The sequence below is a fragment of the Leptodactylus fuscus genome, chromosome 1, assembly GCF_031893055.1.
Source record: "Leptodactylus fuscus isolate aLepFus1 chromosome 1, aLepFus1.hap2, whole genome shotgun sequence".
NCBI classification, from domain to species: domain Eukaryota; kingdom Metazoa; phylum Chordata; class Amphibia; order Anura; family Leptodactylidae; genus Leptodactylus; species Leptodactylus fuscus.
This window is the reverse complement of record NC_134265.1, coordinates 177,629,325-177,701,413: the sequence shown is the minus strand read 5'-3', so window position 1 is coordinate 177,701,413 and position 72,089 is coordinate 177,629,325. Positions and strand designations below refer to the sequence as shown.

Here is a 72,089-nt window from a genome sequence, read left to right as displayed (position 1 = left end):
TCTCGCTGGCAGAGCCGATTGCGCATGTGTAGAAGATTAAAAGTCAGGCTGGAAGATGACGCGTAGAGGCCGGTTTCTGAAGAAGATGGAGGCGGCGCTGGAAAGTTCTCTCGCAGCACTGGGGATGCCCCCAGTGTTGTTTGAGCACCTGGGCCCGACCCCAGTGCTGCGAGAACTCATTTGCATAAAGACAGAAAACTGAATATCTACAGTCCTATGAAAAAGTTTGGGCACCCCTATTAATCTTAATTATTTTTAGTTCCAAATATTTTGGTGTTTGCAACAGCCATTTCAGTTTGATATATCTAATAACTGATGGACACAGTAATATTTCAGGATTGAAATGAGGTTTATTGTACTAACAGAAAATGTGCAATATGCATTAAACCAAAATTTGACCAGTGCAAAAGTATGGGCACCTCAACAGAAAAGTAACATTAATATTTAGTAGATCCTCCTTTTGCCTCTAGTCGCTTCCTGTAGCTTTTAATCAGTTCCTGGATCCTGGATGAAGGTATTTTGGACCATTCCTCTTTACAAAACAATTCAAGTTCAGTTAAGTTTGATGGTCGCCGAGCATGGACAGCCCGCTCTCAAATGATCTGAAAACAAAGATTGTTCAACACAGTTGTTCAGGGGAAGGATACAAAAAGTTGTCTCAGAGATTTAACCTGTCAGTTTCCACTGTGAGGAACATAGTAAGGAAATGGAAGACCACAGGGACAGTTCTTGTTAAGCCCAGAAGTGGCAGGCCAAGAAAAATATCAGAAAGGCAGAGAAGAAGAATGGTGAGAACTGTCAAGGACAATCCACAGACCACCTCCAAAGAGCTGCAGCATCATCTTGCTGCAGATGGTGTCACTGGGCATCGGTCAACAATACAGCACACTTTTCACAAGGAGAAGCTGTATGGGAGAGTGATGAGAAAGAAGCCGTTTCTGCAAGCATGCCACAAACAGAGTCGCCTGAGGTATGCAAAAGCACATTCGGACAAGCCAGCTTCATTTTGGAAGAAGGTCCTGTGGACTTATGAAACAAAGATTGAGTTGTTTGGTCATACAAAAAGGCGTTATGCATGGTGTCCAAAAAAAACAGCATTCCAAGAAAAACACTTGCTACCCACTGTAAAATTTGGTGGAGGTTCCATCATGCTTTGGGGCTGTGTGGCCAATGCCGGCATCGGGAATCTTGTTAAAGTTGAGGGTCGCATGGATTCCACTCAGTATCAGCAGATTCTTGAGAATAATGTTCAAGAATCAGTGACGAAGTTGAAGTTACGCCAGGGATGGATATTTCAGCAAGACAATGATCCAAAACACCGCTCCAAATCGACTCAGGCATTCATGCAGAGGAACAATTACAATGTTCTGGAGTGGCCATCTCAGTCCCCAGACCTGAATATCATTGAACATCTGTGGGATGATTTGAAGCGGGCTGTCCATGGTCGGCCACCATCAAACTTAACTGAACTTGAATTGTTTTGTAAAGAGGAATGGTCCAAAATACCTTCATCCAGGATCCAGGAACTGATTAAAAGCTACAGGAAGCGACTAGAGGCTGTAAACTTTGCAAAAGGAGGATCTACTAAATATTAATGTCACTTTTCTGTTGAGGTGCCCATACTTTTGCACCGGTCAAATTTTGGTTTAATGCATATTACACATTTTCTGTTAGAACAATAAACCTCATTTCAATCCTGAAATATTACTGTGTCCATCAGTTATTAGATATATCAAACTGAAATGGCTGTTGTATACACCAAAATATTTAGAACTAAAAATGATTAAAATTAATAGGGGTGCCCAAACTTTTTCATAGGACTGTACCAAACGGCAGCGCAGAGAAGACATATAAAGGTAGGAGAAGAATAGCCTTTCTTAAGGCTATTCCAACGTGTTAGTTAGAAAAAAGGGATTCCACAAATTGATCTACTGGTATTACACTGTTCTGCTTTCCCCAGTTCCAATCACACAGGAACTAGTGGGGGATCTCTTTCTCTATATAAAATCCTTAGCTCTCAATGAGTTCAACAATGTTAGTACAAAACTAGTGGCTGACACAGACAGCTGCTGACTTCCGTTCAAGAACAGTTATGGACCCCCTGTTTCCATTATGTATAAACGCTGAACCGTTATAGGGAAGGTGTTCCTGACTGTAGAGATAGAGAAAATAGGAGTAGTAGCATTAATAGGGTTTATCTCCGTTCTGTTACTGTCACTGGGCTCCTGGGAAGCTGCTGGGGGGCGTTCTTTGTGTCATCATCTGGTACTACACTTGCTCTGTTATGTAGGCTCCTCCTTCCCCCCATGTAGCTGTTGTGATTTGGCTTAATCTATAGTTTATATAAAGCTGGTTTTGCGACTGGATGGCGGTGCACTACACACGGTCCAAAAAACCCCGTGTGAACTTACTCTACCAGCGCTTTAGCAGTCATTTTGTGTTAAGCATTATAGGGATAGGATTTAAAATATTTTTAGAGCTACATGAGGCTCCTGAGGATAAGTCATCAAAAAAAAGGAGATGGACAACCCCTTGCACTATACAGTATATTTAATAGGCTGGAACGGCAAATTTTTGATTATTTTGTACCATTTTCATATGATTTATTGGAAATAAATATGATTTAAGCATTTGCTTTCATTCCCACAACTGCGATCAAGGTGAATATGGCACAATATTATGTGATCTGAGACACGTGTCTTTGCCTGTTACTCTTAACTGACACTGCAGTCAGAGAACACGGACACACCTAATTATATCTGCATCTTATGAAACATTTTGATTACTGTTATTATATAGGATAACAAAATATCTGGCATCCTGTTTATTTCCTTCTTTATGACTGTGAAGGGAGAGTATGTGATCCATCAAATTTGGCTAGATTGTACTATCAATCAATACTCTATTGTACTACTGACTATTAAAAAGAAAATATTTGCAGCCTGTGTAACTTGCAGTCAGCAAAAGATCACAGATTGATAGTGTTTGTTTTTCATAGAACGTCTCCCCACTGTAATAATAAAGAACGATTTGTATGAGAGCAAAATAGGAGGAAGTTATTTGAATATTTTCTTGTGGCTTGGATAGCACCAACATAGAAAACAAGATAGTATAAAGTATTGGGATACCTCTTAATCACTGAATTTAGTTCTATGTGTATAAAATCCTCACATAGTCATGCAGCCTACCCTTACAAAGATTTGTTTATCCCCATCCTAGTATGACGGATGTCAGGTGTCTAAATATGGCATCCGCTCGGGAGTCAGGGCGGCCGCCATAGCCACCAGGTGGACGGTATGCTGTTTTATATAGCAGACACCGAGTGCTAATGCCTGCAATTGGTGCCCGCACTGACTGTGGGCATTAACTGCTCTGGTTCCTTGGTTAAAGCTGATGTAGACGCTGCCATTCTGATGGGGATCGCCGACACCCAAAGCAAGCATTCCATTACCATGACAGTCAGGAGCCTCATATAGGCTCCCAGGTCTGTCTTTCATTATTTTCTATTGCAGGCTACATAGGGAACTGCCTCTTTTTTTTTTTTTGCAATGCATTGCATTAGTGATCAGACTTCTGTGGTTCAAGACATCTGGGGAGTCTAATAAATGCAAAAAAAGTTTTGAAAAAATACTAAAAATTAAAATCACCCCCCTTTTCCCTACAACACATATAAAAGTACATAATTGTATGAAAGATCTACACATTAGTTATCCCTGTGCCTGAAAATGCCCCGTCTACAAATAAAAAAAATAAATATTTTTTTCTATATGGTAACTATAGCGGGTAAAAATTCAGAAGTGTCGATCTGCTGTTTTTTCACTGTTTTGCATCTAATTAAAATTTTAATAAAAAGTGATGAAAGAAATAGCAATTCCCCCAAATGGTATAACTAAAAAGTACACCTGATTCCGCAAAAAAAGACACCTTATGCACCCCCATACATGGAAGTATAAAAAAAAGTTATGGATGTCAGAATATGGCAACTTTTAGAAAAAAAAAATTACACAGTTTTAAATTTTGTTAAGAGGATAAAATGTAAATAAAACCATATAAATTTGGTATCCTTGGAATCGAAACATAGAATAGAAATGACATATCATTTTGACTGCAGAGTGAATACTGTAAAAACGAAGCCTGTAAAAAAGGTGCAGAAATGCACTTTTTCTTCAAATCCACACCATTCTGAATCTTTTCCCAGCTTTCCAGTATATTGTACGGAATAATTAATGGCAGCATCATGAAAAAAAAATTGTCCTACAAATATTAAGATCTCATATGGCTCTGAGAGCGAAAAAATAAAAAAGATACGGCATTTGGAAGAGGGGTTAGTCAAACATGAAAAACGAAAATCGAAAAATTCCTGAGGTGGGAAAAGGTTAAAAAAAATGGATTGTTCTAAAGAGCTCATTGAATTCGACCATGGTACTGTAATTGAATGACCCCATTGCAACAAGTCACTTTGTAATATTTTTTCCCTCCTAGATATTCTGCCATCAATTGTGAGAGGTATTATTGAAAAGTGGAAGAGTTTATGGACTACAGTCATTCAGCCATGAAATGGCAGACCATGTAAAGTTACAGAGCACATTACGCGTGTATCATATTGAAAGCAATAGGGAAAAAAGCAGCCCATTCATTTCTATGGAGAGCGCACGTATGCCGGCTCCCATAGAAAGCAATGGGATCTGTTTCAACACCGCTGATACGGAACGTGTTACACGTTCAGAATCAGCCAGCCCTAAGGCTGGGGCCCCACAAGTCGGAAATGCAGCGGGAAAAAAATGCAGCGTTATACAGTAACAGCAAAGTGGATGGGATTCATGCGAATCCCATGCCCACTTTGTGTTAATATCCACAGCGCAAACACGCTGTGATTTCCAAAACCGGCGTGATTTTGGAAATCGCAGCATGTTAATTATATCTATGAAACGCCAGCGGCTTTCCTGTAGATATAATGGTAACAGAAAATCTGCGGAGGAAACCTCAGTGAACTCTCTGTTCAAAGCACTGCGGGAAGAACTGCGATGCGTTCCTGCCGTAGATGTTCCCACAGCGCTTTAGTGTGACATTTCCACCCCGTGGGGCCTTAGCCTAAAAAGTTGCAAAGGCTCTGCTGACTCAATAACTGGAGTTCCAAACTTTCCCTGGCACTAACATCAGCACAAAAACTGCATTGGGAGCTTTATGACATGGGTTTCCATCATTATGCAGCTGCATACAAGCCTTACATTTCCAAGTACAATGGTGGACGGAGTGTTGTAAATCTGCACTCTGCAGCAGTGGAAACATGTTCTGTCAAGTCACAAATCACACTTCTCTATCTGCCATGGATGAGTCTGGGATTAACGAATTACAGAGGAATGTTACCGGTCTGACTGCATTGTGCCACCTGTAAAGTTTGGTGGAACAGGGATATTATTAATGCTTCAGCATAATAAGACATTTGGAGAAGGTGTTTTTCTGTTTCAGCATTACTGTGCCCCAGTGCACAAAGCAATAAAACATGGTTGGGTGAACTTAGTGCGGGGGAACTTGACTGATCCACACAGAGCTTGAGGTCAACCCCATCAAACGTCTTTGGGTTGAACTCAAAAGTAGATTGTGAGTCAGGCCTTCTCATCTAACATCAATGTCCGACCTCACAAATGCTCTTCCAGAGCATTATACTGCAGCTGTCAATTGCAACCAATGCACCTAAACAGCAGCAGATAATGGTTACTTGCGTTTCTCTAAATTACACTTAAAAATAAAAAAAATCCATGTGTCCTAAAATGCCTGAACTATAAAAATACAATGATATTTATCCTATACTGTGAACAGGGTAGTGGGGGAAAAGAATCTAATCATTTTACGTACCACAAAAAATAATAGGGATCCAAGCGTCATACAAATTCCCAAAATGTTATAAATATATATAACAAATCTAAATAAAAATACAATTTCCCCGCTAAAAAAGTGCTCTTACACAGCAACGTATTCCGAAATATAAAAATTTACTGGTGTCACAGTAGGGCTATGAAAAGAAAGTTTGCAAGAACATGGTGCAATTGCATTTTTTTTTCAATTCCACTCCATTCTGAATTATTTTCCAGCTTCCCATTACAGCATATGGAAAATGTAAATGAAACCGCTATGAAGTAATGGGCTAATGAACTTTAAAGAGACGCAAGCTTATCCATTTGATCAACCTGATTTTTGGCGCTCGGTTACTGAGTGTTATCATCTAATTATGAAAACTCAGGTTCTTGGAGATTTCAACATCGACTAGCTTGTAGTGGCCAAAGCAAAGATAGACAAGGAGGTGGTTTTAAATGAGTAACCAGATGGGGAAGGATAATCCTTCTCCAGCAAGGGCCAAGGTGGTCAAACCATGATAATGAAAGAGTCTTCAAATGCAACCGTGACAATCCTGTGAGGAAATAGCCACATGCCTCCTTTTAACTACACCAGCATCCTTCGGAATAGATTGAAGCAGAAGGAAGGCTAGGGATGCCTACTGAAGACCTGCTGCATCTATCAGCTGAGGAGGAGGATCACAGAGCTCCAGAGACTGAGGATGGGAACCGGTGTTTGTTCTTTTATTTATATAGTAAAACTACAGTGTGGGGACACTTGAGGACATTATTAGTTATCAGGGAGACATTATTACTTGTCTGAGGGCCACTGGAGGACATTATAACTTGTCTGGGGGCTACTAGGAGACATAATTACTTGTCAGGGGGCACTAGAGGAAATTATTAGTTGAAAGGGAGTCACTGGAGGACATTATTACTTACCTGGAGCCACAGAGTGATATTATCACTTGTCTGGTGATCCCTGGGGGACATTATTATGAACACAGACGTCATGTAAGATTTTAACAAAAATATCGAAAACATTAAATATCCATGCATCACAAATAAAGGATCCATACATGTGGATTATTTAAGTGTGTTGTCTTTACTATTATTTATATTTTTTCAGAAGAAAAATCTCAGGGGAGTGTATGTGAGATGCCACTATTGCCTGGCCGTACTATACCCTTAATAAAGATGGCATTTTTAGTTAGTAGTGCATGCGCAGTACAATTTTCCCTTACCTATACCTAAAAATGGAGCCCTTAGCTGATATGGCTTGTGCGTGTACTATGCGCATGCGCATAACAGAGTGCTTTTGATAGACGGCAGTACGCAATCAGAAGACTGCATATAGATATATTGTAAAGAATTAAGAACCCGAGATGTGATAGGACAACAAAGGTGAGTATAAATATGTATGTGTATTTAGAGATAAGAAATAAAAAAGGGGTAGAATCAATGGGGAATGCCACTAATGTGCGGCCATACTGTGCCCTTAATAAAGATGGTGTTTTTAGGCAGTGGCGCATGAGTAGTACTATTTTCCCTTACCTGTACTTGAGAATAGTACCCTTAGTTGATGTGGCTCATGTATGTATTATGCGCATGCGTGTCATGGGATACCCCCAATGGACAGCAGTACGCAATAAAAAAACTGTATAAAGATATATTAGAACCTGAGATGTAATAAGACGACAAAGGTAAGTAGTGAGGAACAGGTAGGATCAATAAATATAGAATAAATCCGATTTTAGATTCATACCAGAGGGGAACCTTCTTCCCAACTCAAAGATCCAAAAGGCTTCCCTTTTGTATAATTTCATTTGCCAGTCACCACCCCTATAGGGTTTGTTAACTACTTCTATACCACAGACCCCGAAGGATGTAACATCTCCTCCGTGAATGTTAATAAAGTGTTTCGATACTCCTGTGACATGTGTAGAGTTAATATTAGTACAACTGGACAGATGTTGTGAAATCCTTACTTTTAACTCTCTGCTGGTGCATCCAATATTCTGCTTGACACATTCTATGCATATGATCATGTAAATTACATGATCAGATCTGCAAGTTATAAAAGAGTTGATCTTATAATTGTGTGTAAATGTGCTGTCGCAGAAGATTTTGGTTTTAAATGTATATTTGCACATTTGGCATCGGGAGTGTCCACATTCATAGAAACCTTTTAGGCTAAGCCAGGTTTCAGACTTTGGGACATTTTTGGAGGAAAAAAGGCTGGGTGACAGCCAATTCCCCAATGTTTTGCCTCGCTTGGCGATAAATTTACAGCCATTGGATAGTATATTAGACAGTATTCTGTCTTGGTTTAAAATTGGCAGGTTGTTGCAAATTATGTTGGTAATATCTGAATTTAGAGCTGTAACGAGTAGAAAAATAAACTGTCTGAGTATTCTCTGTGGTATGTGGTTTGATTGTAAGTAGGTCAATTCAATTCTTTTTATCTACCAACTTCCTTGCCCTATCCAGGCTCCACTAAGGGTAACCCCGTAATTTAATCTTTCACAAGTTTGATTGCCATATTTTGTGTAATCAGTGTTATCTGAGCAGATGCGTTTAACCCTTGTAAGCTCTCTTACCGGTATAGATTTAATTGTATATTGTATATTGAGGATGTGAGCTGTCCGAACGCAGTATAGTGTTGCCTGCTTGTCTTTTTCGAAAAATCCTGCTGATAACCTTGTTGTTGACAATATCCCCAGTTAAAGTTTCATCAAGGAAGTTTGTAGCTGTTGTATTGAACTCTGAGGTAAAATGTAGGTTGTAGGAGTTATCCTATTAATATTATATTAATATTATAAAGTTTGTGAGTTTGGATGTTTGCAGGTTTGTGTGTTTGGATGTGTGGATGTTTGTTCCTCAATCATGAGGCTGAATGGATTTTGGGGAAATTTCACATGCACACACATATTGCCTAGGAAAAGGTAGTAGGATACTTTAAATGTGGGTCACTCACCCCACCGTGACCCTCCAAAAAACCCTTCGACATGGCTGCAGTAGCTGGCATTCCACCAGCGCTGGTCTGTGCACGCACCTCCTATTGGTGCATGGCAGGCTGTGGGCGGGCTCTGGAGCCAGGGCTGCGGCACCATAGGTTGGGGTCCCCAGGGATCAACCACATTCCCCAACTTCATGTCCCCCCCCCCCTACATCGGCCACAGTGTAGTTGGACTCACCTTGCCATTCTCCCCTGCCGCTCTCTCTGCTCGCTCACTGCACATAGGTGTCAGGCGGCTGGTTGCGTATGGCAGTTAGACTGCAATAGAGGCGCCGGTATTCTGCAATGCACTGCAGAATACTAGCGCCTCTATTGCAGTCTACCTGCCTAGGCTGCAATAGACGTGAAGGACTGACAGGCCAGGGAGGCAGCGCAAGGCTTCTGGCTGTCATAGCAACCTGACGCCGGCCCCTGCTCTGCCTCATATATGCCACACGCAGCAAGCCGCCCGACAACTATGTGCAGTGAGCGAGCGGAGAGAGCGGCGGGGGAGCGAGGCAAGGTGAGTCCAACTACACTGGGGCTGATGTAGGGGGGGACATGAAGCTGGGAGCAGAGATGGGGGGACAAGAAACTGGGGGCAGAGATGGGGGGGACAAGAAACTGGGGGCAGATGAAGGGAGGACAAGAAACTGGGGGAAGATGAAGGGGGACAAGAAACTGGGGGCAGAGATGGGAGGACAAGAAACTGGGGGCAGAGATGGGGGACAAGAAATTGGGGGCAGAGATGAGTCAAGAAACTGGGGGCAGATGAAGGGGGGGACAAGAAACCGGGGGCAGATGAAGGGGGGGACAAGAAAAAGGGGGCAGAGATGGGGGGACAAGAAACTGGGGGAAGAGATGGGGGGACAAGAAACTGGAGGAAGAGATGGGGGGACAAGAAATATAAGCGGTTCAGCGCCACTGCCAACTCACAGACGAAGTCGCGGGTAACTGCTAGTTATTAATATAATCGGTGAAGGATTGTGATGTCGTCTCTTCCCCCGACCATACTAATATGACATCGTCAATATATCTCCCATAATAGATTATATTGGCAATAAAAGGGTTGTTGGACAAAAAAATGTACTGTTCCTCCCACCACGACATTACTAAATTTGCTAGGGATGGAGAGAACCTAGCCCCCATGGGCACTCCACAGGTTTGTAGGTAAAACTCCCCATTGAACATAAAATAATTATGTCCGATGAGGTATTGTACAACAGTAATGTTGTACTCATTAAATTCTTCAGAGTACTTAGAATGGACATAGAGGTGATATGATAATGCCTCAATCACTACGTGGTGGGGGATGGCTGAATACAAGGAACTAACATCACATGTCACCCACTTGTAATCTGATTTCCATGTAAAATCATTAAAAATGCGCAAAAGGTCCTTAGTGTACTTGATAAAGCCAGGAGTCCTGGCTATCAAGGGTTGTAGTATGGTGTCCACCCATGAACTAATGCATTCATTGATTGACCCTATCCTGGAAATAATGGGTCGGGGGGGGGGGGGGGGTAATTTATCTTTGTGGATTTTAGGTAATCCATGAAAGATGAGGATGATAGGTTCCTCCACATGTAAAAATTCCCTCTCCCTCTCAGTGATTATTCCGAGATTGATTCATTGAAACATTTTTGTGCACATAAACTAAAATGACACAGATTCTATCAATTTCACAGTTGTATGCAATGACAGGCCCTGGAAACAGTTGATTTTTCAACCAACCAACTACTGATGGATCTTTAGCATCTTGCGTCCAGGGACCCAGAATGACATGGTCCTTTCACCAATTTAAGACCCAAAAGTATTAGAAGGCCTTTATTGTCTGACATTACTACGATTGATATTTTTCTGCTGATGGTAGTTAGGGACATTGAGAGATTATCTGCTGCTAGACAGAATGTGTGGGGCAATTTAGCTTCCAGCAACAGAGCAGCAGAGCAGAGCTTGTTGGTGAAAGGACTTCGATGTTGGTGAAAGGACTTTGATGTTGGTGAAAGGACGTTGCTGGTGCTTGAGGGGCTCTTGGTGATGGGAGGGATTACTAGTGCTGTAGGGGGCTGCTGGTGCAGTGGAGTGTTGTTGGGCAGTCGGGGCTCTGCTGGTGCAGTGGCTCCCAACAGATTGCTGATGCACTGGGAGGGATTGCTACAATAAAATGTTATACAATTTTCCAATATACTTTCTGTATAAATTCCACACAGTTTTCTAGATCTCTGCTTGCTGTCATTCATTCTGTTACTTCTAAGAGATAAAAGTCTGACCATGGTCATGTGATTTACAGTCCATGGTCCATGGACCTTGTCATGGGAAAACATTTTTCCCTCTGGAAGATTACTTTTAGTTGACAGGTAGAAAATGTACTTCATAGGAAATTATTTTATCCCCTCTTGTATAGTTCTCAGATGACCCTCACATTTACCCCTTTTTTCCTTATCATATTATACGGTTTGTTCAGCTGAGGTGGCCCCAGTCCATATTATAAGATGCCCCGCTCGAGAAATGAACTCACTGTACCTTGATGCCCGAAGAGCAATGATTCCTCCCTCCCTAACATAGGCAGTACCAAATACTATGCCCAGATATACCCTATTTCTCTCTACTCATACCATCACGTTTTGCCCTATAACCAAAACAACTCTTCGGTCCATTTGACAGAATGGAGGTATCAATCCGATGGACCACAGCATGCTACAAAGTGGTGAGCAATCAGTGTATCCAATTGGCGAACCACACAACTTAAAGTGTACCTTTCGTGTCCTCATGCACACGCGGTTTTATATACCACTAGAAAGCCAACAGTGCGCTTAATTCAGCGCACTGTTGGCTTTCCCGTTATGAGCATTTACCGGTGTGCAACCAGAAACGCTCTTCTGACAGTGAAGAGGTATTGGTAACTGCACTGGTATCTCTTGCCCCAGGGCACATAACGGGAAAGCCAACAGTGCCTGAGGACATGAATGTGTGGGGCAACTTTTAAGTGGCATGGGTTACATGCTGAAGCCCAGAAGGAGGGAACCGAAGGATGGTAGTAGTAGTGGCAGATGACGTTCCATCAACTAGGCTGAGTACACTCAACCACTCTCCCCAGATCCTAGACTGTACACCACTCAGCGGGGTCCTGCAGCACTACCCAATGCTGATGGTAGTAGTATTTTCGCCAGGACACTTACAGTTAGAGAGGGGACCTCTCTACTCTAAGCCAATGTGATGGAAATAAGAAGGGCCCTGATGGTAAGGCATGGTGTCACTTTACTCAGTAACAGAACAGACAAACAACAAGCAGCTTCCAAATGGGAGTTGTAGTTCTCAGTGTCCAACTACCCAGATTTGGTCTTAGGAGGGTGCCCAGGGATGTCAAGGCTCTACATCTAGGGATGTCTAAACTCACCTCCAACTCCTTAAACAATCTAAGGGCAAGGGTTGTTCCAATTCAAAAGGGTATGAACACAAATCCTCTTTCTCTGCTGGCAATTATTGGTCCCTATTACTTGGACCTTCACATATATTTTTTGTTATTAGGAGCCAACCCAGCCTATGTTCTCCCAGATAGGGGTATTTGTGTCACGACCTGAATTTTGGTATAAAATTGTGTGTTTTTCTGCTGGGGATTTGATCCAGTGGTCTGGGGTCTTGTGGTGTTGTCCTTACCATTGGGCCATCTGCTTGGGCATTTGGTGTTGGACTTTTGAGTATACCTGTGGTTCTATGAATCGAGCCTCAGGTGTGGGCCATTATCATTATCCAATGAGACTATCCTGGAGCCTTTATTAGGAGGAGGGCTGGCTTCCCCAGTTGCTGGTTTTCGTGGTTACAACCTAGGATTTGTGGCCCTGGGAGGAGGAGTGTGTTTGATAGAACTTCAACTGACTAGGAAGTGGTGTGTGTGTTGCTTTGTGTGTGAGTCTGTTTTTCCCTCCATACTTCTACTCTGCCCTGTCCTTCAGTTTTGTTTGCCTGGCACTATCTGGTTGTTTGAGGTTTGGGTTCCAGTTTGTTTTGCCCCAGTCCTGTGTTAACCCTTTCCTCACCTCTCCACTTTCCCTCTCCTCACTTTCTTGTTGTGTATTGTGTTGTGCTGCGTGTCTATTGTCCAGCACACCCCATCCTGTTTGTTTCGTCTGCAGCTGCACCTTGGTTTCTGCAGGGGTGACCACCTTAGAATCCCCAGTCCCTAACTCTCTTGTAGCTCTTGTCCTATCTGTCGGCTAGGCCTTCGTGTTAGAGAGCCAAGAGTTGTCGGGGCCAAGGCTAGCTTGGGAACAGCTGACGACCACCCGCAGGCAGGGCCTAGCTAGCCGACTTAGCGTTAGGGAAAGTCTCCTTCCCCTGTTTCCTTAGCAGTGCAGTTTGCAGTCCAGATTTTCGGTCTGGACATAGACACGAACGTGACAATTTGTTTATGTTGCCGATTTTAATAGTTACTAATAAAAGTGAATTTTTAGTTAGTTGCTATTTGTGTTCACATCCACTCCAACTCCAAACTATAAATCCTCACCTCTCCCAGTAAGAGATACTGTAGTGCAGGATAGTCCTGACAGGGCTCTGGTTACCTTGTATGAATTGCAGGGCCTACTCCTCCTGTTACAGAACTCCACTGCTCCTCCTGGCACAAAGTCCAATCTGTAGACAGCTAAACTCCCTAGCTCAGGGCTGTCTCTGATTTACCCTTGGACTGAATACTTTTCCTAGGGGCTGTATGGAAAGCCATTGAAGCTCAGTACTCAATACTGGCTTGTACTGATTCCTCTACAACCTACTAAAACACTGTCTAGATGGCTACTACTGAGCTCCAGCGGTTTCCCCGGAGACGAAAGTCTCCTCAGACCCTGCCCAGTGACCTATTAGGCCAGGGCTGTACCAAAGGATGAGGGTTGAAACACAGGGGGTAACCTCAGGGAACAGCAAGGGGATAGATGCAAACAATAGCATAGAAGACAGGACATACGAACAACACACAGAGGCACAAGAGACAAACAATAAAACAGATGCTGGGATTCTGAGATGCTGCATGCGTGTACGACTACTTCTTTCTTCCTGAACTTAGTTTCCAAAAAATTGGCAAGCATGGACATAGGAGAACTAACAGAGCCAATTTAAGCTAGGGCCAAAAATTGCAGAAATGCTGTGTCTTGGCCACTGGGGAAATGCAAGTGTCAAATACAGTCTCAATAAAGTGTATAAGATTTGCTGGGAACTATGGTACATTTTTAATAAACACAGCATGTTCATTATGTTTGCAGAGAAGCTGCTTTTCTGTTACAATTTTCTTGCCATCATGTTCAGACATCATAGACTAAAACCAACAAACAAGAATTTTTAGTCCTATGTGTCCATACACGTGTGATTTTAGCCTGTGTTTTCTACTGCTTTTCTGCATCAGTATTTCCTTAGCTTTTTTTTCTGCAACGTTTCTACATATAAGACCTTAGCCACAGTACTCTCCAGACAATCATACAGAGCATGTGCAAGAAAAAGGGCATAACATTGCTGCCAGGCGAGCACTACTGCCAGTCACATACATTGGTATCTCTCATTGCTTAAACATGTGCCAGCTAAGATAAGGCTCTCATCACATGGCACGTTCAACCTTGTAATTGAGCTCTCTGTTATGTTTCATGCTCTATATATCTGCTTTTATTCTGTTCAGGCAGTGCCCATTCCAGCAGATTAATATAGATTTAGCAAATTACAACTGTAATAATGTTTGGCAATTATATTTAAGGAAATGAGTCACACAAATGTGTACTAGGGCTACCAGGAAACAACAAGCACAAATAGTGTCTTACCTGTATGTGCTTTAGAGCTCCATCTTGTGAACAATGTGAAAATTCAAGGTAAAAATTATCTACTCTAAGTTTCTTTCTTTTTTTTTTAACCCATTCTCACTCTGTGTCATACTATTACATACCTCCCAACCGTCCCGATTTCCGCGGGACAGTCACGATTTGGGTGACATGTCCCGCGGTCCCGGTTGGAGGGAGGTATGTCCCGATTTCAACTCAGATCTGTGTCCAGAGGACGCAGATCTGAGTTGAACACATATGCGGCTGAAGCAAGGAGCTGACACAGGTCAGCTCCTCGCTTCGCCGCTGCCCGCCTCTTTCCCTGACACACGCGGCTGAAGCTGCTCGCGTGCTCGCTTCGCCGCTGCTCTCGCTGACACATGCGGCTGAAGCGAGGAGCTGACCTGTGTCAGCTCCTCGCTTCGCCGCTGCCGCCGGCTCCTGGCTTGTAGACGCGATGTACAAGCCAGGGGCCGGCGGCAGCAGCGAAGCGAGGAGCTGACACAGGTCAGCTCCTCGCTTCAGCCGCATGTGTCAGCGAGAGAGACGCAGCGGCGAAGCGAGCACGCGAGCAGCTTCAGCCGCATGTGTCAGGGAGAGAGGCGGGCAGAGAGCGGCGAGGGAGCGGAGGAGAAGGTAAGTTTAATGTGGAGGTGGAACGTGAATCTGGGGGCAGATGAAGGAGAGGACGGCATGACACTGGGGGCAGAGATGGAGAGGACATAAATCTGGGGGCAGAGATGGGGGACATGAATCTGGGGCAGAGATGGAGGGACAGGAATCTGGGGGCAGAGACGTTTTGTCCTTCTTTCGATTCTTCAAAACTTGGGAAATATGAAGTAGTAGGCTCACCGAATAGGTCAAGTGCCCTCTACCAATCTCTTTAGCACACCCCCTAGGCCAGACACTGATGATGGGGGCCTACTGCACTACTGGATGGTGGTAGTAGTAGTTCCCCCAAGGTGCTTGCAGTTGGAGGAGGGTCCTCTCTAGAGATGAGCGAATACTATTTGAAACTCTAGTTTCAAATACCTCGCTCCCACAGGAATGAATGGGAGCGGGCAAACTGCAAGGGGTTAAGCACTGGCGTCAGCCGCTCCCGTTCATTCCTATGGAGCAAGGTATTCAAAACTGCAGTTTCGAATACTATTCGCACATCTCTAGTCCTCTCTTACCGTGACCCAGTTTGATCGTGTTCAGGCTATGATGTTAAAACAGGAATGACTCAGGAGGTAGTAATGCAGTGAGACAGGTTGAACTTTACTTGGCAACAACAGAAGAGGAGTATGCTGCACTGCACTGCACTTACATTATACATTTATGGAAACCACCAGCATTTTGATAAAACTTCACCAGATTTAATAAAGTATCTAATGATGCTTGATAAATCTGGTCTATGTTTACACTTTATAATCTAACTTTTCACCACCAAAAATATGGATACATTTTGGAGCATTTTTGGTACACAGTGTCCCAGCATAGAGCAAACCCACTTTCTGATATGCCATGCCCCTTCCTGTGAAACCATGCCCCCTTTTTTTTTTGCACAAATCTTAAATGTGTCCTGAAAAGTGTCTAAAATAATTGATGAATGTAGTACAATGAATGTTAAGCTCAGGCCCTACATTGTGGACCGCAGCAAAAATACACTGTGGGAAAAAAACGCTGTGACAGTTTTTTTTCAGTGCAAATTATACCAGAATCTGGCACATTTTTCTCAGTAAATCTCTATATGTTTGTTATGTATACTATGTATGTTATTTTGCCAAGACTCTTTTAAAATACTTGGGTTTTATTCCAATGCTGGGATTCACAGCATGTATTGTACTATGTTATGGAAGTTATGGAAATACCAAATATGTATAGGTTTTTATTATTGTTTTACACCTTACAATCATTTCTGTTACTGACTTCTAAGAGACAAAACTTTTTATTTTTCAGTTATTATATTCATTAAAGAGCTTGTTTCTTGCAGGAGAGGTGTAGTTTTCATTGTTCCCATTTTGGATCTGCAGTTCATAGGACTTGTTAATATACTTTTATTAATTATTTAATGAAGATTGGTGTGACACAATGTACCTGCTGTGCCATTAAAGAGGACCTTATGCTACTTTCAGTAACTCAAGTTGTTTTCATCCTTTAACAGATGCCCCTGCACTAATTCCAGTGCAGTTGGAAGTCTTCTTTAACATCTACTGTTCCAGAGCAAGAAATGCACTTAATTTCAATGCCTTTTATACTAACTACACTTTCTAATGATGTCAAGTGGGTGATGTCAGACAGGAGCATGCAAGGGGGCATGGCTCAGTGGTCAAATTAAGGCTGGTCAGTGTCAGGGCTCAGAATCACACCCCTCATCTGCTCCAGCCTGAAACACCCTCTTGACAATAGTCTTGCTTGTATATTGAGTACCAAAAGTAACTGCCTGATTTCTTGTGAATGATGGGGTCTACAAAAAATGCCAACTGTACCAGAATCAGTGGAGGTTTAAAGGGGTTGTCCAGGCAAAAATGGACAACCCTTTTAAAGTTTAACTTAGCTGGGGGCAGTGAAAAAAAATATAAAAATTATATACTCACCTGTCCCCGTTGCTCCAGTGTTCTCCCGCACCCCCATGGCATCTGCTCCCACATCGTCTACCAGTGTTGTGCTGAAGTTTCTGATTGCCCTCAGTAGTCGCGTGAAAGGGCCTGAATGTCACTGCCTGTGACATCAAGGGTTCTATTGCTGAGGCCACTGATTGGCCTCAGTGGTTACGTGACTGCATTGTGTATCAGGAGAATAGTGTGTAGCCTTCTGAAGCTTTTTGAGGACACCAGCAAATTTGGAAGCAGGGACACCTGCATCATCAGTGGTGTCATAAGATATATATATATATATATATATATATATATATATATATATATATATATATATATCTTACAGGAAACACAAACACTAAAGCAATGAGCAATGAGAGAAAAAAAAAACAGCACTTCAATTAGGTGCATAAAGTATTGACATAACTTATTAGGCTTCCACAAGGTGCATAAAATTCATCCATCTTGTTCGCAGTAATAGTATTGTACTCAATATCACATCCAGGTTTAAATATACAACTCTACATTTCTGCTCAGGCAAGCCTTTATCAAGAAATATCTGGGAATGAAAGTATAGTATAAATCAATATGGAAAACAATGGATGGTAAATATAAGGATCAATGAAAGACCACCAGAGAAAACAAAAGATAAAAAATTAGGTGAAAAATAAAATAATTACAAAATGAAAAAAAATGAAGAAAATGAAAAAATTGTTCAAACTAATAAATAGACATGGTGTAAAGTTACAAAGTTATGAATGCATACAGAAAAAGAAACGTGATAATAACACTAGACAATTCATAATAATATAATAAATTATAAAACATAAATCAAGCAGAGATTAATCAAATCCAAATTAGTATTGTAAGCCAGGGCACATTATGGGAAAGGTTCCAGTTACAAAAAAATAACATAAATCCTCGTACATAAGATGATAGTAGTTGTAAAATAAAGTAATAAACTAACCAAAGTTATACCAAAGGGCTAGGTCTAATGTGGAAAAGAGATGGAACAAAAAAGGGAAAGATCCAAGGTGGTTGTTAGAAAAAGTAGCTAAAAGCAAGCAGCTGGGAAGGATAGGTAACCGGAGTTGAGTGTATGATGTGGAGAATGCTGGCACCGCCAGTGTTTAGATCAGCACCTAAATAGCCGGCCAGCGAGAAACCAGAAGTGATGTGTCGGACCCAAGATGAATACTGCAAATGCAATGAGGGAAGGAAGAAGAGGGACAACTTCCACAAATTGGTCACCATCACTACCCTGGTGTGTCACCATTTTTTATCCAAAATAATAAATTTGTTGCACTCATTTCTGTATAAAGCCATTGCTTTTTCCAATATAACTGTCATGCCTGTATAAAGAAAACACATATAGGAATCTTCTCCCACAACAGGAAACTTTTTGAAGCATTTTAAATGTTAAAATAGTGGCACGCTAGAAGGCGGGACTTAAAATAGTAGGTGTGGTGTTATAGAGAGGTGTCCTATTGGCTGCCTCCTTCGCTCCTTTGAATTTTGAAAATAATTTGGTACCATTAGGGTTAATGTTATCTATATACAGTATATAAAACTCAAATCCTGTAGTAGTCTGCTCTATACAAATCCACAGTTCTCGTCCGATTTGGGTGAAATTTGGCATGCCCCTTCTCCACCCACAGGAGCAGAATGCTGCACACATTACATCTCGCTAGGGTCCCCCGCCATGAGATTGGGGCCCCTAAATTTAGGCCCTATACATATAATGGGGAAATGTGAAGCGCTAAGGGGAAAACAACAGTTGTGACTGACAGGGATGGATTATAGCAACAACGCCAAAGAGTCGCTGCTAAAGGGGCCGCACCAGCACACACAACACACAAACATTTCGCAAACACCATATGAACATCACACATACACCAACCCACTAGCACAACACCACACAAATGTCACAACACACCACACAAACACCAAACACACTAGACACACACAACATAAACACCACCCCACAAATACCACATGCACACACACACACACTCGGATGGATGCACACTATACACATGGACGAATAGAGCACACACAACTGCTGCATGCATAGACATTTGCACTGCACACGCACAAACACATGAATCACACACATACATACATGCATAAATATATATGGACCACACACGTGCATGTACACACGCATACATACCCATGGATCACATGCATGCACAAATACACACACACGGACCACACACGTGCGCACACACACAAACATACACACTTTCACACGCACTGACAAAACATGTCTGGTATCCTTAGTGGCTGCTTGCACACTATAGTATTCATCACTGGTCTCCAGGCCATGGATTTTGCAATTCCATAGACTTCTTTGTGCACAAAGCTGTGAATTTTGCAGCTCCATAGAAGTCTATGGAGCTGCAGAATCCATGGCCCAGAGACCCGTGAAAAATCCTGTAGCATGCAAGCAGCCTTACTGAGCAGCAATATTGGTCAGGCGAAAACTGCCTGATAGTAAGACTGTCATTGTTGCTGACTACAGGGAGCTTTCATCACTGAAGCTGCTGAGGTAAAGTGAAAGTTGAGCTCTGATTGGTTGCTATGGGCCTGTGAGGTGGTTTTCATTACTGAGATATCAGCTCCTTCAGGTCATAGTAAGGGTCCACTCACATGGAGGAAAATGGTGAGGAATTTGGTGTGGAATTTCAGCGCTGAAAAAAAAAGCCTCCCATTGACTTCAATGGGTTTTTTTTCTGCTATAACAGAGTTTTTTGGTGAGGAAAAAATCCGCTGGAAATGCAGCACTATAGCTCTGTGGGAACAACTGTGGCGTGAATGCATCACGGTTTTTCCCGCAGCACTTACCACAGAAAGTTCACAGAGTTTTCATCTGCGGACTTTCTGTTACAATTATATCTACAGGGAAGCCACCGACGTTTCCGTAGATATAATTGACATGCTGCGGTTAGATATAATTGACACGCAACGGTTTTGGAAATCGCAGCGTGTCCACGCTGCGATTTTTTCCTGCAAAGTGGGCATGGGATTCGCATGAATCCCATCCACTTTGCAAGTACTGTAAAACGCCACGCAGGCAATTTGCGACATTTCCAGTCCGTGGGGCCCCAGCTTAAGGGTAAGTTCACACAGGGTTTTTTGGTCCGGATTTTGAGGCCGTATCCACATCAAAATCCTGACCAAAAAGACGGCTCCCGTTTTGTTCCGGCTCCTGGAAAAAGAAGGGAGATGTTCATTGTTCAGGCCGTTTCACCTTGTGGCATCCACCTGAAGACACTCCCTCCCAACTGGGCTCATTCATTTGGGCCTAATCCAGAGCGGAGTGCGTGACTGGATACCGATGCACCGCACCGGCATCCAGTCGTAGCTACCATATTTTGGACCACCTCAGGTTCCGGTCCAAAAAAAATACAGTGTGAACTTATCCTAAACAAAGCACAAGGTCAATCACTTAAAGTAGCCGGCATTAATTTGGAGACCCGCGTTTTTAACATGGACAGTTGTACGTTGCTGTTAGGATGGGTTCCCGCAGGTTTGCCTTCAGGCGCACAGCGCCACCTGCGGGCCAACCCAACTCTCGCCCTCGACGTCGAACGGTGAGACGACTGGAGTATAAGTCCAGATCTTGCCCTACTGAGCATGCTCAGGCATTTCAAAGTCGCTCAGAAACTAAGTCCCATCGTGGCCCTACTGAGCATGACCGAAGAGGTCATGGCCACCGCCCCTGATGGGCGGGGACTTTCCTTTATAAGGTGTGAGGCGACGCCCGCCCGGTGCTCACACTTTACCTAAGAAACATTATAGACAGGAAGGTATGACAGTAGCTCCTGGCTGCTTCAGTAGTTGGGCAGGTAGCTAGGTTAGGCCGCTGTGTGGGGTTAACATAGCTTCCAACCAGTGCTGTTAGCAAGACCTATAAGTCCTGAATGTACTGGCAGCTCCACACTACGGCTCGGTGCAGTGGACTCTGTACCAGCCGGTGGACTGGCAGCAGGCTTGGTCTCTTTAGCTAGGCTATCTGTCATTGTCTGTGTGTTATAGCTCCAAGCCGTGCGGAGCCATTTGTGTCGCTGTTAGGGGTGACGTTAACCCCTGGCAGTCTCGTTGCAGCTGGTCCACCTGAAGCTGCACCAAAACTATTTACACAGTGCAGTGAACTGGTGTAAAACTTGATTGCGGTCTGGTAAACACTGAGGCTGAAAAAAGCTATTTACCCAGTGAGGTTAACTGGAGTAAATCTCCATAGTGTAACACAGTTGCCCAGTGAAGTTAACTGGTGCAACTGGTACAACCTTGTCGCAGCCCGTTCACACTGCTGCAGCCCTGACGCATTCACCCAGTGAAGTGAACTGGTACATTTACGTTACTCCCTGTTCAGACACACTGCTGCCTGGTACTGGCACACGGCCGCCCATCTGGGTCTGTGGACCTCCCTGCAGTGTCCTGCAGTCCGGCGGTTCTGTAGTCGTAAAGAAAAACATAATTTTTTATATAAACACACAGAACCGTAACAGTTGCTCGCTCTTCAGTGGGTAACCCCAAAAATCTTTTCATATACAGGTATGCACCTGAAGGTAAAACCAGAAGCATTGTTTACCAAAAAGCACCACAATAGATAGTTGAATAACTGTAAATTAATTTTACTCTTTGGTCCGTGAACTACTTATAGATTACACTGGAGGGAGGGGGGAAGGGTTGCACTATGTTGTTAATTGGGTGTAAAAGTTTTATATGTTTGTGTAAAGGGCAGAAATTTTAATTTTTGATAAACAAAATAGTTTAAAAAAATTGTAATAGTTTATACTACATAATATACAGTATATTGAATATGTAAAATCAATAAAAACATTGAAATGAAAGAAAAAGTTCTTCACATCAATGTTACGACAAATTAGGAAAATGCCAAAATAATAAAAATTTAAAGTGGGAAAAAAAAGATTTACTATAGCTCTGAAAATGTCAATTTCACTGTGACACTGAAAATTTTACTTTAGCATAGCCAACAATTTAACATATTTTACACAAGCGAAGCCACGGGTATTCTACTAGTATATATATAAAAACTAAGCGTGTTCATCAGTCTCTAAGCATGTATAAAGTTTGAAAAAGCACCAGTAGTGTACGAAACGTACATTGCCTGCTTTATAACTGCATCACTCTCTCCCTGTACTTTGTTTTTACTTATGTTGGAATAAAAGGATGCCCTGTTATGAAAAAGACGCCCTGGGTGAGTGCCCCCCTTTTTGTTCCTTCCATTTTCTGCTACCTTGAGTGGTCAGATCACTTTCCCTAAAGAACGTCTCTGATGACATTGTTGGCATCAGTATTAGCCAGCACGTGACGCGTTTCAAAAGTAATTTTTTATTCCCTAGAGGGGGCAGGGCTTCTATGTAGGGTAGCCGTTAGTAATGGTTAGTCACTACTGAATAGACACTACTAGTCAGTTTGATATAAAAGGCCCTGCTTATACAGTTAGCCCACAGCCAGGAGCTACTGTTATGCTAGACCAGGTTCATACCACATCAGGGAAGCATTATAGGTTACTCCTACTATTATAGGACTTGTGATAGGTGTTATTGGTCCTAATTGGGTTTTGGGTCAGAACAATTGTATATATAGGGTCTATGTAGGTTGTGCAAGAAGTTATTGCATTACTGACTCTATTACTATATCACCTATTGACCCAAATCTTCTGTCGCTCTTGTATGTTTTGTTATATTTTACTCCTTAGGGAGAGACCACCATATAGGTGTGTGGAGACTTGTTAAGCCTTTAGCACTCCACTTTGCAAGGAACTATGGGAAGAATATGCAAATCTGCCTTCCATGATGTAATTGGGACAACAGTTGCTGCCTCATTGTTGCAAACCAATAGAGGGCGCTTACTGGAATGTGCAAGCCCGTCTTAAGACAGGATTCCAGTGAAACAACCCAATAATGGCTGCTCCCTTTAGCTTCATGCCCGACCTTCCAAGAGGCCTTTGTTTAGCAATGACGCTGGGATTAATACCAGGTATAATCTCTCAATCGAGGACAGCTGTTTCAATCTGGTTGGATCTCATCAGCCCGATGTAGAGAGGACTATAACCTGGTATAGGTGAGAGGCTTAGACAGGGTTCGGGGGATATTGTCACTCCTTAGGGAGAGACCACCATATAGGTGTGTGGAGACTTGTTAAGCCTTTAGCACTCCACTTTGCAAGGAACTATGGGAAGAATATGCAAATCTGCCTTCCATGATGTAATTAGGACGACAGTTGCTGCCTCATTGTTGCAAACCAATAGAGGGCGCTCACTGGAATGTGCAAGCCCGTCTTAAGACAGGATTCCAGTGAAACAACCCAATAATGGCTGCTCCCTTTAGCCTCATGCCCGACCTTCCAAGAGGCCTTTGTTTAGCAATGACGCTGGGATTAATACCAGGTATAGTCTCTCAATCGAGGACAGCTGTTTCGATCTGGTTGGATCTCATCAGCCCGATGTAGAGAGGACTATAACCTGGTATAGGTGAGAGGCTTAGACAGGGTTCGGGGGATATTGGGTTGTTTCACTGGAATCCTGTCTTAAGACGGGCTTGCACATTCCAGTGAGCGCCCTCTATTGGTTTGCAACAATGAGGCAGCAACTGTCGTCCTAATTACATCATGGAAGGCAGATTTGCATATTCTTCCCATAGTTCCTTGCAAAGTGGAGTGCTAAAGGCTTAACAAGTCTCCACACACCTATATGGTGGTCTCTCCCTAAGGAGTGACAATATCCCCCGAACCCTGTCTAAGCCTCTCACCTATTCCAGGTTATGGTCCTCTCTACATCGGGCTGATGAGATCCAACCAGATTGAAACAGCTGTCCTCGATTGAGAGACTATACCTGGTATTAATCCCAGCGTCATTGCTAAACAAAGGCCTCTTGGAAGGTCGGGCATGAGGCTAAAGGGAGCAGCCATTATTGGGTTGTTTCACTGGAATCCTGTCTTAAGACGGGCTTGCACATTCCAGTGAGCGCCCTCTATTGGTTTGCAACAATGAGGCAGCAACTGTCGTCCTAATTACATCATGGAAGGCAGATTTGCATATTCTTCCCATTGTTATATTTTAGTCATCTTTCTTTTAGCGGCATTAATCAAGAATTAAGCTTTAACATGGCCTTCTGGTTAAAAATTATTCACCTTACTCTTTTTGTTTGTTTTTCATTGATAGACACGTAATACCCTGACTGTATTTTGCCTTTTGGATATCTATTTCCATATGCACTGATGCTCTGCGCAGGGTGCTGCTGCGGTTTTTGTACCTGGAATTGGATGTGGTTATAGCCACATCCAGGTACCCAGTATGTCACCATCTTTACTATGCATTTTACTATGCATTGTTTTGGCCCATTGAATTGAAAACCTATGGCTGAAAGAGGACCTTTCCCCATCTCCACCAACTCAAATTATTCAAGTTATTTTCATCCTTTAGTTGGTGGCACTGGAAAAAAAAAACCACATTCTCACCTGTCTCAGTTGCTCCATTGTCATCCCGCTGGTCCCAGGTCATTTGCTCTCCTGTGTCTCTTCCGAAATTGTGCTGTGGTTTGCTGTGTCCCTGTGGTTTGCTTCCTTTCTGGACCATGGCTGCTGCTTCTGCTGAAAACATTGACCGAGTGGGCTGTGAAAGACATGTATTGGCTTTGCCCATAATTGCTTCTCCACATGACAACAGTTCCCCACAGCATTTCCCCCCCTATGACGCATCCAAGGAGAAGCCCACATTCTCCAGCACATAGTGATAAAAGGGATATATTTCCCAGACCTTATTCCTCTGATTTCACCTTGTCACCCTGACCGACTGTCAGGTCCTATCCTGCTACAGTCATTATCGGTAAGGTCATTTTTTATAACTCACACAAAACCCTGACTCAATGACAATGTACCCAAGGAGTCAGACATCATATCCAGCGGTGTTTAAGATGTGTGAGCCAAGTAATCAAAAACTTTATCTATATTCTTGGGAAGTACAATAATATCCCACCAGTACTGATACCACTGTCAAGGCCAAATGTAAAGTTGCTGTTTCCATGTACATTGTTATTGCTAGTACTTGGAGTGGTGGATGGAGTAACAGAAGCACAAGGTTTTCCTCTACCTCCTTTAGCCTGTCCTCTGCCTTTTTCGTTTCCAGTCATTTTACTGCATTGCTTATACAATAGTAATTGATGACAATTCTGACAGTGTGTATTTGTTTTTTGTTATTTTACATGAACTCTACTTCAAGACAATTTGGAGAGAAACAAGATTTGGGACTCAACAGTTGACAAAATACACTGTGTCCTAGCCAGATTGGATCTCTGGAGCAGTCAGTGGCAGTTTTCGGTGGTGATGGTGAGGGGGGGGGGATGTTGTGCCTCAGCAGTCAAGAATAATAGCCAAAATAGTCATGCAAATTATGTACATTTCTAAAAAAAAAAAAAAAACATACAAACATAACGCCCTTCAATAATCTGTGTCACTCCCAAGATTTTAATTAACATAGTAATATAATATGTGGCTGCCTGCCCATAACCATTCCAGTATAAATACATCAATAGAAATGACAGTAGTTAGAGACACCTCTTAAGAGAAGGAAGTGAGTGTGAATTTTCAGCATTATAAACAACATGGCAATAGAAAAGATACATGATCAGGTATGTTTCTTCAATTTACTTTAGAAATGTAGAAATGTGCTGTTTTGAGGTCCAGGTACCAACCAGTTTTTATTTTCAGAAAAACAAAAAATGGTGTTATTGTGTAATGAAAAATTAGGGTTTGTGCAGTTGGCAGAATTATGTACCTAAATTATTTTTATCTCTGACTTTCTGAAAAACTGACTCCAAGTTCACACCAATATGAATTTACACGCGAACCCCTGCGGAAGGCTCCCGAACACTTCCCATTCACTTCAATGGGAGCGATCGTAAAGCCGGCGTTACGAGCGCTCCCATTGAAGTGAAATGGGAAGTGTTCGGGAGCCTTCCGCAGGGGTTCGCGTGTACAGCTGTGAATGAGGATTTTTACAAGCCCGGGGTTACTCCGTGTGAAGGCAGCCTTACTTATAAATGGAACAGGAAGAAAGCAAGACAAAAGAGAGGTGCCATGAGGATAGGACGCCAATGGCTACCGCTTCACAGGCCAGTGGTGTAATGTTCACTGATCACATGGCCTGTGTTCAGCTCAGTCTCATTCAAGTGAATGAGCTGATCTACAGTACCATGCACAGCCACTTTATGTGCTCTGTGCATGTTGATCAGTAAAGAGCCTGTAGTGTTCGTGTGAACTTTGCAGCATCTGTAAACAGCTGATCAGTGCAGGTCCCATTTATTGGACTCCCACAATCAAATATTGATGACCTATCATAAGAATAGGTCATCGATATCTTATTCTGGTCATACACAATAGATTTTGGATGATTGATAATGAGACTGTCCAAATGAAGTGGGATCGTCCGCACAAATGATCCTACCATCTGCATTAACAACTAAACTTCTTTATAAAGAAGGCAGTTTAATTAAAGAAAAAAGGTACAGTGAATCTGTGCAAGTTGGCTAATGAATGACCAAAAGCATCCGACCATACCAAACACTGGTATTTTCTCTGACCCGCCCAAAGATATTCAGCCGAACTGTTTTGGGCAGACTAAAATTTGCCATTGGTCAACTGCGAACGAACGTTCACATCATCTTCATGTCACATATCCAACTGTTAGATGGCCAAAATGGTCAATGGCCAAATAGCATACAAAAAAGGACTCCAAAAACATTAAAATAACACTGGGTCTATCCAAAGTAAGGGTGACGCACCAGCCAAGGCCGAACCCATGATAAGATTCATGAGCACAAACAACAGAATGTTAAAGTCATGAATCAGATATTCATATATCCATGTGTATCAGTGACAGGTATACCTAAATTAATATAATAGCATAATAACAAAATGCATAAATCAAAAAAGTATCCAAATGGTGCAGCCATAGAAAGTGTACTGGCTGGTCAAATTGGCCATTTGGTGTTGTATGGCCATCTTAAAACCCTTTTAAATGTACTCACTGCTCTATCCTAATGCATTTGTGCATCAGCAAAGTCATAAGATCATTTGTACATTTTTCTGAATTTGTTTTTCATTAATTTGTAGATGCATTCATAAGCTGTAGTGTCTCTGGCTGAAATTGGTAGACTAACACCATAAATGAACCAACATGAAGATGTGAACTCATTTATTATTGTGTTAGAATATGCACAAAGTTATTTTACGGTTTAGGGCGGGTTCACACCTGCGCCCAAACTCCGTTATGCAGGTTTCCGTTTCCTGCCCATTTGAATGGGTTTGGAAAGTGTCGTGAGCGCCTGTGAACGATTTGTGCTCTCCACTGCAAAACCATTTTTTTTTTTAACCAGACACAAAGTCGGACATGCAGGACTTTGTGTCCGATTAAAAAAAAAAACGGTGTCGGTGCGGAGAGCACAATACGTTCACGGGCACTCACAGGAGGGCAGTGAATGAAGATTTCCATTTTCTGCTGGCAGAAAACGGAAACCTGCATAACGGAGTTGAGACGCAGATGTGAACCTGCCCTTAATGTAATATTTTTTTTTTTCTTTTACAGCATTCAATGGAAAGAACTTTGAAAGAAGCTGGAAGCAACCCTGTAGTATGTGCTTTTATATCTTATAAATGTGGACATTGCAGAAGATTTATGCCCTATCTTGAGGTAAGTAGTGACCAAGAATGCTGAGTAACAAAGGAAATTAAAATACTATGAATATAATTCTTCACAGGGGTATAGTACAACCACTATTTCAGTATTGTCACAGCCTGGCTGACTGGTCTAAAGACTAATGTATTTCACTAAAATATATAACTTTTATTATTTGCCACTTAGGCTAAAAACGTCTAAACACATTATGTGTTTAGACGTTTTTAGCCTAAGTGGCAAATAATAAAAGTTATATATTTTAGTGAAATACATTAGTCTTTAGACCAGTCAGCCAGGCTGTGATACAACTATGAATATAATGCTACATATAGATGAACAATGTTACCCTCCATTCACATGACTGTGTGTGCCAGATTTACCGGTCTGAACATCATGCCAGGATAGTGACTCATAGCATTATAGTTATCTATTATATTAGGAGTCCCTGCCTATCAGTGAAATATTGTTCTATGCTATAATAACTACAGGACAGTATGTCATTGGAAGGCAGGGACTCCTAGCAACTTGGTCGTGTGAATGTGAGGTTAAAGGGATTCTACCATTAAAAAACTTTTCTGTGGATAACACGTCGGAATAGCCTTTAGAAAGGCTATTCGTCTCCTACCTTTAGATGGGATCTCCGCCGCGCCGTTCCTTAGTAATACCGGTTTTTACCAGTATGTAAATTAGTTCTCTGGCAGCGATGGGGGCGGGACCCAGCACTGAAAATGCGATTAGGGCGTCCCCACGGCTGCCCAAGAACAGGATCCTGCGCCGCCTCTGTCTTCTGCTGGATCCTCCCCTTCTTTCTTTAGCAGCGTCACCTCTGTCGGCTCTTACACTAGTAGAGTCAACTGCGCATGCGCGGCCATAGTTCCGAGGCTGCAATTGCGAGCATGCGCAGTCGGCTCTACTAGTGTAAGAGCCGACAGAGGTGACGCTGCTGAAGAAAGAAGGGGAGGATCCAGCAGAAGACAGAGACGGCGCAAGATCCTGTTCTCGGGCAGCCGTGGGGACGCCATCGCACTTTCCGCCCTGGGGCCCGCCCCCATCGCTGGCAGAGAACTAATTTACATACCGGTAAAAACCAGTATTACTAAGGAACGGCGCGGCGGAGATCCCATCCCACTATTCCGACGTGTTAGCCACAGAAAAAAGATTTTTAATGGTAGAATCCCTTTAAACTTGTCTGTGATCGATCAGGAATAAGCAGACAATTTTACATCAGTTTTTTTTTTTATTGTATCAATGTTGTGTCTCCATTTGTTTGTTTGTTTGTCTTTCTGTTTGAATGGCATCAGTTTTAATCAGTTATTCACATCAATCAATAAAGCAAAAGGTTTTTTCGTGCATTCTAGCCACGATATGTTGTTCTTTTTCCATGGATTCATTGACTGGCTACTTTAGGTTTCATTTTCTGTATATGTTCTGGTGCCAACAGCTGTTGGGAAAAGCATATTGCAATTGCTGGGTATGCCAGTTTTTGGATCCTCACCAATTTGATATTGATGGCCTATGTTAAATATAGGCCATCTTGCCAAAGACATGTGGCTACCTCCCAACTAGAGTCAAGCCAACTATTCAAAATGTGTTTATTTTGGTCCAAATAAATAGAGATGAGCGAGTACTGTTCGGATCAGCCGATCCGAACAGCACGCTCCATAGAAATGAATGGATGCACCTGGTACTTCCGCTTTGACGGCGGCCAGCCGCTTAACCCCCCGCGTGCCGGCTACGTCCATTCATTTCTATGCGAGCGTGCTGTTCGGATCGGCTGATCCGAACAGTACTCGCTCATCTCTACAAATAAATCTATTCCAAAACAAAAGTGCAAATATTTCCGAATAGCTGTAGCTTTAAAGGGATCCTATCATTCACACACTATTTTTTCTAGGTACCACGTCGGAATAGCCTTAAAGGGGTATTCCCACGTCGCATACTCACCAGTCTTCGTTGCTGTAAATTCTTCTTTCTTCCGGCTTTGTTGCGTCATTGGTGGGCAGGGTTTACATATGCAAAGCCAGCGGCACGCTCATAGATAGTGAGACCAGTGTAGCCTTCACAGTGCGACTACAGACCTGGCATCCACTGTAATAGAGAGGCGGATGCCGGGGAGTGTAGACGCCGGCACAGATGTCTGCAACATCGCTCTGTGCCTGCCCTGCATGAAGCCAGCAGCGGCAGGAGCTCCTGTTATTCCGCTCCTCCGCCCCCCCCCCCCCCCCCTCCACCCTGGAATAGCAGCATCGCTCCTGCCGCTGCTGGCTTCATGCAGGGCAGGCACATAGCGATGTTGCAGGCATCTGTGCCGGCATCTACACTCCCCGGCATCCGCTGTAATAGAGAGGTGGATGCCGGGGAGTGTAGACGCCGGCACAGTCTGTATTGGCGGTTCCTTCCCCCCAAAGGGTAAACTACCCCCCCCCCCCCTCCAGGCTCGCTCCCGTGTACTTAGCCCCTCCTCCATCCCCCCTCAAAGCAGCAGATACATCACTTGACTTATGACCAGATAAGTCAAGTGATGTGTCAAAAAAAAATGAATAAAGTAAGATAGTGGACAAACAAATCAGTTTTGCTGAAGCAGTGTATTTAGGAAAAGTCTTACATCCACATTATCAAGCAGTATAGATTGGATCCTTGTGATGGGACAACCTCTTTAAGAAAGGCTATTCGTCTCCTACCTTACGTTGTCTTCTCCGTGCCGCCGTTCGCCTACAATCCCGCTTCTTGTCGGTATGCAAATAAGCTCTCTTGCAGCACTGGGGACGGGCCCCAGTGCTCAAACATCAGTGGGGGAGTCCCCAATGCTGCAAGACAACTCTCTGCAGTGCCGCCTCCATCTTCGTCAGGAGCTTCATCTTCAGCCTCTTCTTCCGTTGGTGGCTTGTAACTTCTAGGCCTCGGGCCTTGGGCAGAGCAGACTGCGCATGCCCACAGGCCACGAGAAAATGACCGCTTGCACAGTATTGTAAGCGGCTATTTTGGGAGGTTGGGAGGAAGGATCCCCAATAGCTTTCCTTTTCACACTTAGGGTGAAGCAGTCGGTCACTGACAGTACTGACCAGTGCTGTCACGGTCTCATACATGGGATGGGAGTTGTTTTCCAGCATAGAGCTCATCACAGACAGTATCCTTCTGTCATCAACCACTTGTACTGGGTCCAGGGTCTCCCCAGGACAGTACTGGCCCTTCTGATCAGATATGGCTATGGGTAGAGATGGGCAAACCTCGTAAGATTAGTTTCCTGTCAGGTTTGGATGGCTCGAGTCACTGATTTGTTTTGGGTCCAACAAGTTCGGATAGAAGTGAAATTATTATATCCAAGAGTATAATAGGTGGAGGCCCAGGGGAGGTGTTTAAAATTAAAAACAAAACAAAAAAAAAACAAAACCATTTATACTCACCTTTTGGGCCCCTCACTGCGTCTGGTGCTATCTCTCTCACCTCCCGGGCCTTCACTTATGAGACCTTGGGACAGTGTTGATAATATCTCTGTATCTGCAGAATATGGCAATGCTATATAAGTAAGCAAAATAAATAAATACCTACATAAGGGGGGGGGGTGTAATTAACAGTGGTATATAATTGCTGGCGTGGCAAAGAAAATATGGCAATTTACTGTCAGGTTTTTCATTGATTAAAGTATAAATCGCGGGCTGACTAGTGGTGGTGTACAACTGTCAGTTTTATGCAGACAATACAGTAACAATACACTGAGTTAGAGTGTAATGAACAGTGATATATAACCTGGTATGACAAAGACTAAATGCCAATTTACTGTCAATTTTTTTTTTTACAACTAAGAATTGCAGAATTACACAGAATTGCAGTGTAAGTGGTGTACTAATGTAGTCTGGCTCAGACAATAAGCCAATTTACAGTGTCAGTGTCACTAAATTGTCAGTTCACTTGGACACAGGTTGAATGTGAGAACTGTGATGCAGCAGCAGTGACAGACTATAATGGATGCTTCTTCTGTCTGTCCCTGTCAGACACTGACTCCAATCTGTCTCCGAAAAATCTATCTCTTCTCTATCTCTACTCTCTTCTCCTCAGACACACTAATCCTCAAACACTTCTGTATCTATTTTTATTTTGTAATTTTTCTCTGCCTCCGCTGGCTAGGTCTAATGCTTCCCCCAGACCCATAAAATGGCAAATGTGCTATTATATAGTGTCTATAATGTCATAGGTGACCTCTCACACCCACAGTCCCTTATCATTGACTGAGTACGTTATAGTGAAGTCTATCTCATCCTTGGATTATGTGATTCTTATTCTCATTTGAATGTAATTGGAAACTACTGAAAAATTTTTCGTGAAACAATTTGCTTATGTCTACGATGGACTACCAGGTAAGGAGTAATGGAAACAGCCAATTGCTATGCTATGCTGTTCCGTACTCCTATTTACCTCTATGGGACTTGTGGAAGCAGAAGAATAGCCACACTTGGCTATGTACAGATCACCTCAGGAAGGTATATATATGTTATAACTTTTTCATTGACACTAAATAAGACTTTGTACAAATAAGGGCTCGTTCACATCTGCACCCGATCTCCGTTCTGCAGGTTTCTGTTTCCTGTGCAAAACATAGGCAGGATACGGAAACCTGCAGGACTCTTTATCACCCATTCATTTGAATGGGTTTGAAAGCCGTGAGCGGCGGTGAACGTTTTATGTTCTCCGCCGCGAAACCGTTTTTTTTTTAAATCCAGGCACAGAGTCGGACATGCAGCACTCTGTGTCTGGTTTAAAAAAAAAATGGTTTCGCGGCAGAGAGCATAAAACGCTCACCGCTGTTCATGCAGAAGACGGAAACCACAGAACGGAGACCCGAACGCAGGTGTGAACCTAGCGTAACTTGTGTATTGCTCAAGGGAAATATTTTAACATAGGTGCTTCAACAACACAAAGTACCTGGCCTTTATCTGGGATTGGGGGGGTAATATGTTGCATAGTTTTTATAAACAGATTGTATAATTAGATCAATTCTGAGTAATGGAGCATTCACACTAGCGTCTGCTATCTGCCCTGGGGTTTTGATCCTAATCTCTGGAGAAAATGGATAAGGCACGGCTTGCCGGCAGTCAGTTTTAGAACCCATTCGTTTGAATGGGTTTTTAAAGCAAACTGCTGGTGTCCATATGCAGACTCTCTGCAGGAAAACTGGTTTGTTTGTTTGTTTTTTTGCATGGACACAAAATTAGACATGCAGGACTTCATGTCCATCCAAAAAAAAACAAAACGGTTTCCCCGCAGACAGGCCGCATACAGACACCGGCGGTTTGCTTTAAAAATGCATTAAAATGAAAGGGTTTTAAAACTGACCGCCGGCAAGCCGTCCCCTATCCAGTTTCTCCAGGGATTAAGACAGAAACCCCTTGGTGGACAGGACAGCAGATGCTAGTGTGAACGCCATGTAAAATGGTAAAAAAGCTATATTATGCTTACGCTAAAGATACATTACCAAATAATTGTTTTTCTTTCCTTTTTGTTTACAGCTTTTATGTCAAGAAATGCCTGTTGTCATCTTCAGGATAGTGGATGTTAACACTTCAGAAGTAAATATGGTTTTAACATGCCTGAAATTAAACATATATATTGATATTAAATATATATGATATATATAGTTTTTTCTTTAAGGTTTAATTTTATTTTATCATCTTTAGGATCTGAGGATGGCTTTCGGGGTTGAGAGTGTACCAAATATTTTTGTCTACCAAAATGGTATTTTGGTACGTAAATTTTCTATCAAGTGCAATGATATAATGACTGAAAATCTATATACAGTAGATTTAATTTTATCTTTTTAAATGCTAAATACGTTATGATTGGCCAGTGTCAAAATGTGATATATTGAGGTCAGTGGAGGAATTCATTTTGAGCATTCACTCTTTAACTATTTCAAAAAGTTACATTTCAGTTTTTGATGACTGTTCTCGTATTTAGATCAGATAATTTTGGGGTATAGATAATGTTATATTAACATATGTAACACATTTTATTTTTATGACTTACACGCTGCATAAAAAATGGCAACAAGTTTACTTTTTTTTTTTTTTTTTTACTGTCCCATAAAGGTACTCGAACCTAGGATTGATTGATCCACTGTACAGCATACTGAAATATTTCTGTATTGCAGTACAATGTAAATAGACTCCCTATGTGTAATAGGGAAAGGCTGATTGACTGGCCTCCTGCCTGCCATGGCAACCCCTATAGAATCCTGCAATCTCACCACGGTGGATAAGGAGGCGCTATCTCCCCTAACCACCCAGTTTCATGATCACTGTTGGTCATTTTCCAGCTCCTCATTTATTTATTTTACTTACTAACACTAGCGTTTGTGTTTCTATTGTGGAAGTCCACTGAGAACCCCTACAAATAGAAACCTAATCCGCTTAAAAAAAGGCGGTTACCCTCGGAAACCCGTGAACCCTGCAGATTAATGGGGCCCACCGGGTTTCTGCTCGATTTCCACCCAAAAAGTGTGGAAATCGTGGAAAAATGCAGAGAAAGAAGTCCTGCTTGGTCCAGATGGATCTATATTTATTGTACGTACGTATTTCCAAGTGTGAGAGTTCCTCCATGCAGGAATTCTGCTAAATTTTCCTTAGAAGGTGGTGGATTTGGGGAGAGAATTCAAAGAACCCAATAGAAGGGGATAAGGGCTTTGGCCATTGATAGCAGTTGCAGACCAGAGGTGGAGGAAAATAATGGAGATAGTGGAATTGAGTGGCCATAGATCTAGTCAATGATCTGTTTGACCTCTGACCAATAGGGTATAATTTTATCACAGTCTTATAAAATATGTCAGTAAGAATCAGTGTCTTTAAGATATTGCCAACAGAGGTGAGAGATATCAGTGAGTACTTATGCAGCTGGGCAAGTGTTTTGTACCACATTGGAGTTAGTTTATATGAGGGTTCTGATAATCGAACACAACAAGACAGGCCCATGGAGTGCCTAGAGATAGAGGTCATCTCATCGGTTGACAGGGACACTTCCAGTTTGGTCTCCTATGCCTTCAGGTAGGAAAGGAGTGATTTCTCTAAGTCACATAAAAGATTAGTATATAAGAGGGATAAGGGTTTTTTAGGGGATTGCTGTTGGAGGAAGATCTTCTCTGAGCTAGATGGTGGTCCGAACAACAGATTAGGATTTCAGCAATCCCAGGTATGGGGCTTTAATAGATTTGTAGAAACATTCCAGTGAGCGCCCTCTATTGGTTTGCAACACTGAGGCAGCAGCTGACTTCCTAATTACATCATGGAAGACAGATTTGCATATTCTTCCCATGGTCCCTTGCGAAGTGGAGTGCTAAAGGCTTAATAAGTCTCCACACACCTATATGGTGGTCTCTTCCCAAGGAGTGACAATATCCCCTTAACCCAGTCTAAGCCTCTCACCTCTACCAGGTTATAGTCCTCTCTACATCGATCTGATGAGATGCAAGTACATCGAAACAGCCGTCCTCGATTGAGAGATTATACCTGGTAATAATCCCAGCGTCATTGCAAAACAAAGGCCCCTTGGAAGGTTGAGCATGATGCTAAAGGGAGTAAACCTTTATTGGGTTATTTCACTGAATTTCTGTCTTCCTAGCTACATCAGGGAAGACAGGCTTGCATATTCCAGTGAGCGCCCTCTATTGGTTTGCAACACTGAGGCAGCAGCTGACTTCCTAATTACATCATGGAAGACAGATTTGCATATTCTTCCCATATGTCAAGGACAGGAATTCTCCTTACATAACAGGAGGAAATGTCTCCGCAGAGTGGTGAACAATGATGGAGGAAGCAAGAGTAGAAGAGTCTGGATTAAGTATAATATTTTAAGCAAGTTCACCATTTTTAGAAAGTTGGATTTACCTATCCATGAGAAGTATTGTATTTGCCACAATATAATTAATTTCTCAACTTGTAAAAGGAGTGCACATAGGTCGAGTGAAGGGATCAGAGTAGGACTGAGGTATTTAATAAAGTCCACTTAAAGAGGGAAAGGGGATATTCTGCGTAATGTTTATTTGAAAGAAGATAGGCAAAAATTACCGTATTGGAGAGGAAAAACTATTTTATAAAGTTTTTCAGTGACACTTTGTGTTATTAAATAAAAAAAAATTATAAATTGAAAACCAGACACAATTTCCCTCCTATTATGTTTATATTTTCCCGGATATAAAAAAAATTAAAATACATTCGAAGATAAAAACAACATAAAAATAAAGCCCTATGTGTCCTCAAAAAAAGACGCAAAAATTAGTTGACTGAGACATACGAGAAAAATGTTACAGCCCTCAAAACCGCACATACAAAATAAAACTAAAATGTGTCTGGTCCTGCATCACAAATTGGCCTGAACTGGTTAATAAATGGAATCTTCATCAAAAATCTGCATTTTGTATTCATTCATATTATCTTTGTCTGACATTTAAATTTATATGTGCTATATGCTCAGAGCAACGTAATAGTATTCTGCAAAGTGAGAATGGATTATTTATTGTTTTTATGTGTCATACTGTATTACAGTAAAATGAAGTAATATTTTCCTCAACAACAATGTAACCTAAAATTATTTCTTTCGTATTATAGATGCAACGAATATTTGGTGCCGACAAGGAATTACTGGTGAACACCCTCAAGGCGCTGGGAAACTAGACCTGACCAACTTTCATCAGCTACCATTCAGTCTAAGTTGGTTAACCATCAACTGAATAACTTGACCTTACTATGTTTATATCATTGAAGATGTCCACGGACAGCTCTGAAATGCTGGTAGTGCTCATAATAAAGACAAGAACATGATACTACAACTATAATAAGGAGGTTGTTTGCCTTTCTTTAATATAATCCACAATTTTTTGGGGTACAAATGCAATATATAAAGACATCTCATTTAGTACTCTCCCCTATTACATTGCATTCACACAGCCAGATTTTGTCATATCATCATTTGGAACTGATTACAAGGAAAAACAAAACTGATTTTGCTGCATCATTCTTATTAGATGCAATACTTTTTTTGGCTATATCAATGCAGCTGTAATGGGCACTGGCAAGTAGTCACCAGTGCTGGCTCAATATGGTTTCTCCATCTGGGCTCCACTAATCTACAGCCAATGTGGTGCTAGCTCTGGCATTCATTTTTCTAAGGTAGATGTGGCAAACACGGTAGATGGAATACTTCAGTAGAATAGTTTGCAGTTTGACAGAAGAAAATAAACAGTAGAACACAAGGCCAGGTTTGTAAGATTACAGGCAGTGATGGCAAACAGTACACCAGAGAGCCCACTCTTGAACTTATGAGTGCCTCTTAGTTGAGTAGGTCAGGGAACCAATTTCCATCTTTCCAGCTGTGATGTGGCTCCACTCCTAAAGCTCTCCAAAAAGCTTCTAAGCTTGTCACATCCTAAGGTGCCCTCCAAGCTGCTTACTCACCGAGAACGTAAGAACACGTAATTAAATATGGAGCCATTTTTATCCTGGGTAACCTGGGCAATCGCTGACATCAGTGGGTCTCATCCCAGAGGAGTAACCAACAACTTCTACAATGGTGAAACCTATAGGTGCAACTTACTTCTGCCTTTAAGGAGTCAGTGTGCAATTCAATTTCCACAACATAATGGAACACTGACCATAAGATGACCTATACCCGTTAAAGTGACATAAGCATAGAACAGAACACAAAATACAGTACCAAACTTTCACACTGCTTAAAATGAAGCCATCATGTGCCAACATGCTTGTGCTACACCTCACTTTCACTATGCAAATGTTCAAGAGAGGAAGTTACTATATATATAAATATATATATATATATATATATATATATATATAAATATATATATATATATATATATATATATATATATATATATATATAACCAAAAATTCAAGGTCTATATCTGCATTACCTTACACAGCCTTTGCCATATATTTTGAATATGGCTCATCTGAATGGGTGCTGTGTATACATGAGCGAGTACTATTCGAAACGGCAGTTTCGAATAGCACGCACCCATAGCAATGAATGGAGGCGGCCGGCACGCAGACGGGGCCGGCGTCCTGCTGCTTAACAACCTGCGTGCCGGCCGCCTCCATTCATTGCTATGGGTGCGTGTTATTCGAAACTGCCGTTTCGAATAGTACTCGCTCATCTCTAGTGCTGTGTAATGCACTTGCTTTGGTGCCCAAAGTGGGAGTAGGCACATCACAGATGTCTTCCCCTCACCTAGCACTCACCCACTACCTACCCCACATGTGTGTTGCCTTGGGATAATTTGACTCAAGCCTGACAATCAAGCCCTCAACACCACCTGCTGCCTCCAACTCAAGAAGAGTCAACAAAACTGCTGCTTCCTCACCCCTGAAATTACAAAAATGCTAGTACACACCCTCAATCTCCTGCTTAGACTACAATAACATCCTTCTACACTGCTTCCCAGCAAATGCTCTCGTCCTCCTCCATTCCAACCTAAACTCTGCTGCTTGCTTAATCCTTTCCCAGCATCCGCCATGATAGTATGATGGATGTCGGGTATTTAAATATGGCGGCCACTCAGGAGCAGAGCGGCCATCCTAGCTGCTTGGTTTCTGCTGTATAATGCCCATGATCATTAGTACTGGGGCATTAATCTACCCCTTCCTGAACGTCTCGGTCAAAGCTGACCAAGGTGCCATTTTGCTGGAGATCACTGACACCTGGAGTAAGCTCCAGGGCTCGTATATCATTACAATGACTGCTGGGAGCCTTTTGAAGGCTTTCAGCCCTGTCTCTCATTACTTTCTATTGCAGGCTGCAATGAAAAATGTTACCGACAGGAAGGGGTTATCCATCTCTCCCTCTGTTTTTCATCAGTCTCTCCCAATGTCGTCATTGGCTACCTGTTGCCGAGAGAATATAGTTTAAAATGTTAATGCTGACGTACAAAGCCATCCACATCCTGTCTCCTTCTTATATTTGACCAAATCCAAACCCTCTCAAGATCTACTTCACTCTGCCCTTACCTACTCTTCACACAAACACGTCCAAGACTTCTCCAATGCATCACCCATACTCTGGAACTCACTACTAAGACACACAAGATTGTCCCCCACAATCACAAGCTTCAAGAAGATCTTGAAGAATGACCTCACAGATTGTAAGACCTTGTTGGCAGGGCCTTCTATCCCACAGTATAGTTACAGTTGGTCACTGTTAGTGTTGTACTTGTTCTGTTTATTATATGTAAACCTTCAAATAGTAGCGTACAGTACCATGGAATTAACCCTTTAGGGACACAGCCTAAAAGTACCCTAAGGACCAGGCCTGATTTTTCAAAACTGACGTGACACTTTATATGGCAATAACTTTTAGAAACATTAACTTACAATAGTGAAATCGTTTTTTTGGTGACACGTTTTACTTCATTTTAGTGGTAATCATTTATCAATATTTTTGTATTTATTTATAAAAGAAAGAAAGGGGGGGGGGGAATCGCAATTAGACAGTCAACCACCCAAATACATTAATAAAAATAAATATAAATAAATGCCCCTAAACCCCAATATGTGATTAGGGTTGTTTTGTCTGCTTTTGACCAGCTGCAGTGTACTTCAACCGAGATATATCTTTGGACCTGCAAGCAACCTCTGAACGGCAGCTATTTTGGAGTCGCAGCTGTGTATCCACCTTGCGTCTAATTTTCTACACAGAGAAACAGGCCAAGGAGTCTCCCAGCCTCAGCAGACAAAGACGAGAAGCCTTCAGGCTCTTCTGCCACTACCAGAGTCTGAAGCTAAGGGTCCAATACAGGAATTCAAAGCATCGGCGACCCCCACATTAGACTACCGCCTGACTCCCTGGTACATCCTACTAGCCATCAGGTACATTGGCGAATGTACAGTCCAGCGATCCAGAGCTTCCCTAATCCCATCTGTCACCCTTGGGCTCCACACTACCAAACTTCACTGAACTGCAATATCTTCTTTGTAGCCATCTCGTTTTACCATCTATACAGCAATCTCCAGTGCGGCCTTGTGACTGTTTCTGTGTTTCTATACTGTCAGACAGTACTAGGGGATCGCCTGATAGTCCTAGCACACTCTGCCTCTATACTTGTGGGCCGCAATTCAGGCCTTTTTCTTCAAGAACAGGGGTGCTCAGTTACTCCTCAGCTTTGGGAGGGTGAGTGCAGAGACCTTAGCCAACCATCAAGGGGACTGCTCTCCATCCCAGGCTCCCTCTGGAACCCCCTTTGCAAAACCTATTACATCCATAGCTCCAGCCAAATGCCACACCCTACTGTTGCTCAACCTGGCACAACATCCATCCAAACCAAGGACTTCCTACTATGAGTGCTAAGAGTCTACACAGCCATCAGGGAGACTCCTCACATACATACTTACTCAACTCTCAACCCTTCCTCACACCTGTTGCAACTACTGATTCATCTTTGATGCCTGCCTTCTCCGATACCTGTGGAGCAAACTGACTGTTGCAGCTATGACATAGCCTTGACTCCTCTTTCTATTTGACCATCTAACCTGAGATAATCAACCTGAGTTCTGCTATTGCTGGGAGGATCTAAGAATGAATCTTGAAATAGAGAGTTCTCTCAGTCTGTACAATGACTCCTTTGGGTCTCCACTACTGAGCCTTTTATTACGCTTACCTACAGCTGAGAATTGCTCTGGATGGTCCTGTCCTCTATTATTACTGGTGGCTTAGGCCCCAAAGTTACCATATCGTGTAGCAAAACAAAGTGATAACAGCCCATACATTTTGGCTATTATTCTGTGATACTTATTAGATCTTACTGAGAAGATCTTACTGAGAAAACATGATGAAGGGGAAGAAACAGCTAAAGCGGCAGACAATAATCGATTTACTTTGAATGGGATCGCAGCCGAGATGGCGACAATAGCCATACCTCCTCCAACACTGCTGAACTCCTGAAGGGCCTCAGAAGCTATTGCGAATGAGGCCCATGGTGTTATGAGACCAGCTCCTTTGGTATTCTGGGTTCGAATCCTGGCAGGAACAACATCTGCAACGAGTTTGTATGTTCTCCCCGTGTTTGTGTGGATTTCCTCCCATTCTACAAAGACATACTTAAATATAAAATGTACACTGTGATCCCTGTATGTTGTGCACAATCTACATTTAAAAAAAAAAAAGCTGGTATCCCGGCCAAAACAGCTTTTGGAGTATTTGTCTCTGATGCAAACTGGGCACGACATATTACACACTGAAATGACATATTCCTGGACAAATTGCCATTTTTTTCCTTTCAGCATCAGCTGCATATTCATTTATGGAAAATAAATGCCTGCAACACTTGGGGGTTAAAAATGCTCACTGTACCCCTGGATAAATTCCTTCAATGGTATAGTTTATTAAATGGGGTCACATGTCAGGGGATTTCACTTTACTGGCATTTCAGGGCTCTGCAAAAGTGGCATAGTGTCCAAAAACCAAACCGTCTAAGCCAGGGGTGGGCAATTAATTTTCCCATGGGGCCGCATAAGAAATTGAAACTATGCTAGAGGGCTGTGCCACGGCAAATTTAGCTCCACCCACTTCTACATTGACTCCGCCCATTCCCAATCATCTTTCCATATGCCCCCACACAGTACAATCCTCCTACAGTCATCCGGACACTATATGCCCCCACATTATAATGTTCCCTTTCAACTGCCCCACAGTATTACGTCCCTCTCCTGGTGCCCCAGTATAAACTGGGGGAAACTAGAGGGGACACAAAACTGGAGCAGCTGGAGGGGGACATTAAACAGTGGGGGTAGTTGGAGGGGGGCAATAAATTGACAGCTGGAGCGGGACATGAAACTGGGGGCAACTAGAGGAGGACATTAAAATCGGGAAGCAGACATTAAACTGTAGGGGTAGCTGGAGGGTGACATTAAACTGGGGGCAACTAGAGGCAGACAGGTCCCCCTACAGCTTCCTCCACAGTTTAATGTCCCCCCAGTCTGTGCCCTCTTCATCTACCCACAGTTTCATGCCCCCCCTCCATTTCTCCCTCAGTTTCGTATCCCCCTTTATTTTCCCCATTTCATGTCCCCCCTCCATCTGCCATCTCTGCCCCAGTATAACATTCCCCTTCCATCTCTGCCCCTAGGTTACTGAGACACACACACAAACGCAGGCACATGTAGACACACACACACATATATATAGACAGGCACACATATAGACAGACACACACATAGACACACACACACACTCTCTCTCTCTCTCTCTCTCTCTCTCTCTCTCTCCCCCCTGCAGCTCACCTTACATCTCTCAGAACTTTATGACACGCTCCACATCTCCATCTTCGGCCGGCGCTAAGACACGCCCCCCTAGACACGCCCCCTAGACATGCCTCCCTAGTCAAAGCTGTGCGGGCCGGACTGAATCAGTCAGAGGGCCGGATGTGGCCCGGGGGCCGGACTTTGCCCAGGTCTGGTCTAAGCCAAACCAAATAGCTCGCCTTCCCTTCTGTGCTTAGTTGTGTGGCCAAATAGCAGTTTATACCCACATATAAGATTAATACAAAAGTGGATACAAAAGTGTTTTACATGTGGGCATAAACTGCTGTTTGGGTACACAGCGGGGTGCCAATGGAGGAGTGCTATGTGGATACTAGCATTAGTTTTTTACCTTTAATTTTTTTTTTCTGTGCAGCATACAGCATAAGCAGTGGCGTAACTAGGAATGGCGGGGCGCGGGGCGATCTTTTGACATGGGGCCCCCCTGACACCGAAGATCTCGACCGAGTCCCTCCTACGCATTCCTGCACACTCTATTATGACCAATAGTGGACCCTGCACACAGTATTATACCCAATAGTGGCCCCTGCACACAGTATTATCCCCCATAGTGGCCCCTGTATACAGTATTATACCCAATAGTGGCCACTGCACACAGTATTATCCCCCATAGTGGCCCCTGCACACAGTATTATCCCCCATAGTGGCCCCTGTATACAATATTATACCCAATAGTGGCCACTGCACACAGTATTATGTCCCTTAGTGGCCCCTACAGGACTAAATACTGTCACGTCACCGCTGACCGCTATACCAGGACAATTGTGGAGTAACTCCATGTGCCTCATATTAATAGAAGTTAACCCCATCATGTCCCTCACATTAACCCCTGTGTGCCTCACCATAAGAGTTACTGATATGTGAGAGACATGCAGGTAATAATAAAGTATCTTCATTACTATTACCCCCATATGTCTCACATATCAGTAATTGTATCCAAGGGCTAGTATATCCAAAATCAATAGTTTTTCAGCACAGGGGTATACTCAAGTGAAAATAAAACGTAGCTTTTAATAAATATGATTAAAAACAAAATTTCTGTGTATCTCGTCACTGCTATTGTGTTACAGTGTTAACAACAAGTATTGCACACTTGTATCCTTTTGTGGATAGGGCAAGGGGGGTGGCCAGAGTCGGGGAAACCCACCCCACCAGCAATGGTCCAAAATAGTTAACAGCGCGGTGTGGTATACACCCCCCCCCCCCCCCCCCCCCCCCCCGTATGACCAATTCCCCCCTATATCTCCAAGGGCTAATGTCATTGCTCCTGTCACTATTTGTTAAAGTGGTGTCTAAACAGATATAGTCACTTGATAAAACAATAGTAACCCTCTTATCTAAATAAGTGCAGATATAGCAGACTGCCTCTAATAGGTCGGATATAACAGGCTGCGCTTACACTATTACAAGCTAATTGTTAGCACACAAGTAAACTGGAGTAGACTGAGCTAATGGCATTATAAGCCCTATTCAAACACTCTCTATGGGTTTCGCAAGGCTCATCAGGAGAGTTAGAGATAAGAAAACAAAAAAGGTTGCGGTAATAACCACATTTCCTGAGTCCTGGATGGTAGGACTCAGTACATATAGCAGATCCGACGCCGACCGCTACGCCAGACGGGTTTAAATAGACCAAGTTCTGGTCAATAGCCACACACCCCCAGACACGCCTCCACCCGCTGGGGCAAGCAGATAGGCCTCCAGCAGATACCTCATCAGGGGCGTGTACAGACGCATGGCACTGGTAAACAAAGACATGTGTCACTCCAGTCAGAAACCAAAGAGATGTTCAAGAACAGGTAAGTAATACATTGAGTTTAGGTACTCACACTATTACGTGTGTTTATTAAAGACGCCGACACAGAAGCCAGTTATGCAGAGGATCAGTGCTTACTACGTGTCTAAAACTAAGGTAAGTGATGCATCATATTTAGATCTTTACAGGATTACACGAATGAAAATCCTCGGCAACAATCGCCGTTTGACCACAAAATACCCACTACCTTAGTGTCCCGATACGGACATCCAATGTACAGCTCCATTTGCATGAAACGGTTACATTAACCCTTAGCTCTGCCTCGAGTATCTACCACTGATCGTAGTGGAGACCAATTTATACCCCTCCCTAGTGGTCGGCGTCGGATCTGCTATATGTACTGAGTCCTACCATCCAGGACTCAGGAAATGTGGTTATTACCGCAACCTTTTTTGTTTTCTTATCTCTAACTCTCCTGATGAGCCTTGCGAAACGCGTAGAGAGTGTTTGAATAGGGCTTATAATGCCATTAGCTCAGTCTACTCCAGTTTACTTGTGTGCTAACAATTAGCTTGTAATAGTGTAAGCGCAGCCTGTTATATCCGACCTATTAGAGGCAGTCTGCTATATCTGCACTTATTTAGATAAGAGGGTTACTATTGTTTTATCAAGTGACTATATCTGTTTAGACACCACTTTAACAAATAGTGACAGGAGCAATGACATTAGCCCTTGGAGATATAGGGGGGAATTGGTCATACGGGGGGGGGGGGGGTGTATACCACACCGCGCTGTTAACTATTTTGGACCATTGCTGGTGGGGTGGGTTTCCCCGACTCTGGCCACCCCCCTTGCCCTATCCACAAAAGGATACAAGTGTGCAATACTTGTTGTTAACACTGTAACACAATAGCAGTGACGAGTTACACAGAAATTTTGTTTTTAATCATATTTATTAAAAGCTACGTTTTATTTTCACTTGAGTATACCCCTGTGCTGAAAAACTCACATATCAGTAACTCTTATGGTGAGGCACACAGGGGTTAATGTGAGGGACATGATAGGGTTAACTCCTATTAATATGAGGCACATGGAGTTACTAAAACAAAAGTAATCACCCCAAATGCCTGATATTAATAAGTAACCCCAGTATGTACCTGTGGACCTGATATTAATAAGTAACCCCAGTATGCACCTGTGTATCTTTAGTTTCATTTTCCTGGAGCAGCTTCTTCCTCCTCTCCTCTTGAGTGCAGGACGGCAGGAGCTCAGCAGGGATAAGCCCCGCCTCCTGGGCTCTCCTCAGCCCTCTCATTGGTGGGCAGAGGACAGACAGAGAAAGGGAGGGAGGGGGAGAGGGGGAGCGTCCTGAAGCGCTGAGAGGAGCCAGACCTGCAGCTCCTGTGTCTCAGCCGTTGCTGCAGCTTCGGGGCCCCCTGTTGGTGGAAAGTATTCCACCAACAGGGGGCCCTGATCATTATACTCGGGGGTCCAAAAAGACCTCCGAGAATAATGATAGCAGCGGTAGCAGCTGTCACCGGGCCCCTAATGTCCCGGGCCCTGTGGCAGCTGCCTCTGCTGCTATGGTGGTAGTTACGCCACTGAGCATAAGTAACATGTTACCTCTATTCTGCGAGTTGGTACTATTATAGTTATACCTAATTTATATTATGTTGTAATTTATATTATTATTTTTTTAAGTATTATTAATTCTGCAGAACAAAAACCCATCTGAGGACATAAATCAATTATTTTTGCATCACCATCTTCTGAGAGATTAAACATTTTTCAGTTGACAGAGTCGGTTGAGGGCTTATCTTTTGCAGAGCAAGTTGTGCTTTTCATTGACATTGTTTTGGGGAGCATATGACTTTTTGATCACTTTTTATAGAATAATCTGTGAGGCGAGATGGTGAAACATCACAACTTCCAGCGGGTTTTTTTTTGGGGGGGGGGGGGGTTTTGGGGGGGGTTTTCAGTTTTTTTTTTTACGACATTCCTTGTAGATTAAATAATGTTTCAGTTTCATTGTACAAGTTGTTATGGATGCAGCCATGCCAAATAAGTATTTTTTTTCATTAATTTTTGGGTCATTGTTATATAATTCATTTTATAAAGGAAGGGGCCATTTTGGGGGCTGTATTCATTGATTATTTTTTTAAACACTTTATATTTTTTTTACACTTTTTTTTTTTTCCCACTAGGGGACCTGATCCAGCGATGGTCTGCTCGATAGTTCAGTATTATACACTGCAATAGGCTAACAAGGCTTGGTGTTTCACAATGAGATTCAACAAGATAACTTGTAGAGAGAATATATTAGTACAAAATATATTTCAAGGGGAAAACTATATTTCAGGCAAAACTAGACAACCTCTAACTTTTAAATCAGTCGGGGACAGTGAGAAAAAAATTCATAATCACCTGTACCCAGTACTTCCTTGTCCTCCCTGCGTGTTCTGGTCCTTCTGCTGAACGGGTCTCCTCCGGAGTTCTGCTGAAGCCGCCAATTGGTGATTACTGAGGTCAATCAACGGCTTCAACAGGACTCAGGAAGAGACCCGGGAGAACCCATCGGAGCACTGGCGCAGGCGAGTATGCATTTTTTTTTTTATATCACCGCCCCCGACTCCTTTAACCACTTCAGTACCAGGCCAATTTGTGGTCCAGGACCAGACACATTTTAGGTTTATTTTGTATGTGCGGTTTTGAGGTCTGTAAAATTTTTCTCGTATGTCTCAGTCAACTAATTTTTGCGTTTTTTTTTCGGGGACACATAGAGCTTTATTTTTGTGTTATTTTTATTTTCAAATGTGTTTTAATTTTTTTTATATCCGGGAAAATATAAACAAAATAGGAGGGAAATTGTGTCTGGTTTTCAATTTATTATTATTTTTTATTTAACCCCTTCCCGCCGATGGCATTTTTTGATTTTCGTTTTTTGTTTTTGACTCCCCTCCTTCTAAACCCCATAACTTTTTTTATTTCTCCGCTCCCAGAGCCATATGAGGTCTTAATTTTTGCGGGACAATTTTTTCTTCATGATGCCACCATTAATTATTCTATATAATGTACTGGGAAGCAGGAAAAAAATTCAGAATGGGGTGGATTTGAAGAAAAAATGCATTTCTGCGACTTTCTTACGGGCTTTGGTTTTACGGTGTTCACTCTTCAGCCAAAATGACATGTCCCCTATATTCTGTGTTTCGGTACGGTTCCAGGGATACCAAATTTATATGGTTTTATTTACATTTTGACCCCTAAAAAAAATTCCAAAACTGTGTTAAAAAATTTTTTTTCTAAAAGTCGCCATATTCCGACGGCCGTAACTTTTTTATACGTAAGTGTACGGGGATGCATAGGGCGTCTTTTTTTGCGGGGCCGGGTGTACTTTTTAGTTCTACGATTTTCGGGAAATGTTATTGCTTTGATCACTTTTTATTCAAATTTTTATCAGAATCAAAACAGTGAAAAAACGGCGGTTTGGCACTTTTGACTATTTTTCCTGCTATGGCGTTTACCGAACTTTTATATGTGTTCTAGGGAAAGGGGGGTGATTTGAACTTTTAATTCTTTTTATATTTTTTTATATTTTTTTTAACTTTTTTTTTTTTTTTCTTGCATTTATTAGACCCCCTAGGGGTGTTGAACCCCAGGGGGTCTGATCACTAATGCAATGCATTACAATGCTAATGCATTGCAATGCATTGCAAAAAAGCATCCTTTCTTTTGCAGGCTGCATAGACCAGCCTGCAAAAGAGAGTATTTGCAGACAAGCCTGGGAGCCTGTACAAGGCTCCCGGCTGTCATGGCAATGGGACGTCAGCCCTGGAGCATGCTCCAGGAGCCGGCGATCCCGGCCAAAATGGCCGGCCTTTGATCGCGGCGCCGGAGGGGTTAATGCCTCCGATCGGTCCGGGGACCGATCGGAGGCATTAGAGCCGGTTGTCTACTGCTTAAAGCAGTAGACACCCGGCGGCTATGGCGGCCGCCCAGCTCCCGGGCGGTCGCCATAGTTACAGACCCGACATGCGCCGTACTATTACGGCGCATGTCGGGAAGGGGTTAATAACACAAAGTGTCACTGAAAAACTTTATAATATAGTTTTTCCTCTCCGTTACGGTAATTTTTATTTTGTATGGTGTCGTCGGGGGTGGGGCTATAACCTTTAATAACGGCGTTTTATTAGCGTATTATTTATTTATTTTTTATTATTATTTTATTTACATTTTTTAAAAACTTTTTAATTATATTTTTAGTTTATTTTTTTCCCAGATTGTGTCCCCATAAGGTAATGAGACCTTTGGGGACATCTGATCACTTATTTTTTTGTACTTGAGGCTGATTTCTCCTATAACTGGGGCTGCTACATTTAACCCCAGATGCAGGATAAATACAGCCTCCTGCACGCTGTATATACAGCTTACTGAGCTGATCTGGGGTCCTGCAGGACCCAGCAGCTTTTGCAAGACTCTGCTCCCGGCGGATCACATGTCTGCCGGGTCAGAGGGCAGCTGAATTATGGCAGTGTGCATAGCTGTGTATACAGCGCTCATTGAGCGCTGTATACACAGCGATCGAGATAGCAGGGAAGGGAATAAATCTTCCCTGCTATCTCTCTGGGAGCTCCGGCTGAAGTTACAGCCGGCTCCCATTGAAATCAGCTGCACGATCTCCGTGCAGCTGCTGTGTTCTGACTGGACGTACAGGTGCGTCCTGTCAGAACAAGGCAACCACTTCCCGGACGTATATAGTTTATGGGCGGTCCGGAAGTGGTTAAAAATTGTCCAATTTTGGACATCCCCTTTAAGACTTTAACTAGTTGGGTGGGATACCCTCTGTAACATCTTTTTTTAGCATAAAATTGTCAATTTGCGACTATGCATTGTAGCATAAGCGATGGCAAAAGGAACCCCTCATAAGCTGCTAATAGCTGGGCACAAAACAGATAAAAGCTATGTAAGCCAGTTAACCCTCTTGACCCAGCAGGGAACTGAAAAAAGAAGAAGAAGGAGTCTTTGGCTGTAACTGGAAATTTATCAGATTACACTACTACAGGTTGAGTGTATCCAAGCGAACAGGAAAACTCAGCCAGCAGCCAGTCCCTCTTGATTAAGCCACAAAGACTCATAGGAACTCCTGAAAGGGAAAAAGTGTAGCCCAGTAAATTACTGGCATGCTCTCACAACATGTACCCACTTCCTTGTTGTGAGTGGACTATAGGTGAAGGTGCAAGCAAACTGGGGTGATTATTCATGCAAAGAAAATAACACTTTTGAAGGGTCAGGCATAAACAGAACAATATTATGCAAGAGTAGCCTGTTTGACTTGTAAGCTACAATGAAAACTCAGGTATCCTATAAATAAATGTAGATGAATAGAGGTAGATCGGTATAACTCCAAGGAATTTAAAATGTAACTTTTAATCCATGATAATGGTAAAATATAGATACAGAAAAATACAAAAAAAGGAGTGAACCCCCCCCCCCCCCATATACTTTGGATATACTGATTCCGCATTAATGTTCAATCTATAATCCAAGTGGTTCTTCAAATATCACATGTCGGTGTTCTTATTGGTCAGTTAAGATAAGATAATTCTTTAATAGTCCACAGTGGGGAAATTTTAGTATGTTACAGCAGCATAGTAATACAAATACAGGATAATACACAGTAATATATTACAGAAGTAGACACACATATGCTGAGAAGAGAAGATATACTAGGAGTCCATAGCAGCTTAGGAACAGAAGAAGAAAGAAGGAAGACTTCATAGTCATAATCATTTAGTTTTCTGTTTGGAGTGATCTTCGCTTGGTCTGATGTAGATTATACAGCCTGGTCGTGGTTGGAAGGAAGGACCTGCGATAACGCTCCTTCTCACACTTGGGGTGAAGCAGACGGTCACTTACAGTACTGCCAAGTGCCATCAAGGTCTCATACATGGGGTGGGATTTGTTCTCCTGCATGGAGCTCACCACAGACAGTGTCTTTCTGTCACCCACCACCTGTACTGGGTCCAGGGGGCTCCCCAGGACAGAGCTGGCCCTTCTGATCAGCCTGTCAAGTCTATTTCTGTCCCTGGTTTATATACTACTCCCCCAGCAGGCCACACTGAAAAAGATGGCTGAAGCAACCACAGAGTTGAAGAAGGCCCTATGAAGTGGCCCCTGGACTCTGAAGGCCCTCAGCCTTCTGAGCAGGTAGAGTCTGCCGTGACTCTTTCTGTGCAGTGCCTTCAGGTGATCAGCCCAGTCCAGTTTATTATTGAGGAGCACACCCAGGTATTTATAGGTCTTGACTATCTCAATACATGTTCCTTGGACCTCCACTGGGGTCGGAACACCTCTTCGTTTACTAGAGTCCACCACCATCTCCTTGGTCTTCCCAGCATTAATCCTGAGCTGGTTCCGCTGGCACCATTCAACAAAATCCCGGTTTAAGTCTCTGTATTCCCTATCGTCGCCATCAGTGATAAGGCCTACTATAGCAGAGTCATCGGAGTACTTCTGTAAGTAACAACTGGATGAGTTGTGCCTAAAGTCAGCAGTGTACAGTGTGAAGAGAAATGGGGCAAGAACTGTACCTTGTGGTGCCCCCGTACTACAGATCACAGTGTCTGACACACAGTCCCGGGCTCTCACATACTGAGGGCGGTTTGTGAGCTAGTCTATTATCCAGTTGGACAGGTGATGGTCCACTCCACCAAGGTTCAGCTTCTCCCTCAATAGCTCAGGATGAATGGTGTTGAACACTGGAGAAATCAAAGTACATTATTCTCAGTGTTCCCGGGTTTCTCCAGGTGAGAGAGAGCTCTGTGAAGAAGGTGGATGATGGCGTCATCCACCCCAATACCCGGCTGATAGGCAAACTGTAGGGGGTCCATAGCGGAGCACACTAGAGGGAGCAGGTGTGTCAGGACCTGTCTCTCTAGGACCTTCATCAGGTGGGATGTTAGTGATACAGGTCGGTGTTACGGTTCTGTGTATATATATAAATAATATTTTTTGAACAACAGAACCTCTAGTCTGTAGAACACTACAGCGAGGTCCACAGGCCCAATGGTGGGCGGCTGTATGTCTGAACTCAATGTGAACTACTGCAAAGACACTGCAGCGTGGTACCTAATGTGAACAGCTGCAAAGACACTGTAGCGCTGTACTTAATGAGAACAGCTGCAAAGACACTGTGTCTTTGCAGTAGTGCACATTGAGTTAAGACATACAGCCGCCCACCATTGGGCCTGTGGACCTCGCTGTAGTGTTCTACAGACTAGAGGTTCTGTTGTTCAAAAAATATTATTTATATATATACATAGAACCATAACAGAAGTGTGAGCCAAGGTCTTGCTGTTATGTTTGAACTAAGGGAGTTGCCCGCAACCGACGCCCATCCCCGTTCTGGCTCCTTGTCGCACCAGACCTTTTGGGGGCTTTTGAAGGGGGGGCCCTAAGAGGGGGTAATGTTAGGATTGGGTCCTGCAGGTTGCTATCATAGCGCACAGCGCCACCTGTGGGTCAGTCTAACCATCTAGCTTTCACCTTACTAGCATGCTCAGACCTATTGGAGCTGCTCACAAGCTAAGTGCCATTTCTCCCCTACTGAGCATGAGCGGTGAGGTCATGGCCACCGCCCCTATTGGGTGGGGACTTCCCTTTAAAGAGTGTGAGCCGACGCCTGCCGGGTGCTCACACTTTGACTAAAATCTCCACGGAGTGAATGACAGTAGTTTGCAGGGATAGGCTCCAGTACTCAGGCAGGTTTCAGACTAGGCCTCTGTGTGGGGTTCCTCTGCTTCTCCTGGGTGCTGTTAGGTAGGACCTATAAACCCTGAACTGTTAGAGCTACACCAGGGCTAGGAGTGGTAGACGCCATTCCAGCTTGTAGATCTGCAGCAGGTATGGTCTCTGAGATAGCCTATGCGTACTGTCTGACTTCATGTATGGGTGTTTGATGGCTCCAAGCTGTGTGCAGGACCATGCAAACTCCCCTGGTAACTCCAATCTGTGTGCAGGAGAATGTTTTAAACTTTCGTGGTGGCCCCTAGCTGTCGCAGGGGTAAGTGTGTGTGTTTGCTGGAGTGAGTGTTAACCCTTGGCAGCCGTGTGTGTTTCTCTTGTATTGGTGCACCTGACCAGTGAGCTAAACTGACAGGGTTTTAGTTGCACCTTGTTCTCATGGAGTATCGCACAGTACACACTGTTCACATTGAGTTCATGCTGCAGTGTCTTTGCAGCTGTTCACATTAAGTACCGCGCTGCAGTGTCTTTGCAGTAGTTCACATTTCAGTTCAGACATACAGCCACCCACCATATGGGCCTGTGGACTTCGCTGCAGTGTCTTACAGCTAATAGGTTCTGTTCAAAAAAAATATTTATATAGATATATACACAGAACCGTAACAGTTGGTAGTCATTGTAGCCCATCGGGTTGGGTTTCTTTGGGACTGGTACCACACAAGATGTTTTCCACAGTTGAGGTACCACTCCCAGCTTTAGACTCATATTGTACATGTGCGTCATACCACACAGTTGGTCTTCACACATTTTAAGAACTCTTGCGCTTAAACCATCGGGTACTCCGGCCTTGTCTGCTTTAATCCTCTTCATTTCCCTACACACTTGAGACTCCTTGAGGATCAGATAAAGCCAGATTACAAATGACTGCAAGTCGGCAGGGGTTGGGTCTTGGTGTGTGAGGGGAGGGGGGTTGACTGACATACTGGTGAAGGGAGAGTTGGCTTGGAGTGTAATTTATTGAAGTATAGATTTAGCTTGTTAAGCCACTTCCTGTCACCTTCTATCTGGCCTTCTGTTTGTGTCCGGATATTACCTTCAGGCACACACCTAGGACACACTACCTTCCCCCATCTGTAGTTCCATCTTCCACCTGTAGTTGGCTTTCCCCTCTGATCAGTTCTCAACTGTTTTTGCACCTCCCCCAGATCTAAAGATTATTCTTTTCTGCTTGAAAAGAGCTTTAATCTCAGAGTTGATCCATGGTTTGTTATTGGAGAAACACCTCACCTTTCTAGCTGATCCCGTGCTGTCTGCACAAAAATTAATGTAGTCCGTTATGCAGTGTGTAAGTCCCTCAATGTCACCTGGAAATGAGTCTTGAAACACTTCCCATAATGTTCTATTAAAACAGTCCCTCAGAGTCTCGATACTTTCCTCTGACCAAATTTTCACTGTACTGTGTGATCCGATTGGTTCTTCGAATATCACGTCGGTGTTCTTATTGGTCAGTTGGCTTCCATTCATGTAACTATACGATAATAACATATGATTGGATACAAAGTATGACGTGATTGTGTAGGATTTATGAATGGAGTTTTAGGTAATTACATGATAGTAATATATAATTGGATACTAAGCATCACGTGACCCGTCAGATTGTGAATGGGGTTTTTTTTTCCGCACAGTAGCATTCACTATAGTGATCGGTATGTTATCAAATTGTTGACATATTGCCACATATTACAGGAGATAATGTACAAGTTAAAGATGCATTACAAGGTAATGGATAGCTTGTCCCTTTTTATATATATTATGATTTTACCAAATATAGAACATTGAAAAACAATTAAACTTTATTGAAAATCGAACATATGGAATGGGTGTAGGAATCATTAATGAGTCAAATTATGAACACACGTTAACTTAGACTTGTGCTTTATAAGCTAGCCATCAGTTGTATGTTGAGCACGCTATGACTAAGGAACAGAGCGTTCCGAAACGCGTTAGTGTTTTTTAATGTTTTTTTTTTTCATTCCGTTTTTGTATTTTTCTGTATTTGTATTTTACCATTACCATGGATCAAAAGTTAAATTTTAAAGTCGTTGGAATGATGCCGATCTACCTCTGCTCATCTACATTTGCATCCGTGCTTCTTAGTCCAGGAAGCTGATCGTGCAGTCCGAAGAACACAAAGCATTGCTCATGGTGAGCTCCAAAAAACTTTTTTTTCTATATAACATATTCTATAAATAAACTTTCAATGTTAATCCATAACAGAATGTTAATCATCTGTGGTCTGGCATGATGGTTTCACAAGGTCTTAGCTACCTCCACTAAGGATTCTTGCTGATTTCCACACATTTACCTTTCCAATGAGGCTGGTGAGTCGCCCCAGCTCGGCCTATGTAGATTCACGGTGCGAGCAGGCCCGACACCGGCGGCGGCAGCGCCTTGAAAAAGGGGAGTTTTAAGCAAAAATGGATTAAAGAAAAATAAAGAAAAATAAAAGTTTGTCGTGACGCCAGTTGGGGTTTCGGCTTGAGGTGAAGCCGGGCACTGTAGATAGGGCCTCTGGGAATAGGTGGTGATGCAGTGCCAGATGTTATACCCTCCCCAACCAGGGCAGGTCCCAGGGCCAGATGATATAGGTGAGGAAGGGATGATTTCCAGGAGGAGTAACAGAGGATCGATGAAAGAATACAGTCCAGACAGGGGTTAACCAAACACTTACAGTTTACTTCTGTAGTCAGCAGGAGATACCAGATGTTACAGGAGGATTCACCTTGCTCCAGTATAGTGAGATGCCAGTCTTCCCTTTTACCACCAGTATGATTCAGCCTTCCACTGCTGCTCAAACTCTCTAATAGATTTCCTCTGGTCCTGGGTTCCAGGAGCTCAGAGGTTAATTACAACTGGGTAGATCCCCCTTCTGGACAGCAGGTAACGCGAGTTCTTTGGGATGCTGGATGCAGACACTCACCCCAACTCTGTATGTTACTGAGCCTCCAGGAATCTTGCAATCACTAGGCCTCAGTCCAGTGAGTCTCTCAATGTTCTTAGTGTTTCTCACACTAGTTAGGAATTGATGGTCCTATAACTGCAGCCCCGTGCCTGTGAGGTCTCATCTCACCTCTGCAGGTCTCCGGCCTCCTGTGCTATCACATCATGAGGCTGCAGCACACACTGCACCTCAACACACCTGCTCCTCTCTCTTGCACACTCTGAACTGGAACTGAAAAAGAGAGAGACCCTCTTCCAGTCTGTAGCTCCACCCCTTTTCTTAAAGAGATAATGGCTGTGGAACTTTGTGTATGCTAACAGGTTGACTGGATCTCACTATACCTTCACAGTACACAGTATAGATCACATAAGATGACATTTGTAGTGACCCACTCTGTGGGGCGCTACACTGGCAACCGAAGGGAGATTGAGACAAACATCTGCATTTCAGGTAAAATAAATAGTATTATTCATGCATGCAGCATGTTCCTTTTGCTTGCGGAATTGTTTTCTCTATAGATTTGCTACATGTGGCCTTAGCCTAAAGCTTCTTTCTGCTGTGTAAAATTCTGCCAGCAGCTAGAACACTGTGACATATTCATCCTGTCTGCTTTCCATTGTTCTTTATGCCAAAATATATGTTTTTATAAAGATTTGTAAATTGACAATATTACATTTGTGTTTGTAAGTCTGGTACTTCAAGGTGTATATTATTTTCACCAATAACAATTGTACTTGGAAATGACAATTGTGTAAATATAATTTCTTAGAGCTTATTTTAACAGCATTTACCAAAGGACACAAATCTTAATTAAACATTAGATTTTTTTTTAATTATTATTATTAGTTTAGCACAAGTTACATACTGTGAATTGGTAGTTGAAACTAATGAACCAGCCTTCATAAAGATGATCACACTTTTTTTTTTAATGTAGAGTCATTTTGAAAAATTCTTCCGTGTAACACAAAGTGAGGCACATTTGTTAATACTTTCTAAGTGCCAATTTAGACTAGACAGTTTTAATATGCACCACATTCACCATAGTGGATGATGCTGGATGAGAAGTCTGGTTCAGCTTTAGACTATCTAGCCTATGCTTATGCCACTTATTAGTTGGTTCGTTGTGGGTCAGAACTTTTTGATGCACAACATTGGATGTTAACCACTTCAGTACCGAGCCAATTTGTGGTCCAGGACCAGACACATTTTAGGTTTATTTTGTACGTGCGGTTTTGAGGTCTGTAAAATTTTTCTCGTATGTCTCAGTCAACTAATTTTTGCGTCTTTTTTCGGGGACACGTAGAGCTTTATTTTTGTTATTTTTATTTTCAAATGTGTTTTAATTTTTTTTATATCCGGGAAAATATAAACAAAATAGGAGGGAAATTGTTTCTGGTTTTCAATTTTTTTTTAATTTAATAACACAGTGTCACTGAAAAACTTTATAATATAGTTTTTCCTCTCCGTTACGGTAATTTTTATTTTGTATGGTGTCGTCGGGGGTGGGGCTATAACCTTTAATAACGGCGTTTTATTAGCGTATTATTTATTTTATTTACATTTTTTAAAAACTTTATTATATTTTTATTTTATTTTTTTTCCAGATTGTGTCCACATAAGGTGATAAGAGACCTTTGGGGAAATCTGATCACTTTTTTTTTGGGTACTTAGGCTGATTTCTCCTATAACTGGGGCTGCTACATTTAACCCCAGTTGCAGGAGAAATACAGCCTCCTGCACGCTGTATATACAGCTTACTGAGCTGATCTGGGGTCCTGCAGGACCCAGTAGCTTTTGCAAGACGCTGCTCCCGGCGGATCACGTGTCCGCCGGGTCAGAGGGCAGCTGAATTATGGCAGCGTCCATAGCTGTGTATACAGCACTCATTGAGCGTTGTATACACAGCGAGATCGAGATGGCAGGGAAGGGAATAAATCTTCCCTGCTATCTCTCTGGGAGCTCCGGCTGAAGTTACAGCCGGCTCCCATTGAAATCAGCTGCACGATCTCCGTGCAGCTACTGTGTTCTGACTGGACGTACAGGTACGTCCTGTCAGAACAAGGCAATCACTTCCCGGACGTATATAGTCTATGGGCGGTCTGGAAGTGGTTAAGCACAGTCCCTTTAGATAAACCAAATTTCTAACCCACCCCTCTTTTTAAAGACAAAAACAGTATGTGGTGCCCAGTATGTATAATATATATTTGACACAAATTAAGCTTAGTGAATGTGCCCAAATCTATTGAAATAAATCAGTATGTAAAGCACTTGGTCACATAGGTCAGGAAATTAAGAGAGCTGGCCAGTTTCAATAAATGGCAGTTAACTGCAATGAAATGACAAGCGTTACCACTTACTAACAAAGTGCTAAGTTTGCTTTAATTCCAATTAGAGCTCATCTTTTAACATTACAAACTAAAGAGCTTATGCATAATCAGTTTGAGAAACTGTTTCTATGTGTGTGCACACACAGGAATGGTACAAAGCAGACATGCTAGTAATCACACTACTTCCAAGGTAGACAAACAGCTATACTGTAGAGGAACTGCAGTCAATCACCATTTAAAGGAAACATACGAGTGTGGTGTTTTATGGTCTCTGCAGAGTGCATGGGATTCTAGCAAATGTCATCCATACATTGCAGGAAAATACCCACAGCAGAAATGCTGAAATTTCCAAAACAGTGGTGTCTTCGGAAGTTGCAGCATGTCAATTGTACCTACGGAAACGCTGGTGGCTTCCCTAACTGAAGCAGAAAGTCCACAGTGAAAAACTCTGGACTTTCTGTAAAAAGCGCTGCAGGAAAAACTGCAATGCAGTGGGGTTTTTTTGCGGCCCACTATGTTATGACTTAGCCAAAACCATTAATATGTGGTTGTAGGAGCATTTATTCTCATAGTAAAGTTATCTTTCTTAAGTCAATGTGCAATCTTGCTTCTTAGAAACTCAAATTTTAACTTGCATGCAAAAAAGTAATTTGTCCGCCACATCACCTATTTCAGTCTGTGGTTGCCACCATGCGCTCGCTAACCCCTAATAAAGATTGACAGGTCCCAATGTGCATTAACCTCAGGTATATCAATTGTTCTGGCAGGTGTGGCCACACTCCTAGTTCACTTAACAGCCACTTAAGGCCCCATGTTGCAGAGAAGCATCTTCTTTTGTTGCAGTTTTTGCTGCGTTTTTTTTTTTTTTAGCCAAACCTAGAAAAGGCTACGAAAGGAATGAGAAATATACAGGAAGCACTTATATTTCTACCCTGTGCTCCATTCGCTCCTGGCTTTGGCTCAAAAAAAACCACACCAAAATCTACAACAACAAAAAAAGCTGCGATTCCGCAACATTGGGCCTCAGCCTAAAAGTTGATTTTCTTGGCAGCAAGATTATACTTTCACACAAAAGTTATGTTCACTTTGACACTAACTGTCCACAACAGCATACAATTGGTTTAAAAGTGAATTTAATGAAAACTTATTCCATTATGGATGCCAATAACCACCATGCTTTTAAATGTAGAGGTAGTTTGTTGCCCACCAGAACAAAGAAAAATAAAAAATAAAATTTTACTGCATTCTATGGTATGGAGGTTTGAGCTAATTGCAGAAAAAAAAAACAAAAAAAAAACAGGAGATTTGTAAAGATGCTTAAGGCAAATAAGTGTATGCATGCCACAGATTTCAGACAATTTCTTTAGGAGTTAGGAGGATGTCCACTTCTTCACTAGAGATTCCAGTTTATCCTGATCAGCACCACAAAGTTCATCAACCTGTAGGGATTCAGATATACAATTACTTAAAGATAAGCAAGTGTGGAAACTTAAGGTGTTGTTAAGGATTAGAAAACCATAGCTATCGGTAATTTATTTCTGAAACAGAAGTACATCTGTCTACAGGTTGTGTTTAGTATTGCAGTTCCGTCCCATGTTCTTCAATTGAACAGAGCTACAATATCACAAACAACCTGTAGATAGGAGGGATGCTTTTTGCGTAGGAAAGCAGCCATTTTTTTCCCCCCTTAAGATTAAGGTTCCACAGGTCGACCCGCAGTTATAAAGTCTTGCAGGAAAAACCGCGGCAGGAACGCATCACGGTTCTTCCCACAGCACTTTACCAGAAAGTTCACCAAGTTTTCCTCCGCGGACTTTCTGTTACAATTATATCTACAAGGAAGACGCCGGCGTTTCCGTAGATATAATTGACATGCTGCAATTTCCAAAACCGTGTCGGTTTTTGAAATCGCAGCGTTTCCACACTGCCATTTTTACTGCAAAGTGGACATGGGATTCACAAGAGTCCCATGCACTTTGCAGTTACCGTAAAATGCTGTGATTTTTCCACCGCAGGCAAATTGCGCTATTTCCGGCCGGTGGGGCCCCGGCCTTAATAGAGACAAGAGAGCTACAAAAGCAGGGAGCTCAACAGTTAGGCTGCTTTCACACTACGGAGCCTTATACATCAATTATTTCCCAGCCTGTAAGTTTTGCTGGGAGAAGAACACCTAGAATTATAGTCCTGCAAGGAGCCCCTGTCTCCCAGAAACATACTGTCCCAGATTTTAATAATTGTAGGACAGTATGTCTTTGGGAGGCAGGGAAAGGATAGGTCTTTGATATCTTTAATCCAAAAAACTCTTTAAGGCCAGGTCCCCACATGGTGTAAACAGCAGAGAAAATAATAAAAAATTGTATTTTAGTCACAGCAAAGTGGATGGGATTCAAGCGAAGGCCGTAGATAGAATTGAAGCGTTTTTTCTCTGTGGGACGGCACGTTGCACCTTAGCCTAAATACCTGCTTTTGTTTACCAAGTTTCATCTATTGTGTATCCATCCATACTAGATTATAACTTATGTTTGATGGAAGTATCAGTACACAGACTGCAGCTTGTGTTTTTTAGTTTCAAAACCCCACAGTTTTTATTTTTATGTTGATTTAACTGTATAACTGCTTGTTTCTCGCATGAGGAATTAAATGTTTAGATGGCTCCATTTGGGGTCCACATACAGTTTTGGTCAATTTTTGCAAATTTTTCTGATGGGACTGTATAAAAAATAAAAAAAAATCTGCATTTTCATAATTTTATTTTTTTTAGATCCAGCTTTCATGATGGTCACTTAGCAGAATAAAATACACTTTTTCTACAGCAGTTTTGCCGTAATTTTGGAGATGACAAATGTATATAGTTTGTTACTATAATCAAATAAAAACTTTTAAACACAAAAAAAAAACCACACACACCACAACTAAATTTGCCATATTCTGAAACCTTGGTTGACATAGCTGTGTGAGAGTTTGATTTTTTTTTTTTTTTTAATTGGTTCCATTTCTGGGTACAAGTCTTTGATTATTTTTAAGGCTGCTTTCATTCTGACACGTAAACTCATTCAGAGAAGCGGAGTAAAACAGAATCCCATTGACTTCAATGGGTTCTGTCTTACGTGCGCTACCCATTGAAGTCAATGGGAGGCTTTTTTACCTATTGCTTTCAATGTGATACGCGCATATCTTACAAGTATCACACTTTTATAATCATATAGGTAGCGGTGCTGCTTTTACCGAACTGATAGCAAGTTATTGTATTCACTTTAGTGCTGGTCACGGATTAAACCCTTTAAAGCAATATGTTGACCAAAATATTTCTAGTGCCAAATCTCATAAATGCAGTCTGTCTGTTAAAATACCAATATTTGTGAGTATAACAATTTCTTTGGGCTAAAACGTGTGCACCTTTACCTGTAGGATTTTGAAGGTGTTTGATGATGTAATAATAGAAACACTTATCTATTTCATAACTAAGCACAAAGATCTTGAAATCAGAATTTGATACGGAAAGTATTTTTCGGACTATAAGACGCACCTAGGTTTTAGAGGAGGAAAATAGGGAAAAAAAATTTTGAAGCAAAAACTGGTAAAATATTTAATATATGGGAGTTGTAGTTTTGCAACAGCTGCAAGGCCACATTGACAGGTGACCCTGCAGCTGTACGGGGATGCATAGAGCGTTTTTTTTTGCGGGGCCAGCTGTACTTTTTAGTTATACCATTTTGGGGGATATCTATTGCTTAGATCACCTTGTATTGAAAAAAAAACCAGGAGGTGATGTAGAACTTTTATTTATTTCATATTTTTAAAGCTTTTTTTTTTTTTTACTATTTTATTCCCCCCCGGGGGCTTGAACCTGCGGTCACTTGATCGCAAGTCCCATAGACGGCAATACAACTGTATTGCCGTCTATGGGACATTCTGTATATTAGTATTACGGCGGCTGGTCATAGAGACCAGCCGCAATACTAATACAGCAGTGACAGGCCGGGGAGCCTCACTAGGCTCCCGGCTGTCACCCGAACAGGTCGGCTCCTGCGATATCGCCGCGCAGGAGCCGGCCTGCAACTTTACAGGTACGGGGCCGGTGGGGACCGGCCCCGGGGGAGAAGGGGCCACCGATACTGACCCGGCATCTGCTGTACTAGAGAGGCGGATGCCGGGGAGGGATAGACGCCGGGGCCTGAGACATCGCTACGATCCTCTGCCCTTCATGAAGCCAGCAGCGGGGGGACGGAGGAGCCCCTGCCGCTGCTGGCTTCATGTAGGGCAGAGGAGCGCAGCGATGTCTCAGGCCCTGGCACCTGTAATGGCGTCTATCACTTGCCGGCTTCCGCCTCTCTATTACAGCGGATGCCAGGCGCCACCTTCAGACTATAAGACGCACCCTTCTTTTCCCCGAAAATTTTGGGGAAAAAAAGTGTGTCTTATAGTCCGAAAAATACGGTACTTTAGAAAACTATCTAACTTTGTACTATGCTACAAATCAGTTGTATTAAACCATAACACTACTTAAAGAGGACCTTTCACCACTCCAAGCCTGTGCAGCTTTCTGCCCCATGTTATAGGCGCTGCTGCACAGACTCTGGTGCACTTTGAATTATCTCCCTAGCCCCCCTCGTTTTGGAGCTCTGAGCCCCGTTAATTCTGGCGCCCTGTATGTTAATTAGGCGTTCAGTGTCAGAAAGGCGTTTCTGACTATAAAGACAAGAGCTACGTCAGTCAGACACTGTCCAATTAGCATTGAACAGTGTCGGAGCTGCTTCCAGCTGCGTGTTCTCATGAGTTCTCATGAGATCAGACAGTCGTCTCTTCACAGGGCTGCACAGAAGACCCGGAGAAGAGATCCAGGCCGTGTATTGAAGTGGATGAAGGGGAACTTCACTGACATTGCTACAGGTAAGTAAAGAAACCCCTAAGCAATGAGCATAAGTGCCCAGTACACCCTGTGGACCTAGGTCTAGCCCCTATACAACGAGCATTAAGCCCTATAGCCCCTAGGCAATGCTCATTGCCTAGGGGCTATAGGGGTTAATGCTCATTGCCTAGGGGCTATAGGGATTAATGCTCATTGTATAGGGGCTATAGGGGTTAATGCTCGTTGTATAGGGGCTAGCCTTAAAGTGGTGCTCAACATTAGAATTACAACACACTTCAGTGATACCTTTTTTCCACCTTTGTAAAAGTGAAATGTTGGCATGGCCCTTATGCCACAATCAGAGGCTATTTCCTGCAAAACATAAAACAAACAGTATATTTAGAAGCAGAAAAGCGGATCTTTTATAGCTTTTAAGAGCTATATACAGGGGAACATTATAAATAGTAATTCAACATATCTACAGTAAATTGTCATAACTTTATGGCATAGCAACTTCCCACCTGTGTGCTGCCACCTCTGCTCTACCCCCATTCTGTCAGTTTCTGGCACCCGAATATAGGTTAGCATATGACTGTACACATCACTCATTCTCATTCGGCATTAGTTTGCAGAGCGTAGTGGGATAAATACAGTATTGAGGCTCAGTGATGCATACAGTCACAAGGTCCTCCACTCACTGCCAAGCTATGGATAGGATCACGTGTGGGTGTCAAAGGCTGAGTAAATGGGCACTGTGTGGTCATCGGGAATAAAAGAAAAGCACAATTTAGGTTGGAGATACGGTGTGGGGCATTAAACTATGTTGGGGCTAATAATTGGCAAAAGACTGGACACAAATGGAGCAACATACTATGTGGGGAACTTCTACTGGGACAGTACACTGTACCGTACATAGGGTACCAATATGGAGCATTATACTGTGCATGGGGAGCAATATGGAGCATTGTACTGTGTATAGGGGGCCAATATGGAGCATTATATTGTACACAGGGGTCCTGGCATTCTGCTGCACTGTTTTTTGTAACTGAAGTTTTTCAGTTACACACAACTGTAATACTGAGGTAATCTACTCTCTGTATTACAGCTACAAGTCCCATTATAATAACTTAAGTAGGGTTTGAAGATAATTGGGTGGTACAAAAAATACTGTCCTTAATTTTTTTTTTGACTTTTTATTTTTACCTTTTTTTTTTTTTTGTACTTTACTAACGGAAGAAAAAGAATGCAGGAATGTCTTTCGTTACAAAAGAAAGCTTCCGTCACATTTTTAAATTAATGTAAATGAGAATGGACACAGACAATGGCCCACTATGACATGTACTGATGTATCTTACCGCTGCTTCATCCACATCAACCTTGTATAAAATAACTCCAGGATATTTAACAGCAAGAGCCTGTAAAACAAATAAAAATGGTTTAGGCAATAATGGAAATACACATACATCATGCTTGAAATGTATTTCCATACATGATAGTGTGCTAAACAACGTAGCAGTGGTATACTGCTAGTTAGCAGCAATGCTAAAACCGATAGAACACATAGCTCTTGGCTAAAGCAAATTTATAATAAGTGATTAGCTGTGGAAACTATAGACTATAATGGGGTCCACCGAGTTTCCGCCTGAAAAGGGTGGATAAATGCGGAGAAAGAGACCTGCTTCCAGGTGTGAGCCTAGCCTTAAAGAAAACAGGTTACTACAGGCAAGCTATAATAGTGAACGTCAGCGTGTTGACACATTATGTCCAAGTTACATAAAGTGTCAGTCCCCGGGCAGAGAGCGCTATCACGTAAAATACTGTTTAAGGCTAAGGCCCCACTGGGCGGAAACGCAGCACTTTCAACAGAAAGTTCACAGAGTTTTCCTCCGCAGACTTTGTTACAATTATATCTATAGGAAAGCCACCAGCATTTCCATAGATATAATTGACAAATCTCAACGGTTTTGGAAATCGCATCGTGTTCCCGCTGCGATTTTCTCAGCAAAGTGGGCATTGGATTCGCATTAATCCCATCCACTTTGCAAGTACTATACAATGCTGCGATTTTTACCGTGGCATTTCCGCTGCAGCCAAATCGCAGTGTTTCCGGCCAGTGGGGCCCCGGTCTAAGGGTAAGGCCTCATGGGCCGTCCTGCGGGGAAAAACTGCGGTGGCAACGGATCACAGATATTTGATAGCGTCATTTGACCTACTAAAAGGGAAGGAGAACTCTAAAGAAGACTGAACCCACGAGTGAAACATTAAAGGCCTCTGATTTCTAAAAGTTAATCTAAAAGTTGGCCACGATACGAAGTTTGCAAAACTTCAACATCATTTGGGGCAAGGATAAGGAGGGGGGGGTCAGTTGGAAAAATAAAAAAAATTTAAAGGTTATCTGTCAATCTGTATGTGTCTGCCACCAAAGCGCAGGCCTCGGATATCCCCATTAGCTCTAATAGTTTGAAGCAAGGGCTCCAGGGTCAGGACAAGATCAGGGGGAAAAGGAGACAGCCCTGGTGCTTTCCGTTCCCGATTGGGAAGGGGGAGGACAAAACAATGTTAACTCTCGTTGAAGCCAAGGGAGAGAGGAGATCCAAGATTTCATCAGGGGGCCCAAGCCAATATGATCTAAGACTGAAAATAAGAAAAAGTCACCCCACCCTATCGATGCCTTCTCTGCATTAGTGGAGAGGAGGCACAGCAGAAGGCGGCGAGACTAAGGGCTTGTTCACACGGAGTAAATGCGGCACGCAATGTGCCGCGTGTACGAGACGTTTGCGCCGCGATTTTTACGGTGCATGTTTGTGGTCGCGTTAGCACCGCGTAAACGCACGTTACTCCGTGTGAATAAGCCCTAAGCATATTGAATAGTGATCACTAGCTTCACCGCGTTCTCTCACTTCGCCAGCTGAAACAAAGCCGACTTAATCAGACCAGGCAAGAGGGGGTCAATCTCATAGCTAGCACTTTTGCAAAAATCTTGAGGTCAACATTAAGAAGAGATTTTGGCTGGTAACTTGATCATAGTGCAGGATCCTTTCCTGCACTATGGCAGTGTGGTACCTGGATATAGTTATATCTGCACCCAGTTCTGGGGTCACAGGTGCTTTCCCTTGTAAGTAAGTGACACAATGATTCATTCTAGGCTATTTATTACTGACTATGAAGTTTTGCTAGCAACAAGGCGAGTAATGAGAAACAGCCTGAAATTAATCTGTGTTTCACTTGTTAGTGAAGGTATCTGAACTCAGTGCAATTATAATGGAATTCAGTACACGGTGTGTCACACCCCCAGGGATATAACTTTTTTTCCCCTGAAAAGGAATAACATTATGAACACTTCTTCATCTACTTCCGCCTCCACACCTAACATCTAATACATTTCTGACAAATGAAAAACATTACTGTCAGAAAATACATTTTCGGCTACCTACTGTCGCCCCTAAAAATAAATGCAAAGTGGCATTTGACGGCTTATAGACAGTGCTAGTACGGGTGTGTTTTTGTATCCATATTACAGATGTAGCACCTAGAACATTTAGTTAATTAAAACTTGCTTTAGTTTTCACATTCATTAAGTTTTGGTAATTACAATTATTGAATAGGGTTGTGCAAAGTCATATTCTGTTGAAATCCCAAGTTTAATTTGTAGGAAAAAAGCATTTGTGATACTAATGACCTATGGACAAGACAGGTCATAAGTATCTAATCTGTGGGAAATCCAGCACCCAGGAGTGGACAGGCAGCCGAAAGCAGCTTTGCACCTATTCAAGTAATAATTGCGGCCAACCATTGCATAGTGCCAGCGAACTGCAGATTGGACCCTGTAACTTGAATAGGAGTATATTTGCTTCTCTTGCCCAGCTCGGATCACTTAGATCAAACGTGTATTTGGGGTGCGATAACCCTTTTGAAGGGAATCTGTCACCAGAAACCAGCCCTACAGATATATAACTAAGGATATCCCCATCCCCCGTGTCTTATTTGAAGAGATATCAGTTTTAAAATGTGCTAATTAGTTCTTTGGAGTAACTAGGGTGTTGCCACCTACCTCTTTGAAACTATGGCAATGCCTTTGTTGCTCCAAAGAACTGGTTTGCAATTTAAAAAAAAACCAGAAAATCTGTTCAAACTAGGTGCTTATTCACAAGGGGAAAACGCCCCCAACTTGTCCATCTGTGGGACTGGTTTGATATGCTGGGTTCTGGAGATGGATTTCCTTCAAGTGGATTTTCAATGTAGACTTCACTCTTATCAGTGTGAGAGGGTGAAATCCACAACAAAGTCAGCATGTGCGCCATCTATTTAAAGTGCAAGTCTGAAATAAAACATTTCACGGTTCCATGCTGCTCAATCCACAGGAAGAATGGACATACTGAATGACTCTTCTGCTTTACCATGCCACACCCCTGGCTGATAAGCCTAGCCATCCTATAAATCAGGGGTAGGCAACCGTCAGAACTCCAGCTGTTGGAAGATTACAACTCCCAGCATGCACTCTTGCACTGCTGCTCTTTAAATTCACATGGAAATGTATGGAGCATGTTGGGAGTCGTAGGTTCACGGTAGCTGGAGTGCCAATGGCTGCTGACCCCCCACTATAAATATACAATAAATTAGATTTTCATCTTACCTCATAGAAAGGAGCTATCCTTTGGCATGGCCCACACCAAGTTGCAGTGAAATCCACAACAATAAGTTTACCTCCACCACTTTCAATAATTGCCTTAAATTCATTCTGTTAAAAAGGAATACTGTATTTAGTCAGAAAGTGACAAAGCAAGCTTTTACGATAAAGAGTATAAGACTTTATAAGACTACTAGCTTCTGCCCAGGACTTCGTCTGCATGTTGTTGGTGTTGATGATACACCTACTCCGGCATTTCCGCAGATCTCAAGCTGGCCTGCCACTGAACTTGTTCCTCACACTGTGCCTGTGATTGTTCCGGCATCTCAGCAGCTGGCTGGGACACCATTTAATAAGCATGTTGTTGGCGTCGATGATCCGTCTGCTCCAGCATTTCGACTGCTCCAAGAGCTGCTTGATGCCTAGCTTGCTCAATCCTGCTCAGCTCCGCCTGACCTGACCTGTCTGTTGAATTCTGGCTACCTTCATAGCTCTCGTTTTTTTGAGAATTTTTCAACAATTTAGATTTTTGTTTTCCCGACATGTTTAAAATTGGCAAATTGTCAATTTGGATTAAGAGGGTTTTTTTGGTTTTTTTTTTTTTCCCATCTCAGCAAACTGCCTGTAGTGTCTGATTCAAACTTCCTATATTTCTCTACCCACTCTGGCTGAACGGGACACATCACACTTATGCAGATCAGAAGGGGCAACACGGTGGTTCAGTGGTTAGCATTGCAGCCTTGCAGCGCACACGGGCGGTCATCTTTGCAAACCCATTCAAGTGAATGGGTTTGAAAACCGACTGCCGGGTTTCCATCCCCTGTCCAGTTTCGCCGGGGCTTAAGAATGGAAACCCAGCGGAATGTACAAACTGGACAACGAGCACAAGTGTGAAAGGGCCCTCACATGGCATTATACTGTATGGGGAAGCAACAATGTGGAATTATACTGTCAGAAGGGAGGTACTAACCTTTGCATTATATTGTGTACGGGAAAGCAGTACCGTGGCATTATACTACGTATTGTGGGTGCTAATGTGACATTATTGCCCCCCACATCGTACAATGCCTCATTAGCTGCCTACACGCTATAATTTGCCCCTTACAATATAATGACTAGAGATGAGTAAGTGAGAACAGTAAAATGTTCGATATTCGTTTCGAATAGCCGCTCACTATTCGAACGAATATCGAACCCCATTATAGTCTATGGGAGAAAATGCTTCACTACAGGGGATCCCACCATTCGACTCAGGAGGGTCACACGTCCACTATCACACCCCAGGAAATGATGCCAACACCTTGGAAAGCAACTGGGACAGCAGGGGAAGCATGCCTGGCGGCATCAAGTACCTTTATTATGTCGGGATCCCTGTCAGCTTGTGATATGCCGGAGCTGACTTTTTCCCATAGGAATGCATTGACCAGCGTTGATTGGTCAGTATACAGCATTCGGCCAATCAACGCTGGTTCTGCTGAGGAGGCGGAGTTTAAAATCGGTCCACAGCAGTTTCCATTCTGGTCCGATTTTAGCCGCCGCCTCCTCCGGCAGAACCAGCGTTGATTGGCCGAATGCTGTACACTGGCCAATCAACTCTGATCAATGCATTCTTATGGCAAGATGAAGCAGAGCTAGCCGTGCGGTTAGCTCAACTACTCCGGACACTGGAAATGAAGCAGAGCTCAACTCTGCTACACCCAACCATCCTTCCAGCTACTCCTCCTGTCACACATATCTCTGGTGTAACAGAGCTCAGCATACACTCAGCACTGCTACATCTATACACTCTGTTGTAGAGATGTAGTAGAGCTGAGTGTGCACTGAGCTCTGCTACACACGAGATGTGTGTGACAGGAGGAGTAGATGGAGGGATGGTTAGGAGTAGTGCAGAGCTGCTACACCAGAGATGTAGAAGAGCTGGCCGATGTTAGCAGTCCGATGCAGCAGAGCTGAGTGTGTTAGTCTGCTGCATCGGACTGCTACATCTGCGTGCTCTGCTACATCAGGCTCAACTCCAGAGTAGTTGAGCTGAGTGTGCAATATCGGATACTGCATACTCAGCTCAACTACACTCTGCAGACGATACTGCACACTCAGCTCAACTACTCCGGAGTTAAGCTGAGCGCAAGGCCCGATGTAGCAAAGCTGGCAGATGCCAGCTCTCCTACATCGGGCCGTGTGCTCAACTAAGGACCAAGGACCGGACCAAGAAGAGCTGGGAGCTGCAGCTATGCAGGTAAGTGGACAACGGTGGGGGGGGGGGGGTTTAATCACTATTTAGTGTGGGGTCCAACAATTTTTGGACTACATGCTGTGTAGTGAATAGGTTCATTTTTAAAATCCAATCTCCGAATGATCGGAAATTGGATTTTAAAAAACGATCCTGAAATGTCAAGATCAGCTCAACCCTAAGTGCTGGCGATGTAGCAGTGTCCAATGTAGCATCGGTAGAGTTGAGTGTGTAGCCGGTTCAGCTCTGCTTCATCTCGGCATAGGAATGCATTGAAAAGGGTTGATTGGCTGAATGCCGTACTTCTGTATGGCATTCGGCCAATCAACGCTGGTATATGCATTCCTATGGGAAAAAGTCAGCTTGCGCATATCGCAAGCTAACAGGGATCCCGACGAGATGGAGCCCCAAAGAGATGTGTGAGTAACATTCCCCCCTAAATAAAGGTAACCCCTAGCTAACCTTGCCTGTACATCTGTCCCTGTCTCACAGTCATAGTTCACAGTCCCAAATTAGTCAAATGCTAAATCCACCATTCGTCTAAATTGGAGGTCACCTGAATTAGCCAACCAATTATTTTTTCCGATTTTTTTTCACTGCCTCCATTGTCGTAGTTCCTGTCCCACCTCTCCTGCGCAGTTATTGGTGCAAAAAAAAGGGCCAGGGAAGGTGGGAGGGGATACGAATTTTTACGGTTTGCCTCGTGGTATTCGATTGGAATCGAATACCTCGAACGGCCTGATATTCGATCGAATATGTATTCGATCAAACGGTGTTCGCTCATCTCTAATAATGACCCTTAGTACTCTTCCCCACCCCATAGTATAATTCTCCAGTTCCAGGGAAATACAGCACAGAGATACAATAGCCATAGTGTATACATACTTCACTCAGTGCGGTGTATACACAGAAGAGGGCGGCAGGAATATAATACACTGTCTCTGGGCCAACGAGGAACATCCCAACACTCCAATTTTGGGTTGGGATGTAAATGCAAGCAGGGCAGTACATGACAATGCCAAAGGGGACATTTATGTAGTTTTTCAAGCCAAAGTCAGGAGCGGTTGGAAGAGGGAGGGGGAAGTATATAGGACAGACACCACTCCTTGTTTTGGCTTCAAAAACTGCCCGCTCAGGATTAGGAAGAACATGGAGGATCATATTTATGGATCCTGGTGCGCCACCAAAAAGTTGTGAGGGGCAAGAAATGTGGGGCAGGTATTCCTTACTCCAGAAAACTATTGCACTTGTACGGATATGCACATCCCAGTGTTTTGTAAACCCTGCACCAAAGCTGTACTGTGTGAACAATACACTAAGCAGACATCATGACAACACCTATAAGCAGAGACATTACTCATGCAGGAGCCTTCTGGGCGCAGCAGATGCTACCTGAGCCATTCCTAACCAGTCCCTCCAGTTACAGTAGGGAAGGCGTTTACACGTATATGATAATACCCAGTCTAACATAGTGTACCATTCACTTACCAGGCAATCCAACTTCTGCACCATGATGACAGTCAGGCTGTTCCTTTCAGCAATCTTCCTGAGTACTAATCCGACCTACTGTCTACATACACAGCGCAGTGTGTGGGCGGGAGAATGAGGCTCAGGACGTCCCACAGTCCCTGTGTGTAAGAGCTGCGGCCATTACACGTCTACTAAGCGCTCACATTACTGGGAGTGTCCTCTCTGGCAGCTGCTTAGCTCTGCTTCATGTGTCTGCAATGTTTCCGTCAATAGAGTTGTATACATACAAGAACCAAGCGACAGTCCTAGTACGCTATACAATCCTATGTGCTTGTCTCTGGGCCATCTGCAGGAGGCTGCAGGCATGTTAGGCCGCGTCACTCAGAGCAGGCCGGGGCTTGTGCTGCCGGGAACACACCCTGTAGTCTGCCGCTAGTGAGTGAGTCAGAGCAGTGTGTGACTGGAAACAGCATGGCTGCGGATCTAGGAGCCATTCTAGTGATGAGCTGTAATTTTGGAGTGGAAACAATACATAGTCTGTACAGGTGTCAAAGGTGGGAAACAGAAAAATATTTGTTTGCAGCTGTTGTTTGACTGACTGGAGCCGCAGGGAAAATTCATTTAGGACGTGTGCACACAACAGGATTTTCACCCAGATTTTTATGCAGCTCTGTGAAAAGAAGGACATATCTGACAACCTAAACATAAATAAAATATAAACATAAACTATTTTATACGGGGTGATGAATTATGTCAGAATGACACATTTCCGTGAATATAGTATTGAGGCTGAGGTCCCATGTTTAGAAAACTCATCCATTTTTTCTTTTTTTTTTTTGTTAAGAATGGGTAGAAAAGGAATGATAGGCATATATATATATTTATATATATATTGTCGCGGATTCCGTGTCATAATCCAGACCAATAAACCCTGTGTGAACCCGGCCTAAGAACTTCCTATAGATAGATAGATAGATAGATATAGGAAGTTCTTAGGCCGCGTTCACACAGGGTTTATTGGTCTGGATCATGACACGGAATCCGTGTCAAAATCAGGCTCAAAAAACCACCTCCAATTGAATTCAATGGGTTCCTTTTTACGTGAGCAGTTTGTTCCGCCTCGCAGAAAAAAGAAGCGAAATGCCCTTTCCTGAGGCTGATTCCGTGACTGATTTAGCCGTGGACGTCCGCAGCGCGACAGTCCCTCCTGACTAGGCCCATTCATTCACATTTTGAGGTGAATTCCGCGTCAAAATCTGCTGCCAAAAAACTCTGTGTGAACGAGCCCTAAGGGCCCCTTCACACGGCGTAAGCGCTCGGCTCATTCCGACCTGTGCTCGCGAGCGCTTCTAAACACTTCCCATTCACTTCAATGGGAGCGCGCGTAAAGCTGGCTTTACGAGCGCTCCCATTGAAGTGAATGGGAAGTGTTTAGAAGCGCTCGCGTGTACGGCTCGGAATGAGCCGAGCGTTTACACCATGTGAAGGGGCCCTAACACTGCAAAGCAACTCTGCTATCCACATTTTTTTTTATGGGTTTATGGGTTTTTGATTTTGGTAAGGAAAAGTTGATCCAGAGTTTTATACTGCCAGATTGCAGTCAGGAAGACATTTTTTTCCACTGACATGTTTTGGTTTTTTTCAGGGGGGCAGGGGTTTCCTCCGGATCAACACTATAAGTTTACAGTTTGGACTTAATGGACCTGTGTCTTTATCCAACCTCATGTTCTGTGTACACCAAAGGGATGCCAGTAAAATCTGCAACTCATCCCATAAAAAATTGAGTCATATAGCTCCCTGGGCAAGATAATAAAAATGATATGACACACTTATACTTATGACAGCACCCATACAAGAAGGACC

The 72,089-nt window shown here is 42.9% G+C and overlaps 1 protein-coding gene across 1 annotated transcript; it reads right to left on the bottom strand.

Annotated features, from left to right (window-relative positions):
* Nucleotides 1–54,470: 54,470 nt before the first annotated feature.
* On the bottom strand, nucleotides 54,471–70,522 carry LOC142210553 (thioredoxin-like). Its single transcript, XM_075279808.1, has 5 exons — nucleotides 70,245–70,522; nucleotides 66,533–66,637; nucleotides 63,255–63,314; nucleotides 62,206–62,271; nucleotides 54,471–58,489 (listed from the first exon to the last, which is right to left on the bottom strand). Exons 1-5 carry the CDS (start codon nucleotides 70,266–70,268, stop codon nucleotides 58,421–58,423), a joined length of 324 nt encoding a protein of 107 aa, XP_075135909.1. The 5' UTR covers nucleotides 70,269–70,522; the 3' UTR covers nucleotides 54,471–58,420.
* Between the last annotated feature and the right edge of the window lie 1,567 nt (nucleotides 70,523–72,089).

Bases quoted from the DNA above. Each gene is read 5' to 3' on its own strand.
- LOC142210553 (XM_075279808.1), bottom strand. From the start codon at position 70,268: ATGGTGCAGAAGTTGGATTGCCTG. The intron at 66,638-70,244 runs GTAAGTGAATGG...CCTTTTTAACAG, and splicing joins TGCAGAAGTTGGATTGCCTG to AATGAATTTAAGGCAATTAT. The intron at 62,272-63,254 runs GTAAGATACATC...TATGTTTTGCAG, and splicing joins TTGATGTGGATGAAGCAGCG to GAAATAGCCTCTGATTGTGG.